Here is a 72,089-nt window from a genome sequence, read left to right on the forward strand (position 1 = left end):
AGACATCACCATGATAGGTCTTCGTGCGCGTAGGAAAATATTTGTTTCCCATGCGACGTTCCCCAAGAGATAATTAGCTACACGGGTGGCATAAATTCCACCAAAGAAATCTCCGTCCTTAGCATTTTTATGTAGCCTCCTAGCAATAATAGTTCCTAAGTTATATCGTCTATCACCGATGATCGCACTCTTAAGAATATACTAAGGTCAGGTACGCAAAGGTGGCAATGCTCATGTTTACCGTTAATACATCTACCTATGAAGAGAGCAAGATAATGTATGGCAGGCCAAGGTAGCGTGTGTAATATTTCTAGTTTCTCCCACGGTGATGCTAGCAAGAAAATCATTATATTTGGCTTTGTGAGGATCACTATGGCTAACCCATTATGGAATTTTGCATGCACGGTTAAAATCTTCTAGGTCCATAGTATAAGATTCATCATAAAGAATAAATAGAACGGATTGCGTATTACAGCTGGATGAAAATTCAAACCTCCGCACGAAGGAATCACTGAGTTGATCATATTGTTTGCATTGGTCTGAAACAAAATCTTCAAGGCCATCATTTCGTACGTACTCGTAAAATTCTTTCTTGAATCCGGCCCGGACCATGAATGATTCCGACGACCATTTACAAGGCCGTACTTGAGCTTCCCTTGGGTGCTCAAAGTCGGGCTCGCGTATTGACGTCAGCTGTGCTTCCCTGGCAGTGGCGCCAGGAAAGTGTTGATCCTGCAATCTCTAGTGTTAGCTAGACGAATGCTTATGACAACGAACCTTCTCCTGCAACGGCACCAGAAGAATGCTGCTATCACTCCCCGGCAATGAAACTGGAAGAATGTTGTTGATGGCCCACCAGCGCGTGGGTTCGCACCAGTTTTCGAGGGTAGAGTATTCGACCCAAATTTGTAGATCGCCTAAAGGAGGTGAGAGAATACTCTCGAGTATTAGCAGCTAAATTTGTCGGATTCAACCACACCTGAAAGATTAGTATTTGCAAGCACAGTAGTAACAGCAAAGTAGTATGATAACAACGGTGTCAGAAACGATCTATTGACGGCAGACTATTCCTAACAATTGTATCAATGGCGCCTTCGTTGCCACGTTGACGGAAGTTGTCAATTCCTGTCAATGGTAGGTGAACCAACAGTGTAGCAGGTAGCAGCAGTGTAACGAGCAATAGCAGTGGCAAGGAACAGTAGTAGTGACAGCAGTAGCAAGTACCAACAGTAGCAAGCGACAGTAGTAGCAGAGCAAGACAAGTAACAGCAGTAGCAACAGTAGTAGCAGGAGCAGCAGAGCAAGACAAGTAACAGTAGTAGCAATAGTAGTAGTAGCAGCAGCAGAGCAAGACAAGTTATAGCAGTAGCAACAGTAGTAGCAGCAGCAGCAGAGCAAGACAAGTAACAGCAGTAGCAACAGTAGGACAAACTCGTAGGCAATGGGTTGGTGATTTGTTTGGATGATATTCATCATGCAACAGCTATAACACAGAGAGATATGTGGCTAGCTCCCGTTCATCAATGTGATGTAGGCATGCATTCCGTGTGTCGTCATACGTGCTTAAGGAAAAGAACTTGCATCACATCTATTGTCCATCCCTCCCGTGGCAGCGGGATCCAAAAGGAAACTATGGGATATTAAGGTTCTCCTTTTAATAAAGAACCGGACCAACGCATTAGCACTTGGTGAACACATGAACTCCTCAAACTATGGTCATCACTGTGAGTGGTTCCAGTTATTGTCACTCCGGGGTTGCCGGATCATAACACATAATAGGTAACTACAACTTGCAAGATCGGATCTAAAACACACATATATTGGTGACAACATAATAATTTCAGATCTGAAATCATGGCACTCGGGCCCTAGTGACAAGCATTAAGCATGGCAAAGTAGTAGCAACATCAAATCTCAGAACATAGTGGATACTAGGGATCAATCCCCATCAAAACTAACTCGATTACATGATAGATCTCATCCTACTCATCACCGCCCAGCGAGCCTACGAATAGATTACTCACGAACGACGAAGAGCTTCATGGAATTGGAGAGGGAAGAAGGTTGATGATGACGATGGCGACGATTTCCCCTCTCCGGAGCCCAAGACGGACTCCAGATCTTCCCTCTAGATGAAGAACAGGTGGTGGCGGCGCCTCCGTATCGGAAACGCGGCGAAAACTTCTCTTTTTATTTTTTCTGGGACGAAAGGCAACTTATCGAGCTGGAATTGGGGGCGGTAGGTGCCTGTGGGCCCCACAAGCCTGCCCACCGCCACCAGGGGGTGGTGGCGGAGCAGGGGCTTGTGGCCCACTGGCCCACCCCCTGAGGTGGAACTTCGCGCAGATATTTTTGATATTTTCCAAAACTGCTCCCCGTAAATTTTCAGGACGTTTGGAGAACTTTGATTTCTGCACAAAAATAACACCAAGGCAATTCTGCTGAAAACAGCGTCAGTCCTTGTTAGTTCCATTCAAATCATGCAAATTATAGTCCAAAACAAGGGCAAAAGAGTTTGGAAAAGTAGATGCGTTGGAGACGTATCATGCATCGCAAGTCTCGGGGTATTCTTGCTCGAGAAACCACCTTCGTATATTTTCCTTAACATTTTTCTTTCTCTAAAAAATAAATCTGAAATTTTTAGTGACGCCACATAAGGGTGAACAAAGCTCAATCAAAACTTGGCAACTACTCCCACAAGTGCCTAGAAGCTATATCATGCATCAAAACTACTTGGGAGCCTGCAAATTTGGCATGCAAGCTCAAGAACAGGGTCACCAATGCAGCAAAATTTTGCAACGTATAAAGCACTAGAACGAAAAATAATTGGACCATTGAAGGAGTTACATACCGATGATCAATCCCCTAAAATAGTTTTGCAAATGGGGCTTTGAGCAAGGATATCGAAATGTTGGAAATATGCCCTAGAGGCAATAATAAATTAGTTATTATTATATTTCTTTGCTCATGATTATCATTTATTATCCATGCTATAACTGTATTGATTGGAAACACAATACTTGTGTGGATACATAGAAAATACACTGTCCCTAGTAAGCCTCTAGTTGACTAGCTCGTTGATCAAAGATGGTCAAGGTTTCCTCACCATAGACAAGTGTTGTTACTTGATAACGGGATCACATCATTAGGAGAATCATGTGATGGACAAGACCCAAACTATGAACGTAGCATATTGATCGTGTTGTTTTATTGCTATAGTTTTCTACGTGTCAAGTATTTGTTCCTATGACCATGAGATCATATAACTCACTGGCACCGGAGGAATACCTTGTGTGTATCAAACATCACAACATAACTGGGTGACTATAAAGATGCTCTACAGGTATCTCCGAAGGTGTCGTTGAGTTTGTATGGATCAAGACTGGGATTTGTCACTCCGTGTAACGGAGAGGTATCTCGGGGCCCACTCGGTAATACAACATCACACACAAGCCTTGCAAGCAATGTGACTTAGTGTATGTCACGGGATCTTGTATTACGGAACGAGTAAAGAGACTTGCCGGTAAATGATATTGAAATAGGTATGCGGATACCGACGATCGAATCTCGGGCAAGTAACATACCGAAGGACAAAGGGAATGACATACAAGATTATATGAATCCTTGACACTGAGGTTCAACTGATAAGATCTTCGTAGAATATGTAGGATCCAATATGGGCATACAGGTCCCGCTATTGGATATTGACCGAGGAGTCTCTCGGGTCATGTCTACATAGTTCTCGAACCCGCAGGGTCTGCACACTTAAGGTTCGACGATGTTTTATGCGTATTTGAGTTATATGGTTGGTTACCGAATGTTGTTCAAAGTCCCGAATGAGATCACGAACGTCACGAGGGTTTCCGGAATGGTCCGCAAACGAAGATTGATATATAGGATGACCTCATTTGATTACCGGAAAGTTTTCGGACATTACCGGGAATGTACCGGGAGTGACGAATGGGTTCCGGATGTTCACCGGGGGGGCCAGCCCACCCGGGGGAAGCCCATAGGCCCTAGGGGTGCCGCACCAGCCCTTAGTGGGCTGGTGGGACAACCCAAGAGGCCCTATGCGCAGGAGAGAAGGAAATCAAAGGAAAAGAGAAAAAAAAGGGAAGTGGGAAGGAAGGGAAGGACTCCACCTTCCAATCCTAGTTGGACTAGGATTAGAGGAGGAGGACTCCCCCCCCCTTGGTTAGGCCGACCCCTTGGGGCTCCCTTGAGCCTCAAGGCAAGGCCCTCCCCCTCCCTCCTATATATACTGAGGTATTAGGGCTGATTTGAGACAACTTTGCCACGGCAGCCTGACCACATACCTCCACGGTTTTTCCTCTAGATCGTATTTCTGCGGAGCTCGGGCGGAGCCTTGCTGAGATAGATCACCACCAACCTCCGGAGCGCCATCACGCTGCCGGAGAACTCATCTACCTCTCTGTCTCTCTTGCTGGATCAAGAAGGCCGAGATCCTCGTCGAGCTGTACGTGTGCTGAACGCGGAGGTGCCGTCAGTTCGGCACTATATCGGAGCGGATTGTGGGACGGATCGCGGGACGGTTCGTGGGATAGTTCATGGGGCGGATCGAGGGACGTGAGGACGTTCCACTACATCAACCGCGTTTCTTAACGCTTCCTGTTGTGCGATCTACAAGGGTACGTAGATGCAAATCTCCTCTCGTAGATGGACATCACCATGATAGGTCTTCGTGCGCGTAGGAATTTTTTTGTTTCCCATGCGACGTTCCCCAACACGAAAATGGTAGCAAGATGAGCTAAAACACGGGTTTGAGCAATGGTGGGATTTTTTCTGGAGGAAGAAGGAGTGGATGGGTACTGGAATAAGTGAAGGGGCCCCACGTGGGACCCACAAGCCAGGGGCGCGCCCAGCAGGCTTGTGGCCCACTGGTGCAGCCCCCTCATGTGTTCTTAGTGCCTAAATTTTTTAAATATTCCAGAAAAATTCATAATAAATTTTCAGGGAGTTCTAGTAACTTTTATTTTTCAGGTCATTTTTTCTATTGCGCAGATAAAACGGAAAACAGAGAAATAATAACATTTTACTAAATTGAAACTTAAGGATCGGAAAATAAAAGTTGGGTACAAAAGGTTGTTCTTTCTAAATTCATCCATCTCATGCCCGTCAAAAAGAATCCATCAATAAGGTTGATCAAGTCTTATTGACAAAAGAATTTTGAATGACAAGGAACCACATAACTTTCAGATAACACTAGGCTACCTCAATGGGGATATGCATGTCCCACAAAATAAGTATATAATATTTCTTTTTGGATGTAGGAAGAGGGAATTCAAAGTCTCTCATAGTGAACGTTGCAATTTTTTCAATGGAGTTGATACTGTGAAATTGAGATTGTTTCTTCGGAAAGTGTACCGTATGCTCATTACCATTGACATGAAAAGTGACATTGCCTTTGTTGCAGTCAATAACAGCCCCTGCAATATTCAAAAACGGTATACCAAGGATGATCGACAAACCGTCGTCCTCGGAATATCAAGAATAACAAAGTCCGTTAGGATAGTAACGTTTGCGACCATAACAGGCACATCCTCACAAATACCGATGGGTAAAGCAGTTGATTTATCAGCCATTTGCAGAGAGATTTCAGTGGGTGTCAACTTATTTAAGTCAAGTCTACGATATAAAGAAAAAACATAACACTAACACCAGCTCCGAGGTCACATAAAGCAGTTTTAACATAATTTCCTTTAATAGAGCATGGTATAGTAGGTACTCCGGGATCTCCTAATTTCTTTGGTATTCCACCCTTGAAAGTGTAATTAGAAAGCATGGTGGAAATCTCAGCTTCCGGTATCTTTCTTTTGATTGTAACAATATCTTTCATGTACTTAGCATAAGGAGACATTTTCAAATTATCAGTTAAGCGCATACGTAAAAAGACAGGTCTCATCATTTCAGCAAAGCGCTCAAAATCCTCAGCATCCTTCTTCTTGGATGATTTAGGAGGAAAGGGCATGGGTTTCTGAACCCATGGTTCTCTTTCCCTACCATGCTTCCTAGCAATAAAATCTCTTTTATCATATATCTTATTCTTAGCTTTTGGGTTATCAAGATCAACAGTGGGTTCAATCTCCACATCATTGTCATTACTAGGTTGAGCGTCGACATGAACATCATCATTAATATTATGACTAGGTTCATGTTCATTACCATATTGTGCCTCAACATCAAAATTAGAGATATCATTTGGGTTTTCATGTGACTCTATAACAGGTTCACTAGCATGCATAATCCTATCATCATTCTTTTTCCTTTTATTAGAAGGACCAGGTGCATCAATATTAACTCTTTGACAATCTTGCACAATTCTCTTAGGATGGCCCTTGGGATACAAAGGTTCCTGGGTCATTCTACCACCTCTAGTCACAACTCTAACACACTGATCATTGTTCTTACTAATCATCTCATTGAGCAAATCATTCTGTGCCTTGAGTACTTGTTCTACTTGAGTAGTCACCATGGAAGCATGTTTACTAATAAGCCTAAGGTCATTAAAAGTTCTACTCATATAATCACCCAAGCGATCAAACATATAAGCATTATGTTTCAATTGTGTACTGACATAAGCATTGAAATTTTCTTGTTTAACAACAAAGTTATCAAATTCATCCAAGCATTGGCTAGAAGACTTATTGTAAGGAATATCACCTTCATCAAATCTATGAAGAGAATTTACCTCCACTACCTGTGTTGGGTTATCAAGACCATATATTTCTTCAATAGGTGGTAGATTCTTAACATCTTCAGCTTTAATACCTTTTTATTTCATAGATTTCTTTGCCTCTTGCATATCTTCTGGACTGAGGAATAGAATACCTATTTTCTTCAGAGTTGGTTTTGGCGGTGGTTCGGAAATAGTCCAATCATTATCATTTCTCAATTATTATTCAATAGTAGTTCAACTTGTTCAACAGTTCGTTCCCTGAAAACACAACCAGCACAACTATCTAGGTGGTCCCTAGAAGCATCGGTTAGTCCATTATAAAAGATATCAAGTATTCCATTTTTCTTGAGAGGGTGATCAGGCAAAGCATTAAGTAACTCGAGAAGCCTCCCCCAAGCTTGTGGGAGACTCTCTTCTTCAATCTGCACAAAGTTAAATATTTTCTACAAGGCGGCTTGTTTCTTATAGGCAGGAAAATATTTTTCAGAGAAGTAGAATATCATATCCTAGGGACTACGCACACAACCAGGAGCAAGAGAATTAAACCATATCTTAGCATCACCCTTCAATGAGAACGGAAACAACTTAAGAATATAGTAATAACAAATTTTTCCTCATGACTAAATAGGGTGACTATATCATTCAATTTAGTGAGGTGTGCCACAACAGTTTTAGATTCATAACCATGGAATGAATTAGATTCTACCAAAGTAATTAACTCAGGATCGACATAGATTTCATAATCCTTATCTGTAATATAGATAGGTGAAGTAGCAAACTTGGGATCATATTGCATTCTAGCATTCAAAGATTTTTTCCTTCCATTTGCATAACAATTTCTTAAGATCATCTCTATCCTTCAAGCAAGAAAGTCCCTAGCTAATTCTCCTTCCATAACATAACCCTTAGGTATATTAGGCAATTCATATCTAGGAGAGCTAGGTCTAGTAGGTGCAAGAGAGTGTTCAGTTTCAATAATTTCATCAGATTCAGAAATATCATCACTTTCAGCATTCACTCTAGCAATTTGTTCATCAAGAAATTCACCAAGTGGCACAATAGTATCAAGCAAAGTATCATCATAAGCATCATGCATAGCAGAAGTGCCATCATCAATTACTTGCGACATATTAGACTCAGTAGCAGGTGGTGGTGTCGCAAATTTACTCATAACGGACGGTAAATCAAGTGCAGAGTTAGATGGTAGTTCCTTACCTGCCCTTGTAGTTGAGGGGTATATCTGTTTTTAGCTTCTTTCAGATTCTTCATTGTGATCAGCAGTTATAAATTCTAAGTGACTCAGAGAATAAAATTATGCTCCCCGGCAACGGCGCCATAAAAAGGTCTTGATAACCCACAAGTATAGGGGATCGCAACAGTTTTCGAGGGTAGAGTATTCAACCCAAATTTATTGATTCGACTCAAGGGGAGCCAAAGTATATTCTCGACTATTAGCAACTGAGTTTTCAATTCAACCACGCCTGAAAAACTTAATATCTGCAGCGAACTATTTAGTAGCAAAATAGTATGGAAGTAAAGGTAACGGTGGCAAACGTGACAGTAGCAGTTTTGTAGTGATTGTAACAATATCAACGGAAAAGTAACTTAGCAAAGATCAATATGTGAAAGCATCATAGGCAATGGATCACTAATGGATAATTATGTCGGATGGCATTCATCATGCAACTGTCATAACATAGGGTGATACAGAACTATCTCCAATTCATCAATGTATAGTAGGCATGTATTCCATATATAGTCATACGTGCTTATGGAAAAGAACTTGCATGCCATATTTTGTCCTACCCTCCTATTGCAGTGGGTTCCTAATGGAAACTAAGGGATATTAAGGCCTAATTTTAATAGAGAACCGGACCAAAGCATTAGCACTTAGTGAATACATGAACTCCTCAAACTACGGTAATCACCGGAAAGAATCCCAGTTATTGTCACCCTCGGGGATGCGGATCATAACTCGTAATACATGTCTACAACTTGCAAGATAGGATCAAACACACACACACACACACACACACACACACACACACACACACACACACACATATATATATATATATATATTCATGAAAACATAATAGGTTTAGATCTGAAATCATGGAACTCGAGCCCTAGTGACAAGCATTAAGCATAGCAAAGTCATAGCAACATCAATCTCAGAACATAATGGATACTAGGGATCAAACCCTAACGAAACTAACTCGATTACATGATAGATCTCATCCAACCCATCACCGTCCAGCAAGCCTATGATGGAATTACTCACGGACGATGGAGAGCATCATGAAATTGGTGATGAAGGATGGTTGGTGATCACGACGGCGTCAATTTCCCCTCTCCGGAGCCCAAATCAGACCCCATATGTGCCCTCCCGAGGAAGAACATGAGGTGGCGGTGGCTCCATATCATAAAACGCGATGAAATCTTCTCTCTGGGTTTTTTCTCCCCGAATAGGAATATATAGGAGTGGAAACGAGGTCGGTGGAGCCACAGGGGCCCCCACAAGGCAGGGGCGCGTGGGTCACTCCCTGCACGGTTGTGGCCAGGTGGTTTCCCCTCTCTGGTTGATTCTTTCACCAATATTTTTTATTAATTCCAAAAATCTTATTCGTAAATTTTTAGGTCAATCCGAGAAATTTTATTTCTGCACAAAAATAACACCAAGGCAATTCTGCTGAAAATAGCGTGAGTCCGGGTTTGTTCCATTCAAATCATGCAAATTAGAGTCCAAAACAAGGGCAAAAGAGTTTGGAAAAGTAGATACGTTGGAGACGTGTCATGTATCCAATTGGAGCAGATTGCTTCCTTCAAGTTTACAATAATCTCTTTTCTTTGTGTACTGAAAGGTTAGCATTGATAATAACATGATATATCTTCATTTTATCAAGGTTATATTGCAAAGTGTGAGGGGGTGTCTTTAGTTCAAACACGGGATCACTCTTAGGTGGTAGAGGATCTCCTAAAGTTTCAATAAGAAAATTATGTTTATGGATAGGTGTTTGTATAAAGAGTATCTCATATATTTCCAGTTATCTGATTCATATGCATATCATTTTCATGGTATATCAAATATTGTTCTAAAGGATCGAAATGAGGTATAGCAATAGAATCAATACCTATAATATCATATTTACTAGGCAATTCTTTATCATGAGGTTTTCTGTTGAAGTTGGAGAAATTATATTTAAGGGATATATGAGTGAGTGTAACATTAACCTTTTCCCTAGCACAATCAATTTCAGCATTAAAAGTGGTTAAGAAAAGTCTTTCAAAACTAATGGGACATAATTATCTTGATGTGATCCAAGTACTAAGAAATCAGTAGGGTATTTAAACTTATTGCATAAAACTTCAACATCTCTCACATTCCCAAGCAGTGAAAAAGTATTCCCTATTTGCAAGGTTAATAGTATCACCCATATCTTCTATCTCAGCATGTGCAATGTCATGCATGACTTCTTGATATAGAGAATAAGGAATAGCACTAATACTGGCACCCTTATCACACAAACCATGGTAACAATGATATCCAATCTTAACAGAAACAATGGGCATGACATCAAGTTTCTTATTCTTATCTAGCAAATCCTTTTCTTTTCTAACATGCTTGGCAATTCTAGCATCATCATCACAGAAGTAAATAAAATGCCCGTCAATATTATAAAGCAAGAGATCTTTAACCATTGTAATAAAATGTTCTACTTTAATTTTCTCAAAGGATTTGGGTGTTTTAGTATTGCTCTTATGAACCATAGTTGTAGCCTTAGCATGCTCCTTAATCCTTACAAGGAAATGAGGTTTCCCGATATAAGTAGCAGGGACAACTGGGTTAAAAATATAAGTAATTGTTTCAGTTTTAGTAATAGTTAGTTCTTCACAAGTAATTTCAATAGGTGGGTGAAATTTAAACCACTTCTCTTAGGAATATCAATATGAGTAGCAAAGTATTAACAAAATATAGCTACTATCTCACACTCAAGCTATGAAAAATATATGTTTCTAGAAAAGATTTAACACAATCATATTTAAGAGTCATACCTGATTTATTACAGATCTCCCAATATTCAGAGTTGCTTTTCTTCTCGAAAGAACCATAAAAAGAAGTGTTGGGAATTATTTTATAATCTTCAGAAAGCTGAGCATAAAAGTTTTCAATAATCATTCTTCTCGAGAGCTCATAATTGGGGCATGTATGTAACATATATTTAAGCCTCCCGAAAGCTTGAGTGATGCTTTCTCCTTCACAAGGACAAAAATTATATATATATATATATGTATGTATACATATATATATATGTATATATATATGTATGTATACATATATATATATATATATGTATATATATATATGTATATATATATATATATATATATATATTTCCAATCACGATGAACCAAGTGCATAGGACAAAGTTGTGATGGAATTCCAATTTCAATCGGTTCTAGTCCGACGCTCCAGATTCATCCAATAGCCTACACCGTGAAACGCTTTACCCCCCACCCCCAACATTAAGGGAAATACTTTGTTCTTAACTCCAGCCTTGATAAACCTGCAAGCTTAAACAATTCACAAACTATATCTATATAGATTACGTGCATATCAGGGTGTATTGTTCCATCTCTGACATAACGATTAGCTAGCAGTTTTTCTGGAATACCAGAGGGGATCTCATAATAAATATTTTCCGTAGGTATAGTAGGTTGAGGAGTGTCTCTTACCACTTCATATCAATGTGAAGATACCCCGAACAAGTGTATCAAAGGATTACTTTCCATAGTAACTAGTAAAATAAATTTCAACACTCAGTGTAAATGTTTCCTTACCAAAGGCGCTTCCTCCCCACGCAACGATGTCAGAAAAGGCCATTGATAACCAACAAGTATAGTGGATCAGTCATAGTCCTATCAATAAGAGTTTCAAACCCACCGAGGAGCAGATGGAAATGATAAGTAGTTTTCAACAAGGTATTCTCTGCAAGTACTAAAAGTGGTGGTAATGTATAGTTTGATAGCAAGATAATTTGTAGCGAGTAACAACTAAAATAGTACTAATGTGAAGCAAGATAGGCCAATCCTTATTATGCAAAGTACATGCCAAAAGTGTTTCTTATAGTGAGCAAATCATTCTCAAGGACACATGGGAATTCCGTCTAGTCATGCCTACTGTGTTTTAGTTGGTTCACATTCAATACTTTGATAACTTGATATGTGGTTGGACCAATGCTAAGGTGTTGTTCTTACTTGTACAAACAACCCACTTATGATTACCCTCTCCCACAAGCATCCACAACTACGAAAGATGAATTAATATAAATCTAACCATAGCATAAAACATATGGATACAAATCAGCCCCTTACGGAATGGTACATAAACTAGGGTTTGAGTTTCTCTCACTCTCGCAACCCATCATCTACTTCCTACTTCACAATGCTTTCTTCTAGGCCCAAGTATGATGACTTGTCATGCAATCAACATTTACATGACACCAGTAGACTAAACACAACATACATCTCATAAAAATATTTAACGAATACCAACTTCACGTGATAGTTTATGACAAGACTTCTCTCATGTCCCCAAGAGCAATCGGAACTACTGACAAATCATACTCATGTTCTGGTTCAAAGATGATAAATAGGTAAGTGACAATCTAAACATATAATCTTCCATCGAGTAAACCAACCAGCATCAACTACAAGATGTAATCAACACTACTAGCAACCGAGAGGTACCAATTTGAGGTTTTGGTACAAAGATTAGATACAAGCGGTGAACTAGGGTTTTAGATGAGATGGTGTTGGTGAATATTTTGATGGAGATGATGCCTCCTACGACGGAGGTGATACGTCTCCAATGTATATATAGTTTTTGGTTGTTCCATGCTATAATATTATCATCCTAGAATAATTTTTGGTTGTTTATATATCAAATTATATCATTTCTGAGCACTAACCTATTAACCGAGTGCCCAGTGCCAGTTGTTATTTTATGCATGTTTTTGGCTTTTCACGTTTACAGTACCAAACGAAGTCCAATTGCCTCGAAACATTTTTATGTTTTTTCTGAATCAAAAGAAGACCTGGAAGCATCAGGGGGATACCGGAGGCCACACAGGGGAGCCACCACACTACAGGGTGGGCCCAAAGGTGGCCATGACCTGATGTGTGGTGGGCATTATGTCCGTGACAAGTAGACTGGCTCCTGCCCGGATCTACTACTACTACTCCACCAATCGATCGCTATCCAGCATGCATCTGTGGTATAAAGTTCATGACAAACAAAGTAATGCTTTAAGCAAGATGACATAATTTAGATATAATAAACCAATCAATATGATTAAAACCTATTATTTTATCCTTAGTAGCAACAATACAATACGTGCCTCGCTTCCCCTTATGACATTGGGTGAGGACACCGCAAGATTGAAACCACTACTGTGCACCACCTCCACTTAAGATTGATAGATCAATTGGCCAAAGAAAACCCATAGATCGAAAAGCATTACAAAGCTATAAAAATCACACATATTAAAGTTGAGAATAGACTCAATTACTTTGAATGAGTAATCTGATCATAAACCCACAATTCATCGGATCCCAAAAAACACACTGCAAAAGAAGATTACATCTAATAGATCTTCGAAGAGAACATGGTATTGAAGATCAAAGAGGTGAAGAAGCTATCTCTCACTATGGACCCGTAGGTGTGTGGTGAACTACTCGCACATCATCGGAGGAGTAGCAAAGTTGATGTACAAGACCTTTGTGATCGACCCCCCTCCGACAGAGTGCCGAAAAAGGCTTCTAGATGGGATTGTAGAAGAACAGAGACTTGTGGCAGTGAAAAAATGTTTCGGTTAACTCTTTGGGGTTTCAGGATATTTGGGAATGTATAGCATCAGAATTTGGTCACACAGAGCCATGAGGGTCCCACAAGACATCACGGCGAGTCCTACCGCCGGGACGCGCCCTATTGCTTTGTCAGCTCCTAGTTGGTCTTCTCGTCCTCTCCCAAAGCTACTAGGACGTCTTTTGGTCTAGAAAAAAATCGTCAAAACGTTTCGTAGCGTTTGGAGTATGTGTGGTATTGTTTTTCTATAAAACAAAAAATAGGAAGAAAACATTAACTCACACTTGACACTGGGTAATAGTTTAGTTCCCAAAAATGATATAAAATTGCATAGAGTGTTTCTAAGATGGATAATATAATAGCATGAACAATCAAAAATTATAGTACACCCACGGGAGGTGGATAGCTATCCAACTCCTATCAGTTGTGGGGCCTAGACCAAGTTCTTTTAGTAAAAACAAAAGGAAATTGGTGCTCTTTAATAACTATTTAGGGCTTCATATGGTCTCCAAATGTGAGGTAATCTAGGTCAATACTAGTTGGACACACAAAATAATAATCAATTTTAGAGTCCTATTTATAGTTTATATGGAATTAAATCCATTTAAGTTACTAACTTGGGTTCAAACGTAAGTGTGAGATATATTTATCCAGAAATTATGGAATAACTATTGTAGCTCCTTGGTAGTATTGCAAAGCTAAATATAGGTTCTCAAGAGAAACGACCACATGAAATCCCTTAATTTAAAATATATAAGAATATATTCATTGTAGTAAATGTTCATTTTAACTTGGGTTTTGATGTTTCAAACCATTCTAATCCTTGTGTTTTTTTGGGTTGTGTCCATATAAAAATATCTACGAATTGCATGCCAAAATATTTAGGGTTGAGAAGGGCATTTTGGACATGTGACAAGATTTTAGGATTTTCTCCCTTCTTAAGAAAAGTGAGGGTTGAAATATTCCTCATTTCAAATTATATTAAATGAAATATGATTCTCATGAAATGAGTATGATGCACAAATCAATGTATAAAGGAAGTGCTAGTTTTGGGTTGTTACATGTGTACCAATTCTTGGGAATGCTCTCCACCGCCCATTGGCGACCTCCTAGGTGAAAAAATATTGTTGCCATGGCAGTATGTTATGTTGTAATGAAAATATTTATGAACCAATATATATACCTGATGTTCGCAACTACTAATTCAACGGTAGTATATAACATGTCTAAACAACTACTCTTATGTTTAACACTTCAACAATAGTACCATACAACATGTTCAACACATAGAACTAAGAACTCTAAACACATGTTCAACACTTTAACCCTAAATCACATTAACATTTAAAGACTTCAAAAGAACAATTGGTCAACACCGAGAACAACAGTATGGAGGAAGAGATCAAATGCACCATTATGTTAAGATCGGGTTGGTAAATATCCAGTAGAGGTCCATCCCATATTCAAATTCATATGCTTCGGCCAATCCTTGCAACGAGTGCAACCAATTTTATTTTTCTTTGTCACAAAAACCATGAAGCTCGAGCTCTCGCGTCTCAAGGTGAGCCCTAATGGTCTCCTCATCCACGGCAATGCTCATCTTCTCTGGGGTTGCAGAATATACAAAGTAGGGGACATGCTGCGAAAAATGAAAGGAAAAATAAAAATATGGACATTTCTTAGGCGCAACTAATAAGAACTCAACCACCACTTGTTTATGAAACAATCCATTCTTAAAACATACCATCTTATACTTGAAGTTCAATAGAACCACTAGGTTGAAGTAATTGTCCTTTAGTAGCCTAGCATGGTGTCGGACCACCTAGGTGCACGTACTTAGCCTCTTGTTGCCACACCGCATATATAATCCACATGTTACATTTGTGTTGACAAATCGCGCTTCATGATTAAAAAATGGTAGACCACATAATTATTCAAAATGTTGACATAAGTCTACATGGTGATGAGGAGGAGGAGATGCATAAAGCCAAGTTTTCCAAAGCCAAAGAAACACGAAGAAAACAAATAGTTCATCATATAATTTAAATACTACTATAACCAGTTGCACATAAAACATAAGAAATTAAATAGTACCACAATCATTGTTTAAACCTTCCTACCATGACATTGCGATAAATTAACTTTAGTAGAATTGTCACACGAGGTAGGTGGAGATGTTTGTGCCTAAGGATATGTTCACCACCACCGCAAGCCGGAGAGTCCTGCTGCATCATCGTTGGTGGCAGAGTGACTCCACGACATATCTTTCTCTTCGTGAGAGAGCTCCGCGTGGAGTTGGTGGAACATCTCCTCATGCTTCGCATCCTTTAGGGTGGTCTAGCCCATCCAGGATTGTCTTGGTTGGGTTTTGAGTACATTCATATATGACATCTTTCCAAGAAGCCCATCAAAATTCTCAAGCTTGATTTTGAGAAAGCTTTTGATATAGTAGAATATAGTAATATCCTTATAATGCTAAAAACAAAAGGCTTTGGTCCTAAATGGATTCGGTGGGTGAATAAAGTTTTATGCTCTGTCTCCACATTAGTTTTGCTCAATGCGGGTACCTATGATAATTATTCATTCCAAGAGAGGGGTATTATTGCTACTAACCTACTTCAGTTTATCATCAAGGAAGCTTGGCATAATGGTCATCTAAATCTTCCTATTGATAATTCATACGTATGTTGACGAGACCCTTACGATCATGGCTCTTGATGGGCATCAACTCGACACTCATTTTAGATAAATTTAGACAATCTACTGGTATCTTTGTTAACTACAATAAATCCTCTATGGTCCCAATAATATTGATGATCACATTGTACATCCGTTTGCGAGTAGCTTTGGATGCAGAGTTGAGAGCTCACCTTTCACTTATTTAGACCTTGTGTTGGGTACCACCAAACTATCTATTCTTGATCTAAGTCCTATAGTTGCAAGAATTGACAAAGGGCTATATAGTGTAGCCAACTTCATGTCATATGCTGGTAGATTATATGACATAGGGACGAAAAGATACCATCTGAATAATTACGGGACTTGCTTTTAATTTTATAAAGACTAGGCACCATTTCTTGGCTCTTGCGGTAGTTGAGAGACGAAAACTATGCTCTCCTTTCTGTATAAAGACTTAGTTTTGTTATATGCTAGATGATGCCCCATGCTTGCTGCGGAAATATTATTAAAGAATGGATAAATAATTATTATAAAAAATCTAAAACTAATGAAAAGAGAGTGAAAATTATAGTTAAAATGTCATTTTTAACAAAATACGTAGGATGAACTCTAATGCAAAAAACTATTTATGACTAATATGGATGAATTGATGATGTGGCACCACTGCATGCGTAAAGTAATAAAAAATATTATTTATGTCTTACATGCATACTTGCTTATGTGTCATGGTTGCATGGTTAGAAAAATTATGTAATGAATTGTAGCTATTTAAAAATAAAGGATTTGACAATTTTTTGTGGAGCGAACACACAAAGATTAAAATACCTTTATATATATATATTCGAAACGAGGATCGATCTCGAGAATATGCAACTGAGACCTATCGAAGCTTGCCATTAATAGGGATTGAAAGTCGAGGAATATTCCTTCTACATGCTGAGCCATCTCATTCAACAAAAGGAAAATGGTCGAAGGACCCTCATCCCGGCCACCAACCATCTCCATAACGAATAGGACAAATACTTGTTCCAAAGTACGTACTACTCCTTGCTACGATATACTGTATGATCGGTAGTTTTCTCATAGACATTAGATAAATAAATGCTCGATACCTCTACTAGCTAGAGCCAGAAAGAGTTCGAAATTGGAGTCAGCTACCGCATGTCCTGTTGACCCCTTTGACAATAGACTCTTTTCCTGTTTCTATTTGCAAGGTTTGACGTCGCCGACGTAGTAACCGTATTTTACTCGATCAACTCCTTTGCTGCTGCTTCGCTGACCTAGTCACTTACTACTTTATTCTCAAACTGCTTACGATCTCCGGTGAGAAATTGATAGTCAGTTACTAGTCACAAGTCATTCTCTTCATTCTGTTGAACACGTACGATCTCCGGTCATTAGTTCCGAAGCGTAGCAATCCAGTAACCAGTATACAAACTATTCACCGGTCAGCTAATCGTGCTGCACGTGCGGCTTGCTACAATACATGCATGCACCACTCTGCCCAAGTGCCGATCTACCTCATGCATACACAGCTGACAGCTATGTTCATGTGCTTCCTGCAACGCGCTTTCCAGCAAATAAAACAACAGCAAAACAAGTACTTGTCCTACATTACATAATTTGACCATGAGACCATCAGCTACTGGGTTACTTCAAGGAGAAGGTCGTGTACGGAGCATGGGAGTTGTCCAAGTCCCTGATGGAGATATCTGGTCAGTAAATAAGCATGCGTGCACGTCCCTGAACTCGGTCGATGAAACGGTCCCCGAGTTCTCTTCGGGAAATCTCATGCATGTTTGCCAAATCGGTTAACTGCTCGTACATATGCATGTGATGTGCCAGCTGCCTGCTTCCATGAGACCGTACGACAACATTATATGGAGATGTTCACTGCGATTTTATCCAATCAGTTACTACTTACTAGCCCTTCAGAGACTGTGCAGGTGGCATTTCGGTACATAGTTAGCCTTACAGTAAGGCATTTGGAGCCCTTCAAAGACGGTACGTAAGATCCAGTCATTTTCCTTGGAGTAATGTCGTTTTCCCGCTCGGCGGTCACCAACTGGAAGCGTGTGTGCGTGACGATACTAACCCTAATTTTTAACCAGCTGCTAAAGCCAATCAACCGGGAGTCGCAGCTACGCCGCGTATATGTTTTTCTCGGTACCATAGCAGACATGATAGCTGCGGGAGGTGAGGTTGATTACTGTCAAAACCCTAGCTAGCATTCGGGTCAAATACCTGCAGAGGAGAAATTCTTGCATCGGTTGGTGCATGTTTTCTCGTATCGTTAACAAAGACAGTAGGCCTACGTTCCCTACTTGGCGGTCCTCCAAACCTGGATCGGTCAAACACGTAGCTTGCACAACAATTTTCTTGCCAAGACCCATCAAATGCGAATTGCTCGCGACTTTGCTCTACATACATACATAAGCCTGGGTATGACCATAATTTGTATCCACGCGTGGAAGTAATTCAGTGATGAATTACGCTGCACTTGCGAGTTGTCTGGGCGATTAGCGTTTTGCTGCCTCTGTGTCGGTGGCGCCGTAGGTCTACCTCATCTTATCTCTAGCCTTAGGTAATGGGGACATGATGAATCTCGGTCCTTGTTGGCGATGGGAGGGCTCTTTCTTCATTCTTAGGTTTTCTGTGTTTATCTAGGATTTGTGTCTTTTCCGGAAAGACATGATGACGGCGGCTCCTAGAAGATGAAACAAGACTCACCTCGTCTACCCCCCCCCCCCCCCCCCGCCCCCACCACCACCCGTTCCGGTGGTGCGATTAGTGCCGTCAGAGAGCTTGTGGTCAGGGGCGGACCCAAGTACAACTGAGTGGCACTCAAAATTTTGAATTACCTTTGTATTTGTGCATATTTTAAAAGAAAAGGCTTCAAAATCAGTCATTTTATATAAGATGTGGCCCCAGTCAAATGATGTGCCCCCAGTCAAAATTTTGTCTAGGTCCGCCCCTGCTTGTGGGGGTGTATATTCGGTGAATCTCGCAAATTCGATTGACGTTTGTCTTTGATGGATCTACTTGGATCTTGTCTTCATTATCCTATGTTCATGTGGCTATATATTAGTACTTCCTTTATAAAGAAATAGAAATGTTTGGATCACTAGTTTAGTGACCTAAACATTCTTTTTTTTTACGGAGGGAGTACTTCCGAGCTGCTGTTTTCTTCATCAACGATGATTATTGTTTGGATGCGCTTTTCCTATGACTTTCTGACTATTTACTACAACAAGGCTTAACCGACTCTTGTAAGGGAGGAGCAATTTTGATGTGGCATTTTTGACTCGTTCTAGTGCTTATCGTCGTTCCTAAATAGCCTATGGACCTGAATGTTGTTTTGATTACTTCTAGTGTTCTCTGTACTGCCATAAATATTGATGAATAAGTAGATGAAAGTTTTTTAAGAAAAATCTGACCAGTGGGAACATACATAAACCTGACCATTTTTTGTATCCATGCGTGCAAGTCTAAGCCGTTTGGTTTGGCGTATATGATGAATTTGGAACCTTCTGAAATACATGATCCGGATGGTCATCGTCCTGTGCAGAGGTTGACCACAAGGGAATTACTAGTACATTGGTGGCGACTCTCAGGTCAATGCGATATACATTTTTATATCGAAAGTCAGGTCAATTCGAAGAAAATGGCACCGTGCACACAAGGTGCTCGATTATTCTCTCACCCTTTCGGAATAAAGAAGCCAATCTCATGCACTTACTACTTGTCAAGGCTTTTTTAAGTGATTATTAGTTAATGGATTAGCCGTCGTGTCATGTCCGCTTTGGAGACCGAACAGTCCGAAGTGTCAAACCGGTACGTGCTCACGGAAGGTTGCCGGCCATTGCCTGGCCACTGTGACAGTCCAGCTCCACGTTCTATCAAGAGAAGGAGATCATCATATCAAGATTCTGCAATCCAAAAAGGGCATTATTGCAGCACATGCGTGGCATCTCTAGTGAGAAACCAACCACGCCCCATTGTTTTCTGGCAAGGAACAAACCTAATCTCGCTTCCGGAGCGTCGTGGATCGATCACTGGCCATCACTCATTGCGCTCGAGCTCTAGAACAAAACTGTTAGACTTGGTGAGGAAGACTGCACTGGCAGTGTTCTCATCATGTCCTCCCGGCCCAATCAACGTTTCATAAGCTCGCTTCGAATCAGCCCGGGCTGCAATTAAGCTGCACATGAACGTGAACATGAGAAATAGTACAGTATTATACCGGTGTTGGCCGCTTCGATTCGCAAAAGGGTCTTTCCCCAATAGCAGAAAACTGCAAGAGGATCAATCAACCAATCAATCAATCAAGTAACGTACGCGGCCGGTCCAGGAATTACACGGCCGCTTTGAATCTCATTGTTTATGACCCGACGGGGGGGCTTTGGCAGTTGGCACGGCACATACATTGAACTGAACCTGAACCCCGAATCCGGAGCCGGAGCCGCTGAGCGAGCAGGCACCACGCACGTGCCAAAGGTCAACCACCGGCGAATCCAGGGGCACACTTGCACTTCTGTATTCGATTCCCTGCTTGCATCTGTGTTCCCGCGCGTGTGTGTATTAGGGTTTTCGTAGGAGTTGATCAGGACCCTGTGCTACAAGGACTGCTACGCCCTATGCATCACCCCGTACGTCAGGTCACGTTACCCAACCCAATCACTGGTGAGACGAGAGTGAGCTCGGGTCGCCCATGTGACGGCGTACATGCGTAGGGCAACGCGTTGCCGTAACCACTACACGTCGCCTTCGATCTCACTCGGACTCCGCCCCCTACGCCTGCCTGAGCGTATCTCTACTTCTTTAGCTTCGATCTTTCTCACAGGTTACAATTTTTTGCGTCTGACGCATGTAGTTTGTTATTGTTATCGCTTATCAGTCGTCTCTTGGCTCCTGAGTTTCTCTTCGATAAGGTGCAAAGGGAAAGGGCAGTCCTCTCCGCCAGCGCGTCGAACGAATCGTTCGGCTGGCCGCGCGCGCCGTTCGATCCGTCAGCTATACCGGGTCATATCGTTAGATCTTCATGCAGCAAAAAAAATTAATGCAACAAATTTCGTTTACGGCGTAGCAATTTTTCGTCCACGGTTGTAACAAAAATATAGTTGTATCAAAAAAATATCAATGTAATCGTAACAAAAAAAGAAACTGATGATGTGTGGTATCAAAACAAAATAAGGGTTATAGCAAAACAATCCGGTGAACTCGGATTACAACTCTGATGAACGTGTATGCAACTTTTTTAGTAAACGGTTGCAGCAAAAAATAATACCGGTTATAGCAAAAATTAACACGGTTGTATCAAAAACCAAACGGTGGTGTAGAAAAAAAATTCAACGAACTCGAGTTGCAATCAAACATGGATACAACTTTTTTAATGAACAAATTATAGCAAAATAAAAAACACTTGTAGCAAATTTAGACGTGGTTGTAGTAAATCTGAGCAAAATAATGTTGCATGCCTGACCAAACAGCCGCGCGGGCCGTGAGCGACCCGACGAACGATTCGACTGGCGCTCCGGCTGCAGGCGTTTCCCAAAGGGAATGAAAGGGTTTGGCAGTTGGGTTCCCAGCCAGAATGGATTTGAAGCCGAATATGACTATTCCTTACTTGTTGCGCGCCCCAGCGTCTATCACAGCATATAAGTTCGGACCCTTTTGCATGTGTATGACCCCTCTTTCTTTCTTTTCCTGCTAATTAACCGGCTGGCACATGCATGTATATATAGTAACACATGCATACCTATGTTATCTTTCCTCTTTCTTCAAACTTCATTACTTTTAGTTGTTTTTTGATAGTTTAGATGATTGATATCTTTAAAATTAAAATTTGTTATTAAAACATTATATACATTTCAACTCCTAGTACTAAGATCTTTAGAACCAGATCAGCCATGGATAATTTTTAAACAAACTTTTGTTAACTGCAATTGAAATATGTAGTTTTAGAAGATTAGCAGTGTTTTCCGTAAGAAACTTTTTGCAGGGAATAGTGAAGAATTTTTGTTTTCACCGCAAAGTGCTAAATAAGCAGGATCAAGAGATGAAAAACTTTTCTCAATAGCGGGTCTGCACTTTATTAAAGATATTAAAGAACTTTTATAGAAAATGTATTTGAAACCGAGGAACTTTATAGACAGCTTGTCTGAAGTTTGGTGAAAAGTGTATGAAACTTTGTTAGAAATATATCGATATTGGACTTTTTTCGTAGAGCTAGCCGTGAAATACATAAACGAATTCAAATTTGCACAATTCATTTAGAAGTTACGACGAGATATAAATTTGTCTCCCAAATATTAGTATGGTGGAGTAGTCCGGCATTCTGTACCTGGTATCCAATATTTAAACATAGGGCATATTGATTTGACATGCATGCATGGAACGAGCCGCATGTCGATTTGACATCTAAGATGGATGGATGGATCATATATACTTTGTGCGGGCAATCGGTTAGGAAAAATATGTTGTCTTTGCAGCATCTCCAACAGCCACGCTAAAACAGCGTCGCGTTGTAAAATTCGTCGTTTTAGCGCGTGCGCAATAGCAAAAGGTGCTCCAGCGGACGCGCGATAAACGCTGCGCGCGGCATATAGAGTACAACACGCTGTCCGAATCGCCATAGCGCGCTGCTTATTTGGTGCGTCCGCTTCCGCGCGCTGCACACTCGAGCGCTCGCGTCGCACTCTCCCCACTGTGTCACCTTCGCCCCGCCGCGCATCGCCGCCGACGAACTGACCCGATGGACGCCCCCGTCGGCACCCCTCCCACCCCTTCCTACACCTGCGACCCCTCTGCGGCCGCCGCCGCCGCCACAAACCCTAGCGCGGGAAGCTTTGGCTTCGCCTCCGCGGGCGCTCCTCCAAGCACCGGCGTCGCACGCGGTGTTTTTATGGCGCCACGGATGACCTCGGCGGCGTGTGGCCTCGCGTCGGCGCCCGCCGTGAGGCCACGTGCCCCTTCTTGAAGCTTCCAAATGCGGCGCGGCCGAAGAAGGGCAAGGTTTTCGTGAAGAAGAACAAGGCGGCGGACGGCTCCGGCTCGTCCAAGCCATCGAGGAAGAAACTTGCAGGGCATGTGACGGCCGCGGCGGCTACCGAAGCGCCGGCGAGCTCACTTGTTGAACCGGCGGCCGACGCATAAAAGGTGCTCGAGGAAATGCACCAAAGGTAAAAAGGCATGAGTTTTGCGTCTCTCATGAGAGGCATGGGAGCACCTTCGGGCGCCATGGGCGGCATGTCTTCCAGTGTGTCAACACCTTCGCATGATGTTGTTGAAGATCTTGCCAACACCACGCGCGACAATGAAGAGGAGGAGGAAGAATCTGCTTCGGATGATGAATCGGAGGAAGAGGAAGATGAAGATGAAGATGAAGATGAGGACGAGGACGAGGCTTGATTCTTGATGTGCCATTCGTTGGTGTGAACTTTTTATGTGGGCATGAACTTGGTTGGATGATCTTGTTGGCGTAAACTTTTTATGTCATCAAAAACTTGTTTGTGTGTTTTAAATTATGTCATGTCTTTATTTTGATGTTTGAAATTCATTTTGTGTTTAAAATGTGTCAAAAATGCAACATATGGCAAGCGTCGACTGCTCATACGCGCTGCATTTTAACGCGTCTGCTGTAGCTACGCGTGGGCGCTGCATTTTAACGTGTCTGCTGGAACCAACGCTGACCGTCGCGCTAAAACAGACAAACAACGAGTAGCGGGCTGTTTTTTTAACGCGCCGCGGGTAGCGCGGCTGTTCGAGATCCTCTTAGAGCATCTTCAACAATCTGTATGTTCAACCGTTGGTATAAATGTCTACCTCAACAACCAAAAACACATCATACAAGCTCTTCAATGGAGTGTATGTTAATCGTATGTAAAATAATTAAGCGGGTCCACTAAACATGGAAGAAATAACCATGCTTACCTCGGAGCTTGTGCGTGAAACGTTGCTTCAAGTTCATACAATTTCATTCTCTCTTTTCTTTTATTATACGCCATGTCATCAAAATCATTTATATGGCAATTTTACCAACGATGATGATACAACATTGGAATGCCCTTATATGTCGCGTAGGGTGCTTGGCGCGGTTTCGGCCGCCTTCCATGCAGCTTCCCCGTTGGTTCCCTTGTCTTAGGTTTCTGGTATAAATTGCCGACGATCCGGCACGACCCGCCGACCCATTCGCACTCACAAGCTCGACACCGAAAAGCAGAAAAGAAGTTGGTCCACGTACTGTCCAATTCTAGTGCCAAGTTCGATCGAGCTAGCAGAGCAGAGACTCTCGCCATAGTGCCAAGTTCGATCGAGCTAGCAGAGCAGAGACTCTCGCCATAGTGCCAAGTTCGATCGAGCTAGCAGAGCAGAGACTCTCGCCATGGCGCTCGGCACCCCGACCGCCGTGGTGCTGGAGCTGATGACGATGGGGCAGCAGTCCGCGGCGCACCTCGGGGAGCTGCTCCGGGCGGCGTCCCCGCCGGTGCAAGCAGAGCACCAAGCGCTCGCCGCGGAGATCATCCGCTGCTGCGACAGGGTGATCGCCGCGGTGACCGCGGTCGCCGCCGATAAAAAGAGGAAGGCTATGGACCCCGGCGCTACATCCCGCCGTCCAGGTCCCGCGGCCGCGATGCCGTCCAAAAGAAGGTGCAGAAGTTCGAACGAGAGAATTCCTCCACCCTTTGCACGATCACGAGTGTTTGTTTGACTGACAGATTTGCCGTCGATTTCTCGCAGGGTGCGTGGCGCGGAGGCGCACAGGGAGGTCCATGCCGGCACGACGGCGGACGGGTTCGCGTGGAGGAAGTACGGGCAAAAGGACATCAACGGAAGCAACCACCCGAGGTAGTACGTGAAATGCCCCTAATCCACAGCTGACCGATCACATCAGAGCAGAGGCTCATGCTAATTTGCATGCAGGCTCTACTACCGCTGCTCGTCCAGTGGCGAGGGCTGTGCCGCGACTCGGCGGGTGCAGCGGTCGCAAGAGGATCCCGCGGCGTTTATTATCGCCTACTACGGCGAGCACACCTGCGGAGCCGGCCTCGGCGACGCGTGCCAGCAGCAACGGGCGGCGCCAGCGCCTCCTACCGTCGTTGACACCGGCTCAATCGCTCGTGGAATCGTCGGTGCCGACGACTGGAACAGGAACTCTCCTCTGCTGCTACCGCTCTCGGCCGAGCACAGCGCCCATGCGGCGCCCGGCGACACGTCGCGGCGATGGTTGTCGCCGTCGTCCTCCTCGTCCTACTCGTCGGAGGTGGAAGTGGAGCTTGGTGCTTCTCCTGTCGAGGAGTTTCTCGATGGCAACTTCGACTGGGAATGGGAGACTGTCGTCAACTCCCTCCGTTTCGGTGATCTGCTTCAGTAGAGCTTAGTAGATGCCCGCCTCAGCGTGCGACACACACAACCTCTGCACTATTTGGTGGACAGATCGGGAGTACATTGGCTGTCGCAGTATTTTTCCTTTTTTAAATTGAAGGCAAAAGATTTGTCCTACATATTAATTAAACAAAAGAAAATTATTAAGTTAATTAACGCAAAATGAGGAGAAAATCGTCACAATGCCAAGAAGCACACACGGAACAATAATGCTAGACCTACAAAAACTTACAAATGTTTACTTAAACTTCCAAACTAATTCTTCTCTCCCTCCCTGATTTTGAGTGAGGGTGGGGCCCCTCATCCCTTAATTATCAATCATAATCCTATACATCAGTTTGTACGTAAAATTTTTAAGTAAGTCTTTGTAGATGTAGGATTACTCCACACACATGTTTTAAAAGAGCCTCGACGAGATAGCAAGCATGTGTCATCACCAACTCCTGCCATCGCTATTTCTGTATCCAAGCAAGCGAATCCAACTTCACCGTATACATTCGTCCAGCAAAACCGCATTGTAGAGGTCATGCATGCATAAATGAAGATACATGTTAGAACTCAACCATCCGTGACGAGGACAGCGCAACTCCAACTCTAGCGAGAAGACCCAAGGAAAACAATGCATGGCTGACACCGCGGGAGGAACGATGCATCGTCAAATAAATCATGTCTCCGACTTCACAGCAACAAACAAACCAAGATAATCCCTCGGACATGTCGGGAAAAAGCCGACTACCTCAACCACTTTCACGCTAAACAAACCGACGTAACCCTACACCCCAGCACGGCCCACCAAGTACCAGATATGCGCCGCTGGAAACCACATGCATCCACGAGATGCCTCCGTGCACCACCTCGCCATGCCTCTCCAAAAAACGGCCACCCTCACCGGTGTGCGCACCCACGTGAGTGCACGGCTCACGTCGAAAGAAACGACCAACGTTGCCCATGCCCGAGTTGAAGGAGTGAATGGCCCCACCGCCGCTGAGTGATATGTCTCTAACATATTTATAATGTTTTTATTGTTTCACGTTATTATATCATCGATTTTGTATGCTTTATATGTTATTTATATCATTTTTAGAAACTAATCTACTAACTCGGTGTCGAGTGCGAGTTCCTAGTTTCTGCTTGTTTTTTATTGTTGGGGAACGTGCATGGAAAACAAAAAATTTCCTACGCGCACGAAGACCTATCATGGTGATGTCCATCTACGAGAGGGGATTTCCGATCTACGTACCCTTGTAGATCGCACAGCAGAAGCGTTAAGAAACGCGGTTGATGTAGTGGAACGTCCTCACGTCCCTCGATCCGCCCCGCGAACCGTCCCACGAACCGTCCCGCGATCCATCCCACGATCCGCCCCGCGAACCGTACCACGAACCGTCCCGTGATCCGTCCCGCGATCCGTCCCACGATCCGCTCGACGATGATCCCGGCCTTCTTGATCCAGCAAGAGAGACGGAGAGGTAGATGAGTTCTTCGGCAGCGTGACGGCGCTCCGGAGGTTGGTGGTGATCTAATCTCAGCAGGGCTCCGCCCGAGCTCCGCAGAAACGCGATCTAGAGGAAAAACCGTGGAGGTATGTGGTCGGGCTGCCGTGGCAAAAGTTGTCTCAAATCAGCCCTAATAGCTCCATATATATAGGAGGAGGGGAGGGGAGGCTTGCCTTGAGGCTCAAGGAGCCCCAAGGGCTGCGTCACCAAGGGGAGGAGGAGTCCTCCTCCAATCCTAGTCCAACTAGGATTGGAAGGTGGAGTCCTTCTCTTCTTTCCCACCTTTCCTTTTTTTTCTTTCTCTTCTTTTGGTTTTTCTTTCTCTCTTGCGCAAGACAGCCTTGGGCTGACCCACCTACTTGGTGCGCCACCCCCAAGGTCCTTGGGCCCTCCCGGGTGGGTGGTCCCCCCTCCCGGTGAAGATCCGGAACCCATTCGTCATTCTCGGTACATTACCGGTAATGCCCGAAAACCTTCCGGTAACCAAATGAAGTCATCCTATATATCAATATTCGTTTGCGGATCCATACTAACTCAACGAACACCTTCGGAGATACCTGTAGAGCATCTTTATAGTCACCCAGTTACGTTGCGACATTTGATACACACAAAGCATTCCTCCGGTGTCAGTGAGTTATATGATCTCATGGTCATAGGAACAAATACTTGACACGCAGAAAACAGTAGCTACAAAATGACACGATCAACATGCTACGTCTATTAGTTTGGGTCTAGTCCATCACATGATTCTCCTAATGATGTGATCCCGTTATCAAGTGACAACACTTGAGTATGGTCAGGAAACCTTGACCATCTTTGATCAACGAGCTAGTCAACTAGAGGCTTACTAGGGACAGTGTTTTGTCTATGTATCCACAGATGCACTGTGTTTCCAATCAATACAATTATAGCATGGATAATAAACGATTATCATGAACAAAGAAATATAATAATAACTAATTTATTATTGCCTCTAGGGAATATTTCCAACATTTATTTCACTTGCACTAGAGTCAATAATCTAGTTCACATCACCATGTGATTCCAACGAATCCAACACCCATATAGTTACGGGGTCTAATCACGTCTTGCTCGTGAGAGAGGTTTTAGTCAACGGTTCTGAAACTTTCAGATCCGTGTGTTCTTTACAAATCTTTATGTCATCTTATAGATGCTGCTACTATGTGCTATTCGGAAATACTCCAAATATCTACTCTACTATACGAATCCGTTTCACTACTCATAGTTATTCGGATTAGTGTCAAAACTTGCATCGACGTAACCCTTTACGACGAACTCTTTAACCACCTCCATAATCGAGAAAAATTCCTTAGTCCATCAGTTACTAAGGATAAATTTTGACCGCTGCTAGTGATTCAATCATGGATCACTCTCTGTACCTCTCAACAGACTTTGAGTCAAGGCACACATCAGGTGCGGTACCCAACATGGCATACTTCAGATTCTACAGCCAAGGCATAGAAGACGACCTTCGTCTATTCTCTTTATTCTGTCGGGGTCGGGTTTTGAGTCTTACTCAAATTCACACCTCACAACGCAACCAAGAACTCCTTCTTTGCTGATCTATTTTGAACTCCTTCAAAAACTTGTCAAGGCATGCATCTTGTTGAAACTTCTATTAAGCGCTTTCGATCTATCTCCATAGATCTTTGATGCTCAACGTTCAAGTAGCGCAATCCAGGTATTCCTTTGAAAAACTAATTTCAAACAACCTTGTATGCTTTATAGAAATTCTACATTACTTGTGATCCACAATATGTCAACCACATATACTTATCAGAAATTCTATAGTGCTCCCACTCACTTCTTTGGAAATACAAGTTTCTCATAAACCTTGTACAAACCCAAAATCTTTGATCATCTCATCAAAGTGTATATTCCAACTCCGAGATGCTTGCACCAGTCCATTGAAGGATCGCTGGAGCTTGCATACTTGCTAGTATCTTTAGCATCGACAAAACCTCCTGGTTGTATCACATACAATGTTTGCTCAAGGAAACCGTCGAGGAAACAATGTTTTGACATCCTATGTGCAATATTTCATAAATAATGCAGCAACTACTAACATAATTCTAACAGACTTTCAGCATCGCTACGAGTGAGAAAGTCTCATCATAGTCAACTATTTGATCTTGTCGGAAACATCTTTGCGACAAGTCGAGCTTTTCTTAATAGTGACTTATCACCATCATCGTCTGTCTTCCTTTTAAAGATCCATCTTTACTCAATAGTCCTATGACCATCAAGTAGTTCTTCCAAAGTCTACACTTTGTTTTCATACATGGATCCTTTCTCGGATTTCATGGCTTCCAGCCATTTGTCGGAATCCGGGCCCACCATTGCTTTCTCCATAACTCGTAGGTTCATTGTTGCTCAACAACATGACCTCCAAGACAGGGTTACCGTACCACTCTGCAGTAGTACGCGACCTTGTCAACCTACGAGGCTTGTAGTAACTTGATCCGATGCTCGATGATCACCATCATCAGCTTTCACTTCAATTGGTGTAGGCGCCACAAGAACAACTTCCTGCGCCCTGCTAAACACTGGTTGAAGTGATGGTTCAATAACCTCATCAAGTTCTACCACCCTCCCACTCAATTCTTTCGAGAGAAACCTTTCCTCGAGAAAGGATCCGTTTCTAGAAACAAACACTTTGCTTTCGGATCTGAGATAGGAGATGTACCCAATTGTTTTGGATATCCTATGAAGATGCATTTATCCGCTTTGGGTTTGAGCTTATTCGACTGAAACTTTTTCACACAAGTGTCGAAGCCCCAAACTTTCAAGAAACGACAGTTTAGATTTCTCTAAACCTCAGTCTATACTGTGTCATCTCAACGGAAATACGCGGTGCCCTATTTAAAGTGAATGCGGTTGTCTCTAATGCATAACCGATAAACGATAGTGGTAATTCGATAAGAGACATCATAGCATGCACCATACCAAATAGTGCGTGGCTATGACGTTCAGACACATTATCACACTATGATGTTCCAGGTGGCATGAACTGCGAAACAATTTCCACATTGTCTTAACTGCGTACCAAAACTCGTAACTCAGATATTCATTTCTATGATCATATCGTAGACAATTTATCCTCTTGTTACGACGAACTTCACTCCGAAACAGAATTGAACTTTTCAATATTTCAAACTTGTGATTCATTAAGTAAATACTCTTGTATCTTCTCAAATCGTCATTGAAGTAAGAACATAATGATATCCACTGTGTGCCTCAGCACCCATTGGACTGCATACATCAAAATGTATCACTTCCAACAAGTTACTATCTTGTTTCATCTCAATGAAAACAAGGGCTTGCTCATGTGGTATGATTTGCATGTCACTAGTGATTCAAAATCAAGTGAGTATAAAGATCCATCAGCATGGAGCCTCTTCATGCAATTTATACCAACATGACTCAAGCGGCAGTGCCACAAGTAAGTGGTACTATCATCATTACCTCGTATCTTTTGGCACCAATATCATGAACATGTGTAACACTACGATCGAGATTCAATAAACCATTGAAGGTGATTACTCAAGCAAATATAGTAACCATTATTCTCTTTAAATGAATAATCGTATTGCAATAAACATGATCCAATCATGTTCATGCTTAACGCAAGCACCAAATAACAATTATTTAGGTTTAACACCAATCCCGGTGGTAGAGGGAGTGTGCGACGTTTGATCATATCAACCTTGGAAACACTTCCAACACGTATCGTCACCTCGCCTTTAGCTAGTCTCCGTTTATGCCGTAGCTTTCATTTCGTGTTACTAATCACTTAGCAACCAAACCGGTATCCAATACCCTCGTGCTACTAGGAGTACTAGTAAAGTATACATCAACATCATGTATATCAAATATACTTCTTTCGACTTTTGCCAGCCTTCTTATCTACCAAGTATCTAGAGTTGCTCCGCCTTAGTGACCGTTCCCCTCATAACAGAAGCACTTAGTCCCGGGCTTGGGTTTAATCTGGGGTCTCTTCATTAGTGCAGCAACTCCTTTGCCGTTTCACGAAGTATCCCTTCTAGCCCTTGCCTTTATCGAAACTTAGTGGTTTTACTAACCATCAACTATTGATGCTCCTTCTTGATTTCTACTTTCGCAGTGTCAAACATCGCGAATCGCTCAAGGATCATTGTATCTATCCTTGATATGTTATAGTTCATCACGAAGCTCTCACAGCTTGGTGGCAGTGACTTTGGAGAACCATCACTATCTTATCTAGAAGATCAACTCCCACTTGATTCAAGCGATTGTCGTACTCAGATAATCTGAGCACATGCTCAACGATTGAGCTTTTCTCCTTTACTTCGTGGACAAAGAATCTTGTCGGAGGTCGCATACCTCTTAACAAGGGCACAAGCATGAAATCACAATTTCATCTCTTTAGAACATCTCTTATGTTCCGTGACGTTTCAAAACGTCTTCGGCGCCTTGCTTCTAAGCCATTAAGTATTTTGCACTGAACTATCGTGTAGTCATCAGAAACGTTTATGTCGGATGTTCACATCATCTACAGACGATGCTCGAGGTGCAGCACACCGAGTGGTGCATTAAGGACATAAGCCTTCTGCGCAGCAACGAGGACAATCCTCGGTTTTACAGACTCAGTCTGCAAAGTTTGCTACTATCAACTTTCAACTAAATTTTCTCTAGGAACATATAAAAACAGTAGAGCTATAGCGCAAGCTACATCGTAATTCGCAAAGACCATTAGACTAGGTTCATGACAATTAGTTCAATTAATCATATTACTTAAGAACTCCCACTCAAAAAGTACATCTCTCTAGTCATTTGAGTGGTTCATGATCCAAATCCACTATCTCAAGTCCGATCATCACGTGAGTCGAGAATAGTTTCAGTGGTAAGCATCTCTATGCTAATCATATCAACTGTACGATTCATGCTCGACCTTTCGGTCTCATGTGTTCCGAGGCCATGTTTGCACATGCTAGGCTCGTCAAGCTTAACCCGAGTGTTCCGCGTGTGCAACTGTTTTGCACCCGTTGTATGTGAACGTTGAGTCTATCACACCCGATCATCACGTGGTGTCTCGAAACGAAGAACTGTCGCAATGGTGCACAGTCGGGGAGAACACAATTTCGTCTTGAAATTTTAGTGAGAGATCACCTCATAATGCTACCGTCGTTCTAAGCAAGATAAGGTGCATAACGGATTAACATCACATGCAATTCATAAGTGACATGATATGGCCATCATCATGCGCTTCTTGATCTCCATCACCAAAGCACCGGCACGATCTTCTTGTCACCGGCGTCACACCATGATCTCCATCAATGTGTTGCCATCGGGGTTGTCGTGCTACTCATGCTATTACTACTAAAGCTACGTCCTAGCAATATAGTAAACACATCTGCAAGCACAAACGTTAGTTTAAGGACAACCCTATGGCTCATGCCGGTTGCCGTACCATCGACGTGCAAGTCGATATTAACTATTACAACATGATCATATCATACATCCAATATATCACGTCACATCGTTGGCCATATCACATCACAAGCATACCCGGCAAAAACAAGTTAGACGTCCTCTAATTGTTGTTGCATGTTTTACGTGGTGACCATGGGTATCTAGTATGATCGCATCTTACTTACGCAAACACCACAACGGAGATATATGAATTGCTATTTAACCTCATCCAAGGACCTCCTCGGTCAAATCCGATTCAATTAAAGTTGGAGAAACCGACACTCGTCGGTCATCTTTGAGCAACGGAGTTACTCGTAGCGATGAAACCAGTCTCTCGTAAGCGTACGAGTAATGTCGGTCCGAGCCGCTTCGATCCAACAATACCGCGGAATCAAGAAAAGACTAAGGAGGGCAGAAAAACGCACATCACCGCCCACAAAAACTTTTGTGTTCTACTCGAGAAGACATCTACGCATGAACCTAGCTCATGATGCCACTGTTGGGGAACGTCGCATGGGAAACAAAAATTTTCCTACGCGCACGAAGACCTATCATGGTGATGTCCATCTATGAGAGGGGATCTCCGATCTACGTACCCTTGTAGATCGCACAGCAGAAGCGTTAAGAAACGCGGTTGATGTAGTGGAACGTCCTCACGTCCCTCGATCCGCCCCGCGAACCGTCCCACGAACCGTCCCGCGATCCGTCCCACGATCCGCTCCGATCTAGTGCCGAACGGACGGCACCTCCGCGTTCAGCACACGTACAGCTCGACGATGATCTCGGCCTTCTTGATCCAGCAAGAGAGACGGAGAGGTAGATGAGTTCTCCGGCAGCGTGACGGCGCTCTGAAGGTTGGTGGTGATCTAATCTCGGCAGGGCTCCGCCCGAGCTCCGCAGAAACGCGATCTAGAGGAAAAACCGTGGAGGTATGTGGTCGGGCTGCCGTGGCAAAAGTTGTCTCAAATCAGCCCTAATAGCTCCATATATATAGGAGGAGGGGAGGGTTGGTTTGCATTGAGGCTCAAGGAGCCCCAAGGGCTGCGCCACCAAGGGGAGGAGGAGTCCTCCTCCAATCCTAGTCCAACTAGGATTGGAAGGTGGAATCCTTCTCTTCTTTCCCACCTTTCCTTTTTTTTCTTTCTCTTCTTTTGGTTTTTCTTTCTCTCTTGCGCAAGACAGCCTTGGGCTGACCCCACCTACTTGGTGCGCCACCCCCAAGGTCCTTGGGCCCTCCCGGGTGGGTGGTCCCCCCTCCCGGTGAAGATCCGCAACCCATTCGTCATTCCCGGTACATTACCGGTAATGCCCGAAAACCTTCCGATAACCAAATGAAGTCATCCTATATATCAATATTCGTTTCCGGACCATTCTGGAAACCCTCGTGACGTCCGTGATCTCATCCGGGACTCCGAACAACATTCAGTAACCAACCATATAACTCAAATATGCATAAAACAACATCGAACCTTAAGTGTCGAGACCCTGCGGGTTCGAGAACTATGTAGACATGACCCGAGTGACTCCTCGGTCAATATCCAATAGCGGGACCTGGATGCCCATACTGGATCCTACATATTCTACGAAGATCTTATCATTTGAACCTCAGTGCCAAGGATTCATATAATCCCGTATGTCATTCCCTTTGTCCTTCGGTATGTTACTTGCCCGAGATTCGATCGTCAGTATCCGCATACCTATTTCAATCTCGTTTTACCAGCAAGTCTCTTTACTCGTTCCGTAATACAAGATCCCGCAACTTACACTAAGTCACATTGCTTGCAAGGCTTGTGTGTGATGTTGTATTACCGAGTGGGCCCCGAGATACCTCTCCGTCACACGGAGTGACAAATCCCAGTCTCGATCCATACTAACTCAACGAACACCTTCGGAGATACCTGTAGAGCATCTTTATAGTCACCCAGTTACGTTGCGACGTTTGATACACACAAAGCATTCCTCCGGTGTCAGTGAGTTATATGATCTCATGGTCATAGGAACAAATTGAAAAGGACGTGGATGTCACCTAGAGGGGGGGTGAATAGGCGCTTTGAAATAGTTAAGGTTTAGGCTTGAACAAATGCGGAATAAAACTAACGTTTAATATGTCAAGCACAAAACCTACAAACAACTAGGCTCACCTATGTGCACCAACAACTTATGCGAAGCAAGATAAACAACTAAGTGATAGCAAGATATATTACAATAAACAATATGTCTATCACAAAGTAAAGTGCATAAGTAAAGGGTTCGGGTAAGAGATAACCGAGGCACGGGGAGACGATGATGTATCCCGAAGTTCACACCCTTGCGGATGCTAATCTCCGTTAGAGCGGTGTGGAGGCACAATGCTCCCCAAGATGCCACTAAGGCCACCGTAATCTCCTCACGCCCTCGCACAATGCAAGATGTCGTGATTCCACTAAGGGACCCTTGAGGGCGGTCACCGAACCCGTACAAATGGCAACCCTTGGGGGCGGTCACGGAACCCGTACACGTGGCAACCCTTGGGGGCGGTTACCGGTACCCGTACAAATTGCTCGGGGCAATCTCCACAACCTAATTGGAGACCCCGACGCTTCCCGGAGCTTCACACCACAATGATTGAGCTCCGAGACACCACCAAGCTTCTAGGACGCCAAAGCATCCACGAAGAACAATATCAAGGGTCCTAAGTACCAAAGGTAGTAAGCTTCTCAACTTCTCACTTCCACGTATCACCGTGGAGAACTCAAACCGATGCAACTAATGCAATGGCAAGAACACACGAAGTGGTCAAGTCCCTCACACTCAAATCCCTCCACAACAACAAAAGCTATGGAGAAATATGAGAGGAAGAATAAGGAGCTCACAAAGAACTCCAAGATCAAGATCCAAGGGGTTCCCCTCACATAGGGGAGAAAGTGATTGGTGGAGATGTGGATCTAGATCTCCTCTCTCTTTTCCCTCAAGAACAAGCAATAATCATTGGAGGGATAGAGAGTAATCAAGCTCTAAGAATGTCAACAATGGAGATAGAACACGAGCTCAACGGATGGATCAGACCAAGGGGGAAGAAGACCCCCTTTATATAGTGGGGGAAGGAATCAGACCGTTACCCCCACTTTCTGCCCGAGCTCCAGCGGTACTACCGCTGGCACTCCAGCGGTACCACCGCTGGCACTCCAGCAGTACTACCGCCAGCTAGCGGTACTACCGCTGGCACTCCAGCGGTACTACCGCTGGGCCCCTGGTAGTGCAACGGCACTACCATCGCTAAGAAAGTCTTCGCAAAAAGGTCCGTCCACGAACAACCGCTAGGCAGGCGGTACTAAGCTCCTGGAGCGGTACTACCGCTGACCAGGGGCGGTACTACTGCGAGCCAGCGGTACTACCGCTAGGGCCAGCGGTACTACCGCCAACTCTAGCGGTACTACCGCTCGCCACTGAAACAGCCATAACTTTCGCATACGAGCTCCGAATCGAGCAAACCCAAGCTTGTTGGATTCAGGACGACAAGGGCTATCCAAACAGCTTGTTGGAAATCTTAAGACCATGCGGTTATGAAAATGTCAAAGATATAGAGATGTGAGTCCTCTATGAATGAAGAACCGGCAAAAACTCCAACATCGAAAACATCATAGTAGATGCATATGGACTCCGTTTTCGATGAACTCGAGCTTGTCACGAAGATGACCATAAGATCTAAAACTCACAAAGAGAAACACCAAACAAGAACCAAGAAGTATGATGCAAGGATGCAAATGGTTTGAGCTCTCAACGAATGATACGATCAAGCTACTCACTTGAGAGCCCCCTTGATAATACAGCAATCTATCCTAAACAGAAAACCTATCAAGGGCAAACCTATACCTTGCACCTCATCCTCTTGAGCTAGATGATGATGATCTTGGCTTCCTCAAGATGGACCACCTTTCTTGATTGTGTTGGCTTGATGAAGACTAGTTGATTTCTCCCCCATACTCACTATGGGTGAGCCACTCTTCAGCATATCTTCACAAGTCCATTGACACCACAATGGACGACAAGCTTCAAGCATGATATCTTCGTGCTGATCCACTTGAACTTGCACATTGCAATCTTGATGATTATCACAACTTGACGTCATACTTCATGGGTTGTATGAGATCTTCCCTTTGGCGCAAGCCCATGGAAACACACCTAACCCCCACATAGAACTCTCACGAAGACCATGGGTTAGTACACAAATACGTAATGGACAATGCTTACCATACCATGGGATCACTTGATCCCTCTCGGTACATCTTGTACGCTTTGTGTATTGATCATCTTGATTTACTCTTTGTCTGAGATCTTGATCAACCATGTGTCTCTATGACCATTCTTTGGATAATACCTTGAATACCATCTTGGTCATCATATAAACTCCTTGAACCCAACAGATGGACTTCAAGAAGTGCCTATGGACAAATCCTATAAATGTAACTTAAGGCAACCATTAGTCCATAGGAATTGTCATCAATTACCAAAACCACATATGGAGATATATGCTCTAACACAAATACTTCACACGTAGAAAACAGTAGCAACAAAATGACACGATCAACATGCTACGTCTCTTAGTTTGGGTTTAGTCCATCACATGATTCTCCTAATGATGTGATCCCGTTATCAAGTGACAACACTTGCCTATGGTCAGGAAACCTTGACCATCTTTGATCAACGAGTTAGTCAACTAGAGGCTTACTAGGGACAGTGTTTTGTCTATGTATCCACACATGCACTGTGTTTCCAATCAATACAATTATAGCATGGATAATAAACGATTATCATGAACAAAGAAATATAATAATAACTAATTTATTATTGCCTCTAGGGCATATTTCCAACATTTATTCCACAGAAAAACCATACCAAACGGTGTCCAAACACGATGAAATTTTACATTGATTTTTTGGACAAACACGGGCCCTAGAAGCTTCAATACGAGGCCAGAAGAGGCACGAGAGGGCCACAAGCTCAGACAACGAGCCCGAGGGGGTAGGGCGCGCCATCCAAGTTTGTTGGCCCTTCGTAGGTCCTCCTGATACAATTTCACTTCTATAAATTCGCAAATATTTCAAAAACCTTACAAGGAGACCCAAAACAATTTTATCGCCGCCGCAAGACTATGTTCCTCCGTGATCCCATCTGGAGGCCTCCGCCGGTACTCTATTGGAGGGAGAATCAATCACGGAGTCCATCTTCATCAACCTTGTTGCCTCCATGATGAGGTGTTAGTAGTTTCCATAGGACCTACAGGTTCATAGCAGTAGCTAGATGTATCTCTCTCCTCACGCGCGTGCGCGTATTTGTGTCGTTTGATTTTCAATACAATGAACTCTTCGAAGACCTATTCAATGTGTTTGTTGGAATTCAATGAATTGTGGGTTTTATGATCAGACTATTCATTGAAAATGTTTTCGTCTTTTATAAGTTTTATCTATGTGTGATTTTATAGCTATGTATGCTTTTTGACCTATAAGCTTTTTTGGCCAAAATTAATGAGTAGGTCTTTAGAGAAAGTGGCGCATACTAGTAGGTTCAATCTCGCGGTGTCCTCACTCTATGACAGAGGTGTATCGATGCATGTATTTTTGTTCTCGCTACTAAGGGTGAAACAACGGGGTTCAAACATATTATTTGGTCTTACTTTGTATAAATTATATCATCATGCTCCAAGCATTACTCTGTTTGTTAGGAACTTAATACCATAAGATGCATGATGGATAGCGCTCGAGTGGTGGAGTAATAGTAGTAGGTGTTGAATCATTTCGGTCTACATGTTTCGGATGTAATGCCAATATATTGGTCATGAATATTGTCATAATTATTTGCATTTCTATCAATTTACCAATAGTATTTCGTTTACCCACCGTTGCTATGTCCTTGAGAGAGATGCCTCCAATGAAAGCTATGGCCCCGGGTCCATTCACTTCATATTATTAAAACCCTAAGTTACTTGTTGCATTTTATTTACTTTTATTTTGTTTTGTAATTTATGTATCTACCACTATCAGAAGTAATACTTACAATTAACGAGTGCAAGGGGATTGACAACCCTCTTGCCCATGTAGGGTGCAAGTATTTGATTGTGTGTGTGCAGGTATTGTCGACACTTTGTTTGTGTGATATCCTATTGGTTCGATAAACCTTGATTCTTAAATGGGGGATATACTTTCTCGTACAATACTACATCACCCTTATTCTTCTGGGAAACCCCAATGCATATGACAAGTAACGGAAGAATTTTGGGCACTGTCGACGGGGAGAATTATCAAACAAACAAGGGTACCTGCACGCACACACACACACACACACACACACACACACCTTATTTTCTTGGTTTATTTTGGTCATCTTTCATGTTGAGTCAATAAAATAAAAGGAAAGACATATGGATCTTCATCCACTTGTTAATATTTTGAAATCCAGTGCTTGCCCTAAACCAATAGATAATAATGAATAAGTGATAAAAGTAAATACCATTGGGATAAACTTATTTAATGAAAAGCGCAATTGCAATGATGTTAATATGAACTGCATGAAAGTTAAGTGTGCTAACGATCATGATTGGGGTAATAATTATGACGCTTCTTGTGATCTTGTAAATTTATTTCATCCTCATAGTGAATATACTATTAATAATAAAAAATATCCAATAGTATTAAAAATGGGTTTGGAAGAATGTTAAGTTTAGGTAAAAAGAATCAAACGTATTCGGAGAGTGTTCAGTCTTATGATTTTTTTATAAAAGTGGGTTTAGGAGGTCTTAACTTTAATTGATGGTAATCCCATTATCTTGGAAGATTTTAAAACTTGCATGCATGTGGATCATGGAGAGAATATTTTATATCATAGCTATATCGTTGAATTTGATTATGATCCTGCATTTAATTATCTTGAAAGAGGAAAATGTGGTTATAGAAATCTTCATGTCACAAAATTACCTCTCTTTGTGTTGGTATTATTAATGTTTCATTCTTATTATATGCATGTTTTAGATATTGCATGTCTTGATAATTTGTTTTCCTATAAGATGCCTATGCCTAGGAAGTATGTTAGACTTAAATGAGTTTGTCACATGATATATGATGCTCTCTTTGTCCTTCAATTCTTGTCTTTTATGTAAGCATTATGAAAATTTAAAATATGTCTTAATGGTTATAAAGAAAGAGCTTGTTAGCAGACAACCCAATAGTTATCTGTATTTTTATTTTCTATTTTGTGTGTCAACGTGATTGTTTATACTATAATGAGTATGTTTATATCATTTCTTTTGAGTTTTGTGCCAAGTAAACCCTTTAAGACGATGTGGATGATAGTTGAATTGATGATGTGTCGAAACAGAAAATTTTATGCCTAGTATTTGAATACACAGTTTTTCCAAGAACGTGGTAAATTTCTGAAAAATTTACACAATATTGGAATACAATTTTTTTCCTAAGTTTTCAGAATTTTCTGAGTTAAGGAAGTATGATTATAGTTCAGATCATTATGTATTATTCTATTTTAGACAGATTTTGTTTTTATTGCATAGTGTGCTTATTCTAATGATGCTATTGATTATACGAGCATGTATAAGTCATGGAGAAGTTAGAATACAGGAAAAATATGAATCTACTTATAATGGTACCTACCGTGAATGATGATTTTATTATACTAACAGATCTCACAAAGTTTGAGTTGAGTTTTGTATGCTGAAGTTTTCAAGTTTTGAGTGAGATCACGATGAACGAAGGAATAAGGAGCAGCAAAACCCTAAGATTTGAAAAATAGCCAAGCGTCTAAGCTCTGGCGCGTCCCCTCTTTCAACTCTAATCTATTAGTAATATTACTCAGAGCTATATTTTTATTCATCACATGATATATATTTTGTTTGGAGGGTCTTGTGCTATAGTTTTCATCAAACAAACATGGGTACCTGCACACACACACACACCTTATTTTCTTGCTTTATTTTGGTTATCTTTCATATTGAGTCAATAAAAAAAAGGAAAGACATGTGGGTCTTCATCCACTTGTTAATATTTTTATATTTCGTGCTTGTCCTAAACCAATAGGTAATAATGAAGAAGTGATAAAAGTAAATGCTATTCTGATACATTTATTGAATGAAAAGTGTGATTGCAATGATGTTAATATGAATTGCATGAAAGTTAATTGTGCTAATGATCATGATTTAGGTGATAATTGTGATGTCATAAGTCTCCAACGTATCTATAATTTTTGATGGTTCCATGCTATTATCTTGTCAAACTTTTGATATTTTGTATGCCTTTTATATGTTTTTTGGGACTAAATTATTAACTCAGTGCCAAGTGCCAGTTCCTATTTTTTCCGTGTTTTTGACCCTTTTCAGAGGAAAATATTAAACGGAGTCCAAACGGAATAAAACCTCCGAAAAGATTTTTTTTCTGGAACATAAGATATGCACGGAGCTTGAGAACCAAGGCAGAGGGCACCAGGGGAGGCCACAAAGCCCCCTAGCCGCGACCTGGGGGGCCCGCGCCTAGCAGGCTTGTGGGCCCCCTATGGATCCTCTGCCCTACTTCTTCCGCCTATAAATCCACGAAAAATCCAAAACCACGGAGGGAGCCACGAAAATACTTTTCCGCCGCCGCAAGCTTCTGTCTCCGCAAAACCTCAGCTGGGACACGTTCTGGTGTCCTGTCGGAGGGGGGATTCGGACACGGAGGGCTTCTTCATCAACACCATTGCCTCTCCGATGATGCGTGAGTAGTTCACCATAGACCTTCGGGTCCATAGCTAGTAGCTAGATGGCTTCTTGTCTCTCTTGGATCTTAAATACAAAGTTCTCCATGATCTTCATGGAGATCTATCCGATGTAATCTTCTTTTGCGGTGTGTTTGTCGAGATCCGATGAATTGTGGATTTATGATCAGACTATCTATGAATCTTATTTGAGTTTCTTCTGATCTCTCTTATGCATGATTTCATATCCTTGTAATTCTCTTCGAGTTGTGGGTTTTGTTTGGCCAACTAGATCTATGATTCTTGCAATGGGATAAGTGCTTGGTTTTGGGTTCATATCATGCGGTGACCTCACCCAGTGACAGAAGGGGTAGCGAGGCATGCGTCATGTTGTTGACATCAAGGGTAAAAAGATGGGGTTTTCATCATTGGTTTGAGATTATACCTCTACATCATGTCATCTTGCTTAAGGCGTTACTCTGTTCGTCACGAACTCAATACACTAGATGCATGCTGGATAGCGGTTGATGTGTGGAGTAATAGTAGTAGATGCAGAAAGTATCGGTCTACTTGTCTCGGACGTGATGCCTATATGTATGATCATTGCCTTAGATATCGTCATGACTTTGCGCGGTTCTATCAATTGCTCGACAGTAATTTGTTTACCCACCGTGATATTTGCTATTTTGAGAGAAGCCCCTAGTGAACACTATGGCCCCCGGGTCTACTCCACACCATATTTTCAGCCTTACACTTTTTACTTCGTTGCACTTTCCGCCTTGAGATCTCACTTTGCAAACAATCTTGAAGGGATTGACAACCCCTTTGAAGCATTGGGTGCAAGCTCGTTTGTGTTTGTGCAGGTACTCTCGACTTGACAAGACCCTCCTACTGGATCGATACCTTGGTTCTCAAACTGAGGGAAATACTTACTGCTCATGTGCTGCATCACCCTTTCCTCTTCAAGGGAAAAACCAACGCAAGCTCAAGGGACGACAAAAGGATCTCTGGCACCACTGCCGTGGAACGACTTTTGTTGACGTAGTAGAAGGATTTATGGCACCGTTGCTGGGGAGGAAGATCAAGTCAAGAACTCATCGAACTAGGTGTCACAAACTCATATCTTGCATTTACTTTTTTTGCTAGTTGCCTCTCGTTCTTTTTCGTTTGCCTTTTCGCTCGCCCTTTTTCTCGCTTGCTCCTTGTTCACTCGTGTGCTTGCTTGCTTGCCGAAGTCACCATGAATGAAAACACCAAACTTTGTGACTTCTCGAATACTAATAATAATGATTTTATTAGTACTCTGAGTGCTCCCGCCACTAGTGCGGAGTCATACGAAATCAATGCCGCTTTGCTGAATCTTGTTATGAAAGAGCTATTCTCCGGTCTTACTAGTGAAGATGTTGCATCCCATCTCAATACCTTCATTGAGCTTTGCGATATGCAAAAGAAGAAAGATGTGGATAATGACGTGATTAAATTGAAGCTTTTTCCTTTCTCGTTGCGAGATCGCGCAAAAACTTGGTTTTCTTCTTTGCCCAAAAATTGTATCGATTCTTGGGATAAGTGCAAAGATGCTTATATATCCAAGTATTTTCCGCCGGCTAAGATCATCTCTCTCTGTAATGATATCATGAATTTCAAGCAACTTGATCATGAACAAGTTGCACAATCTTGGGAGAGAATGAAATTAATGATTAGAAATTGTCCCGCTCATGGGGTGAGTCTTTGGATGATTATTCAAATCTTTTACGTTGGCTTGAATTTCGCTTCTAGAAATATCTTGGACTCCGCCTCAGGTGGAAAGTTCATGAAAATCACGTTAGGGGAAGCCACAAAACTCTTAGACAACATCATGACGAACTACTCTCAGTGGCACACTGAAAGGTCGCCTACTAGTAAGAAGGTACACGCTATAGAAGAAATTAACTCGTTGAGTGCTAAGATGGACGAGTTAATGAATTTGGTTGCTAGTAGAAGTGCTCCTTCTGATCCTAATGATATGCCCTTGTCTTCTTTGATTGAGAGTAGCAACGCTAGCTTGGACGCTAATTTTGTTGGTAGGAATAACTTTGGCAACAACACGGCTTTTAGAGGAAACTATGTTCCTAGGCCTTTTCCTAGTAACTCCTCTAATAATTTTGGCAACTCCTACAACAATACTCATGGAAATTACAATAGATTACCCTCTGATCTAGAGAGTAATATCAAAGAGTTCATCAACTCTCAAAAGCTTTTCAATGCGTCCATAGAGGAAAAGCTACTCAAAATTGACGATTTGGCTAAGAGCGTTGATAGAATGTCTAGTGATGTTGATGCTTTGAAAGTTAGATGTGCTCCTCCCAAAGTCAACATGGATGAAACTTTGAAAGCTATGCGTGTTTCCATGATTGAGAGCCAAGAAAGAACCACCCAAATTCGTGCTAGACATGAATGGCTCAAAAAGGCGTGTTCTCGTGATTAGAATCACGAAAATCTTAAAGTGCTTGGTGTGACTCCCATTGAATCTTTGTTTTCTTGTGTCAAACCTAATGATTATGGGGCTGGATATGAATCCAATTTGGTTGAAAAGTGCCCCAATGATTCGGAGTCCATCTATCTTGATGCTAAAAGCATTGAAAGTGGAGTAGAAGGTGTTAAAACTTTGAGTAGTAATGAAATTACTACCGTGGATTTCAAAGAAGTCAATTATGATAGTTGCTCCTTGATTGAATGCATTTTTTTGATGCAATCCATGTTAAACTCTCCTCACGCTTATAGCCAAAACAAGGCCTTTACCGATCATATCGTCGAAGTTATGATAAAATCTCTTGAAGAGAAACTTGAATTGGAAGTCTCTATCCCTAGAAAGCTTCATGATGAGTGGGAACCTACCATCAAAATCAAAAACAAAAACTATGAATGCAATGCTTTGTGTGATTTGGGTGCTAGTGTTTCTGCGATTTCAAAGTCTTTATGTGATGTTCTGGGTTTTAATGAGATTGAAGAGTGTTCTCTTAATTTGCATCTTGCTGATTCTACTGTCAAGAAACCCATGGCAAGGATCAATGATGTTCTTATTGTTGCAAATAGGAACTATGTACCCGTGGATTTCATTGTGCTTGACATTGATTGCAATCCTACATGCCCTATTATTCTTGGTAGACCTTTCCTAAGGACTATCGGTGCTATCATCGATATGAAGGAAGGGAATATTAGATTTCAATTTCCTTTAAGGAAGGGCATGGAACACTTTCCTAGAGAGAAAATAAGATTGCCTTATGAGTCCATGATGATGGCCACTTATGGTTTGAGCACCAAAGACGACGATACGTGATTATATCGCTTTTATGCCTAGGTAAGGGCGTTAAGCAATAGCGCTTGTTGGGAGGCAACCCAATGAATTTATCTTTTCTTTCTGTTTTGTTGCGTCCACACCATCACAATTCTGTTGTGATTGTGTTTTTTGTGTTTCTTTTTTTGTTTGAGCCAAGCAAAACCTTTATGACTAGTCTTGGTAATGGTTGTTTGATCCTGCTGGAAAAAGACAAAAACTTTTCACTCACGAGATGATTTTTCATTTTTATTCAGAAATAGATTTGGAGTTGATTTGTTTTGCTGCTGCTTGATATGCCTTTTTCCCACGCAGTCATAATTTTTCACATTTTTTGAGGTACAAGAAGTATACAAAGTATACAGATTGCTATAGACTGGTCTGTTTTTGACAGATTGTTTTTTGTTGAGTTGGTTGCTTGTTTTGATGAAACTATGGTTAGTATCGGGGGGTACTAGCCATGGAAAAGTGAGAATACAGTAGCCCAACACCAATATAGATAGAATTCAAGTTTGCCACAGTATCAAAAGAAGTGGTAGTTTGTTTTCTTGTGCTAATGTTATCACAAGTTTCTGTTTGAGTTTTGTGTTGTGAAGTTTTCAAGTTTTGGGTGATGTTCTCAAGGACGATGAGATAAGGAGTGGAAAGAGCTCAAGCTTGGGGATTCCCAAGGCATCCCAAGACAAATTCAAGGACACCAAAAAGCCTAAGCTTGTGGATGCCCCGGGAAGGCATCCCCTCTTTCGTCTTCAATCCATCGGCAACATTACTTGGAGCTATATTTTTATTCACCACATGATATGTGTTTTGCTTGGAGCGTCTTGTATCGTAGGAGTGTTTTCTTTTTGTTGTGTCACAATCATACTTGCTGCACACCTTTTGAGAGAGACATGCACTCATCGTGATTTTGCTAGAATGCTCATCGTGCTTCAGTTATATCTTTTGAGCTAGATAATTTTGCTCTATGTGCTTCACTTAGATCTTTTAGAGCACGGCAGTGCGTGACTTGGTAGTTTGCTTGTGCTATGAAAGTAGTCCCAAATGTGATAGGTACCCAAAGAGGATGCAAAAACCTCCATCTTCATGTGCATTGAGTAGAAAGAGAAATCTTGATTCCTCTCAATGAGTTTTGAGATGTGGGTTCGGTAATATTTAGAGTTATGTTAGTAGGGTGTTGTGAATCTAGAAATACTTGTGTTGAAGTTAGTGATTCCCGTAGCATGCACGTATGGTGATGTGACGCCCTCGGTTTAATCGTATGCTAATCATACACGCAAATGCGTACGATCAAACCCAAGGACTCACGGGAAGATATCACAACACAACTCTAGACACAAATAAAATAACATCAGCTTCATATTACAAGCCAGGGGCCTCGAGGGCTAGAATACGGAAGCTCGACAAACACACGAGTCAGCGGAAGCAACAAATATCTGAGTACATACATAAAACATGGGGTGCCTTAGAGAAGGCTAGCACAAAAGATACAACGATCGAACGAGGCGAGGCCTCCTGCCTGGGAACCTCCTAACTACTCCTGATCATTAGCGGCCTCCACGTAGTAGTAGGCACCGTCAGGGTAGCAGTCGTCGTCGGCGGGGACCTCCATCTCTTGGGCTCCATCATCTGGTCGCAGCAAACGGATCAAGGGGACAAGGGAGGAGCAAAGCAGCGGTGAGTACTCATCCAAAGTACTCGCAAGACTTACATCAAAACTATGCTAAATATGCACCAGTATCAAAGAAGGGGTTTTATATCTGGACTGACTTCAGCAAAGCGAGAATAGAGAGAGAAGGCCTAGTCCTATCGAAGACTAGCATCTTCAGGGTCTTGCAGCAATAGACGAGAGTAGAACAGGGGTAAAACATTAATAGTCATATGGTTGCAGCAATATTAAAGTGAGGTCACGCCTAGAGATCCTCCCTCGACTCCCTGCGAGGAAGCAATCCCGAGGCAACTAATTCCAGTTAAGTAACAATTGTAGTTGTATAAGATCAGGGCACAACTCCAAGTTATCCTGTAACCGTGGACACGGCTATCCGAATAGTTAATTTCATCCCTGCAGGGGTGCACCACATGTCCCGTCACGCTCGATAACACTCTGGCCGAACATACTTTTCTGGGTCCTGCCCGGCCTCGGAATATCGACACGTCGCAGCCCCACCTAAGACTAATCAGAGAGGTCAGCCCGCCGGTCTAAATCCTAAGCACAAAGGGTTCATGGGCCGAGTTCCCCTCCGCGCTCCTGCACGATGTGAGGGCGGCCAACGTCAGTCCTAGCATCCCTTAATCACAAGCGCAATGCATCTCGGGACCACTCGGGCGCGCGCCACTACGATTGCTGACATCTGAAAAGCTTCGGCTGATACCGCGACGCCGAGTACCCATAATTCTTCCCGCGTAGCCGGTTAGTGCGAAAAGGTCTCCGACCAACCCAGATCAAATACCCAAATCCATTAACATTTTAATTAGGCCAACAACACAGTCTCACGGGAATCCACCCGTCTTACAACTAATCACCAAAGATCCCAGTAACATGGTCGAGTAACTGTGTGGCTGTAACATCGGGGGGGGGGGATCCGAGGTATCACCTTCGTTGGATTCCGAATGATGTACCCGTCAAGGTGGGCTTAGAGCAATCACCCTCGGGGGTCCCACACTTGAGGGGTTGCACAACAGAGGCGTCATCGGGAATGGTGAAAGAGGAATCACCCTCGATAACCACGACCGACTAGCTATACTACGGAGATATCATCAGGAGTACTTAGCAAGGTGTCACCCTCGGTACCCGATAGTATCTCTGTAGCGTCGTACAACAAAGGGGGTGTATGTGCTGTGTCGGGTCTGGCTCATCGATCAGAGATCGAGATTTGAAAACAAGCGGGGCAACTGAACTACGGGGTCGGAGGGGATGACTGCTCCACCTATACTAAGCAGATTTAAAGCACAGGACTAAAAGTAGCAGTTCATCAAAAATAGGTTATGCATCAGATATAGGAGCTAACTACAACAGTAGCAAAATACTAATGCAAGCAGTAGGAAGAAAGACATAGGCGATATAGGAATGATCAAGGGGAGTTTGCTTGCCTTGTTGCTCTGCGGCAAAGGACTGATCGGCAGGGTCGTAGATGTACCCGGCAGCAGCGTCAGTCTCGGGGTCTACCGGTAAGAAGAGGGGGAAGAAACAATAAATAATAGCAACGGTGCAACACAAAGCATGACATGGCAAGATGCAAGCTAGACATGAGCTAACGCAGCAGCATCCGTCATAGACGGGTCGGGAGAATATCTGACGATATTTTCCGGGTCTCGGGCTACTACCGGTCATACTGGAAACGATGGAAATGTTCCATGTTTGCTATGCTAGGGACGCGTGACACACGAATGGACCGTGTATCCGGGTTCGTCTCGTTCTGCTGACCAACTTTCATGTTGAAATTTTTTTGATCTGACTTACAGATTATTTTATATTAATTTTTAAAGTTTTATTAATTATTTAACAATTAAAAACAGATTTAATTATTTTAATAAAATCCTATTATGACATCATCGCGATGTCATGCTGACATCAGGAGTTGACTGGTCAACTGACCAGTGGGTCCCAAACGTCATAGACTCAAGTTTTAATTAAGATTAAATATTAATTAATCCATTTAATTAAATGAGGGACCCACATGGCATACTTTAATTAACCATTTAATTAATTAACCATTTAATTAATTAACTAATTAATTCAATAATATATTTATTAATTTAATAAATATATATTTTTATTTTTATAATTTAATTTTTATTTTAATTTTTTAATTATCGCGTGGGGCCTCCCTGTCATAGACAGCGTGTGCGTTGGCCCCACCGATAAGTGACTTTAGGCCATATACTCATATTTTTCACAGATACATAATCATGCAATTATCGTATTCCTCCAAATACCTATATACGCAAATACATACATCGCATCTCATACATACATACATACATACGGCATCTAATACATCTTTTATTTTATTTTATTTTAACTCTCAACACTCCCATCTCTCTCTCTGTTAACAGAGTTACAAAGAAGAACTCTGCTCTAACTCAACATAGAAGAACAACATCTTCAAATCTTCCTACCGGTCACTACCGTCGATGGATCGGTGTCCCGTTTGCCGGAACGAAACCGGGACGGTGAGGGGAACGCGATGGTGGGAGGAGCCCGAGGAGGGGCTCACCAACATTGATGAGACGGCCCGGTGAAGCCGGAGTTCGTGGGAAGGCGGAGGTGACGGAGAGGAGGAAGACGATGCGGTGCCGATGGTGCCGCGGTGGTGGTGATGCCGGTGGTGACGGCGGTAACGGAGCCGGCGAGGTCAGTCGGTGAGGAAGAGGCCCTCCTGGAGGGGGGCCGGCGTTGAAGTAGGGGGGCGGCCGAGGTGAGGCCGGCCGGCGGGTTGGCTCGCCGGAGTTGGTGAGGTGAGGAGGGGTGGCTTCGGGTTGGAGAGGGGGCCTCGGGTGGTGGCCGGTCGGGTGGGGAAGGGGAGGCGAGACCGCCGGTTCTGGGAGGCCAGTGAAGGGGCTCGCGGGGCGAGGTGGGCGACGGGGAGGGCCAGGCCGAGGAACGGCGGGGCTCTCGCCAGGGGGAGCGAGGCGAGAGGTGGGAGGGGTTCGCTGGAGGGGAGGGGTTCACTCGGAGATGGGGGCCTGGCTCGGTCGGTCTCGTGGGGGAGACCGACGAGGGGGAGGGGGTTCCTCGCGAGGAGGAGGGTCTGGTGCGGGGGTTGGGGTGTCGTGGGGGTGGGAGGCTGTCGTGGGGTGGGTGCGGGAGAGAGGAGACCGAGAGGTGAGGGTGGGTTCCTCTCGGTCGGTGGGGAAAGGTGGGGCGGGACGTGGGGATCGAGACGAGCGGGAGGGTGAGCTGGCGGCGGCGGCCAGGGAGCGAGGGGAGGGAGCCAGATCGCTTGGGTTCCCGTGCGGCGCTTGGAGGCCTGGCCGGCTAGGCCACTAGGCCCAGTTGGGCCAGGGGTGGGGGGGTTTGGTCTTTTTTTTTCTCTTGTTTCTTTTTTCTTTATTTGTATTTCATTTTCAGTTTTATTTTACCCTTATGCTTATTTCTTTATATACATATTTTTCTGCACGCTAGTTTAGAAAATATATTAACCATTATTATTTGCTACAGCTCAAACATTTTTATTTCTCTACATCTGAAAATTTAATTCGTTTGTCTTTAAGCTAAATATTAAAACTGCTTTGATTCTTATTAGGTGACAACCTAGCTCAGTAAAACATGATGACCTAGCATCATTATGGTGTGGTTACTGTAGCTTAACTACCGGGGTGTCACAACTCTCCCCTACTAAAAAGAATTCTCGTCCCGAGAATTAAGAGGTAGAAGGAAAGAGCTCGGGGTATTCATCACGAAGATGATCCTCGCGTTCCCAAGTGGCCTCATCTTCAGAATGATTTGATCATTTCACTTTGAGGAACTTGGTGACTTTTGCGACGAGTCTGACGTTCAGCTTGGTCGAGAATGCGGACCGGATGCTCTTTATAAGAGAGGTCTTGTTGTATCTCAAGCATATCATGATCCACTGCTCGAATAGGGTCCTTGAAGCAGCGACGGAGCTCAGAAACATGGAAGACATCGTGAACCTGAGAAAAGTTCGCCGGCAGTTCCAATTTATAAGCCACTCTCCCACGCCTTTCGAGAACAGTGAAAGGACCAATATAGCGAGGAGCTAACTTTCCCTTGGTTACAAAACGGTGTGCGCCTCTCATTGGTGTGACACGAAGATAAGCCTTTTCGCCAGGTTGGTAGACCATATCTTGATGATGCCGGTCGTACTGACTCTTCTGACGAGACTGAGCAGCCTTCAGATTCTCAAGAGTAATGCGGACTTAATGTTCGGCATGTTGGATAATATCCAGACCAAAGAGTGATCATTCAATTAGACGATGGCTCGAGAATTTCATACGAAGCCAAGTGTAAAGGATACTTTGGAGTCAAAGATGTACAGGAGAGTTAGGTTTCAATCCTGTGGGACTTTGGGTTAGGGATCCACCATGTGGGCCGGGAGTAGGTAGAGGGGTGACATATTATACGGCCTTGATAGCAAGACATGTCAGAGGATAACCTGTCAGTTATGTTGGAACAACATCGGTACCAAGGGCGGGGGACGAATAGAACCATCTTCCTGCCCGTTGAAACGAGGCGGGCCAATAGGCAAAGTTCTCGTCCGCCGGCGGCTAAAGGAATGTTATCCACAATAGTAACAGGGTCTTACTGACAAGAGTCGTATACCGAGAATTTTACCTAAGCAGGGAATCAACACTTCTTACATAAGTTATGCCACAAGAAAGGTCAAACAGACCAATGGGAAGGAAAAAATGTGTTCACACACACAAGCATTAGAGTATACCATCCCCGAGGAAATCATAGGGTATGGTATGCATGATAGGTCATCCAGTACCTAACCATCTTGATAAAGAGACAAGAAGAATCATGATGTTTACCCATACCATACGGTTTGGATAATTGATCAGGAACAATTTAGCATTGGGCTTCCAATGTTCCTGTTGAAATCTAAAGTACCACATTCGTGCTTCGGGGTAGCATCGACATGGTCATCAGATAGAGGTTGGACTTATGGGTATACAAAGAGGAACCAGGAGGAACAACTTGCAAAGCTAAATCATACAATTTCCTCATGGCAAAATGGCGAACCTTACATCTGGAAGGATTTATAACAATAGGTCCTGCAGCCCGGTGTGCCAAGCAAGACATCACCGTACCGGTTTTCCTAAAGACCAAAGTTATAATTATTTGGATATGTGTCCGAGATTCAAATATTATTGGTGTCGGGACACCTCAGACTCAAAGTGCCTGAGAAGAAAAATGAAGATACAAGATTCTCATGATACGAGCTACACAAGCAATCCTTGAATCAGGAGTTCGACTTTAAGACATATGAACACAATGTCAAGACATTCGTGCCCACATAGAATTCTTACGTCAAAAAGCAACTGAGTTCTCTTTTGGAAACCATCATCGAGGATAACAAGGCTCCATGTGTAAGTCTGGATTAGCTCTTATGAAGGAACTTCTTTTTCCCTTGATCAAATCAGTTAGTGGCTTCGCGTGCTAAGAGAAATTATATGAAGTGTAGATAACAAATCTTCAAAACATATAACGCTTTGCACATGCGTGAATGATTTGGTATTTCCCAAGAGGAAGCGAAACAAGACTTTCACATATTCACGGCGGAAATAGTGCACGTGAACTTTGGGAAAATACACTTCTACTATCCACATATTCTTCATGAGATAGGCACAAGGGTAATGCTTTCAAGAGCTTCATCGTGGAACATAGAGAAGTTGAGGGTGTGGCTGATGGGTTCAACAACAATCCCTCAAAATTTTGACAGCCAAAATTATAATATCAAAGAGATAGCATTTGTCAAATCAATTGGTATAATGTCGTATGCTCGAGGGAACAACAACAATTAAACATTGGTAAAAGGGTGCACTCGGAATTACACAGTGAGCAGCACGACAAATGCTAAAATGATGAGTCAACACCCAACACACTAAGAATGAAACCATCAGTTGTTAACCTGAAGGTAACAGGGTTGCCAGAAGTATTGGAATCACACATCTGAGTTCACTTGTTGGTATTCCGGTTTGGAACAACATGGGACCAAGAAATGAATGGTGACATCGAGAAGTATCACTATATCAAGAATTCTTAAGAGGTGCAATGATGCTCACCACATTCTTGACAGCAAAGATAGTAATACTCCAAGGTAGAAGATAACGTAAGCTGAATAGCAAGGGACTTAAGGGACAACACAAAACATGAACATGTTTGTGTTGGAGGGAAGGTAAACAATGATGCCGATGATAATACAATCATCGAGGGGCAAGGATGGTATTTGTCAACATGCATTCGATTGATACCCTGCAAGAACTTAGAATGTTGATGATGATCACGACACTTTTGTCGAGAAACTTCACGAAGATGTAATCGTTTAGCGACGACGTCAAGCAAGGAATGATGAAGCAAGAGGTTGTCGGAAACACAGATAAGACTGCTAGCTTAGAATTGAGATTGCCTTTCAAGACAACCAACATGATGTGGAAGGCTCGATGCAAGCTTAACGCTCAGTTGGAATTGTGTTCCAGGGATGAAGGGTATAGATAGCATGGTCGAGCTCCAACATGACGATGATGATGTAGCTTAACAGCTTGGAATGACAGGATCGAGTACAAACTCGTCAGCAAGGAAGATTACTAAAAAAATTTAAATCGTAATGCGTACTCGATTCAGTTACCGATGTACTCGCGTGTCCAACAACTCAAACACGAGGCAACTGGAATTAAGGAAAATATCATAGTTGATGAGGAGCTCACAAGAAGTTCCATAGCTCCGCGATATCCTCGAGCTACAAGGAATAATACTCGGAGGTAGATCAACTTTAAGGTTTGGACCGGCATGTTGATCTGAAGAAGACAAGTACTTCAACTCGTCTAAGAATGAAATCAAGGTAGGACAACATGGTCGGAACCATGATTGCAAAGGACAAGATCACCAATACCAGATTTAAACCACAAATTGAATGCTTATTGATACGAGAAGTTTCTATGACAGGATCAACGTCGTTTCCATGGGCATGAACACAAAGTTCAAGGTCGACTCCCACTTCATCAATGCATCACCTGCCATTTATTCCTCGCCCTTGATCAGGTTGTAGCTTTGAAAGAATATTCGGCATAACACCAGAAGAGTAAGACTCGTGAAAACTCTTCGGGTCATATTGATTTAGGAAGGCATAGGTTCAACCCATCGGGGCATCTTAGGAACATATACCACAAACTTCAAGAGTAAATAACACATGCTTGAAGGGCATGGCTGACAAATTGTATGGTACAACTTATCAAAGGGAGAAGATACAATTTACCAATGGCATCATGTATCAGAGAAAGCAATCACAAGAATTTTCGAAAGCAAAAGATGTCGTTGGATAATAACCCATGATGAGTCTGACAATCCACAAAGGACCTGATGTGGGTATCGGTACTCAATCAGAGGGAGACAGGATGCAATGCATTAGTTTACAGAACATCTGAAAAACACTGATACTTAATCACCAAAGGAATTATGATTTCCAGGTTGGCGTATCATAATCAGATGCTCCGATCAAATACAAGTAGGTTGAATGGACTTAGATGGACAACCAACCAAAAATTGATTTGTCGAGAACCAGCTCGGTCTGGAAGGACGGCTGAGCCGGAAAGGACAATTTACGAGTATCAACAGATGATTGTGTGCATTCACACAAAGGTGGAATCAATAAGATCACAAGAAATTCACAAAGGAATTTAATGAATGCGGCTAGACATATGGATTTATCCATAATGCAAGCATGTGAGAAAGCTCATGAACAATAGGCTAGGGAGGATTTCGGAAGATCGAATAGTAATTCGAAGAACTCTCGAATCCCATGAGAACTGGTGATGGACGAATCCTCGATAAGATAATCCGTTGCATCTCGTAAAACAAGAGCAATTGGAGAAGAAAGTATGAACGACATTTGTATGTAGTCATCTGTAGTGGTTGACGAAGGAAGGGAAAATTGCAGAAGCAATGGGCACAATAGCTCAAGAGAACATCGAAGAGTAACTGCAGTTCTTCTGAGGGATAAAGCCATCGTCTGGAATACGGGGCTCTCCGGGAGGAAGTATTTACGAGAACCTAATGTTAGAGTTAGCAAAATCTTTGTCCCGAAAGAGAAGAGAGAGTAGAATCCCAGAGTATAGGAAAGGAGTAAAAGATACTAATACCACCCAATTGAGATGTGGGCCCGTAAGCCACAACATCAGTGTTAGTAAAGTTTTTCAAACACTAGACCCAACTTCGGCCAAGGAGTTGGAAAGGGGGCTACCTACAGGCAGTCGGCTCTGATACCAACTTGTGACACCCTCGGTTTAATCGTACGCTAATCATACGCGCAAATGCGTACGATCAAACCCAAGGACTCACGGGAAGATATCACAACACAACTCTAGACACAAATAAAATAACATCAGCTTCATATTACAAGCCAGGGGCCTCGAGGGCTAGAATACGGAAGCTCGACAAACACACGAGTCAGCGGAAGCAACAAATATCTGAGTACATACATAAAACATGGGGTGCCTTAGAGAAGGCTAGCACAAAAGATACAACGATCGAACGAGGCGAGGCCTCCTGCCTGGGAACCTCCTAACTACTCCTGATCATCAGCGGCCTCCACGTAGTAGTAGGCACCGTCAGGGTAGCAGTCGTCGTCGGCGGGGACCTCCATCTCTTGGGCTCCATCATCTGGTCGCAGCAAACGGATCAAGGGGACAAGGGGGGAGCAAAGCAGCGGTGAGTACTCATCCAAAGTACTCGCAAGACTTACATCAAAACTATGCTAAATATGCACCAGTATCAAAGAAGGGGTTTTATATCTGGACTGACTTCAGCAAAGCGAGAATAGAGAGAGAAGGCCTAGTCCTATCGAAGACTAGCATCTTCAGGGTCTTGCAGCAATAGACGAGAGTAGAACAGGGGTAAAACATTAATAGTCATATGGTTGCAGCAATATTAAAGTGAGGTCACGCCTAGAGATCCTCCCTCGACTCCCTGCGAGGAAGCAATCCCGAGGCAACTAATTCCAGTTAAGTAACAATTGTAGTTGTATAAGATCAGGGCACAACTCCAAGTCGTCCTGTAACCGTGGACACGGCTATCCAAATAGTTAATTTCATCCCTGCAGGGGTGCACCACATATCCCGTCACGCTCGATAATACTCGTCGGAATATCGACACGTCGCAACCCCACCTAAGACTAATCAGAGAGGTCAGCCCGTCGGTCTAAATCCTAAGCGCAAAGGGTTCATGGGCCCAGTTCCCCTCCGCGCTCCTGCACGATGCGAGGGCGGCCGACGTCAGTCCTAGCATCCCTTAATCACAAGCGCAATGCATCTCGGGACCACTCGGGCACGCGCCACTACGATTGCTGGCATCTAAAAAGCTTCGGCTGATACCGCGACGCCGAGTACCCATAATTCTTCCAGCATAGTCGGTTAGTGCGAAAAGGTCTCCGACCAACCCAGATCAAATACCCAAATCCATTAACATTTTAATTAGGCCAACAAAACAGTCTCACGGGAATCCACCCGTCTTACAACTAATCACCAAAGATCCCAGTAACATGGTCGAGTAACTGTGTGATTGTAACATCGGGGGGAATCCGAGGTATCACCCTCGTTGGATTCCGAACGATGTACCCGTCCAGGTGGGCTTAGAGGAATCACCCTCGGGGGTCCCACACTTGAGGGGTTGCACAACAGAGGCGTCATCGGAAATGGTGAAAGAGGAATCACCCTCGATAACCACGACCGACTAGCTATACTACAGAGATATCATCAGGAGTACTTAGCAAGGTGTCACCCTCGGTACCCGATAGTATCTCTGTAGCGTCGTACAACAAAGGGGGTGTATGTGCTGTGTCGGGTCTGGCTCATCGATCAGAGATCGAGATTTGAAAACAAGCGGGGCAACTGAACTACGGGGTCGGAGGGGATGACTGCTCCACCTATACTAAGCAGATTTAAAGCACGGGACTAAAAGTAGCAGTTCATCAAAAATAGGTTATGCATCAGATATAGGAGCTAACTACAACAGTAGCAAAATACTAATGCAAGCAGTAGGAAGAAAGACATAGGCGATATAGGAATGATCAAGGGGAGTTTGCTTGCCTTGTTGCTCTGCGGCAAAGGACTGATCGGCAGGGTCGTAGATGTACCCGGCAGCAGCGTCAGTCTCGGGGTCTACCGGTAAGAAGAGGGGGAAGAAACAATAAATAATAGCAACGGTGCAACACAAAGCATGACATGGCAAGATGCAGGCTAGACATGAGCTAACGTAGCAGCATCCGTCATAGACGGGTCGGGAGAATATCTGACGATATTTTCCGGGTCTCGGGCTACTACCGGTCATACTGGAAACGATGGAAATGTTCCATGTTTGCTATGCTAGGGACGCGTGACACACGAATGGACCGTGTATCCGGGTTCGTCTCGTTCTGCTGATCAACTTTCATGTTGTTTTGATCTGACTTACGGATTATTTTATATTAATTTTCAAAGTTTTATTAATTATTTAAGAATTAGAAACATATTTAATTTTTTTAATAAAATCCTATTATGACATCATCGCGATGTCATGCTGACATCAGGAGTTGACTGGTCAACTGACCAGTGGGTCCCAAACGTCATAGACTCAAGTTTTAATTAAGATTAAATATTAATTAATCCATTTAATTAAATGAGGGACCCACGTGGCATACTTTAATTAATCTAATTACTTAATTAACCATTTAATTAATTAACTAATTAATTAAATAATATATTTATTCATTTAATAAAGATATATTTTTATTTTTATAATTTAATTTTTATTTTTATTTTTTAATTATCACGTGGGGCCTCCCTGTCATAGACAACGGGTGCGTTGGCCCCACCGGTAAGTGACTTTAGGCCATATACTCATATTTTTCACAGATACATAATCATGCAATTATCGTATTCCTCCAAATACCTATATACGCAAATACATACATACATACATACGACATCTAATACATCTTTTATTTTATTTTATTTTAACTCTCAACACTCCCATCTCTCTCTCTGTTAACAGAGTTACAAAGAAGAACTCTGCTCTAACTCAACATAGAAGAACAACATCTTCAAATCTTCCTACCGGTCACTACCGTCGATGGATCGGAGTCCCGTTTGCCGGAACAAAACCGGGACGATGAGGGGAACGCGATGGTGGGAGGATCCCGAGGAGGGGCTCACCAACGCTGATGAGACGGCCCGGTGAAGCCGGAGTTCGCGGGAAGGCGGAGGTGACGGAGAGGAGGAAGACGATGCGGTGCCGGTGGTGGCGAGGTGGTGGTGATGTCGGTGGTGACGGAGCCGGCGAGGTCGGTCGGTGAGGAAGAGGCCCTCCTGGAGGGGGGCGGCGTTGAAGGAGGTGGCCGCCGAGGTGAGGCCGGCCGGCGGGTTGGCTCGCCGGAGTTGGTGAGGTGAGGAGGGTGGGCTTCGGGTTGGAGAGGGGGCCTCGGGTGGTGGCCGGTCGGGTGGGGAAGGGGAGGTGAGACCGCCGGTTCTCGGAGGCCAGTGGAGGGGTTCGCATGGCGAGGTGGGCGACGGGGAGGGCCAGGCCGAGGAGCGGCGGGGCTCTCACCAGGGGGAGCGAGGCGAGAGGTGGGAGGGGTTCGCTGGAGGGGAGGGGTTCACTCGGAGATGGGGGCCTGGCTCGGTCGGTCTCCGGGGGGAGACCGACGAGGGGGAGGGGGTTCCTCGCGAGGAGGAGGGTCTGGTGCGGGGGTTGGGGTGTCGTGGGGGTGGGAGGCTGTCATGGGGTGGGTGCGGGAGAGAGGAGACCGAGAGGTGAGGGTGGGTTCCTCTCGGTCGGTGGGGAAAGGTGGGGCGAGATGTGGGGATCGAGACGAGCGGGAGGGTGAGCTGGCGGCGGTGGCCAGGGAGCGAGGGGAGGGAGCCAGATCGCTAGGGTTCCCCTGCGGCGCTTGGAGGCCTGGTCGGCTGGGCCACTAGGCCTAGTTGGGCCAGGGGTGGGGGGGTTTGGTCTTTTTTTCTTGTTTCTTGTTTCTTTATTTGTATTTCATTTTCAGTTTTATTTTACCCTTATGCTTATTTCTTTATATACATATTTTTCTGCACGCTAGTTAAAAAATATATTAACCATTATTAGTTGTTACAACTCAAACATTTTTATTTCTCTACATCTGAAAATTTAATTCGTTTGTCTTTAAACTAAATATTAAAACTGCTTTGATTCTTATTAGGTGACAACCTAGCTCAGTAAAACATGATGACCTAGCATCATTATGGTGTGGTTACTGTCGCTTAACTACCGAGGTGTCACAGGTGAACCGCTATGTTAGAAAGTCAGAGCATAATTGATCTATTGATTGTCATCCTTTGTGTTGCGGTCGGGATCGCGTGATGGTGAACACCTACCAACCCTGCCCCTAGGAGGATGTGTTTCACTTTGTTTTGATTACTAATAAAAACTTTCGCAACAAGTATGTGAGTTCTTGATACGTCCATTTTGCATCATGTTTTCATGTTGATATTTATCGCTTCTTTTGCTGTTATTTCACTTCACGGTACTATTCTTATGCCTTTTCTCTCTTATTTTACAAGGTTTACATGAAGAGGGAGAATACCGGCAACTGGAATTCTGGCCTGAAAGTGGAGCAAAGTTGAGATACCTATTCTGTGCAACTCCAAACACCGTGAAAATCAACGGAGATTTTTTTTTCTCAATTTATAAAAAATACTGGGCCGAAGAAGTGCAGGAGGGGCAGCAAGAGGTGCCCACAAGTCTGCACGGCGCGGCCACCCCCCTAGGTCGCGCCATGGGGGCTTGTGGGCAGCCCACTGGCCCCCTCTTTTTCTATATGGAGGTTTTCGTCCAGGAAAAAATCAGAAGGGGGCTTTTTCATGGTTTTGCTGCCGCCATGAGGCGGAACTTTAGCAGAACCAATCTAGAGCTCCGGCAGGATGATCCTACCGGGGAAACTTCCCTCCCGGAGGGGGAAATCGTCGCCATCGTCATCACCAACACTCCTCTCATCGGAGGGGACTCGTCACCATCAACATCTTCATCAGGACCATCTCATCTCCAAACCCTAGTTCATCTCTTGTAACCAATCTCCGTCTTGCGACTCCGATTGGTACTTGTAAGGTTGCTAGTAGTGTTGATTACTCTTTGTAGTTGATGCTAGTTGGATTACTTGGTGGAAGAGTTTATGTTCAGATCCTTGATGCTACCCATTACACCTCTCATCATGATTATTATTATGCTTTGTGAGTAGTGACTTTTGTTCCTGAGGACATGGGATAAGTCATGCTAATAATAGTCATGTGAATTTGGTATTCGTTCAGTATTTTGATATGTTGTATGTTGTTTTTCCTCTAGTGGTGTTATGTGAACGTCGAATACATAACACTTCACCATTATTTGGGCCTAGAGGAAGCCATTGGGAAGTAGTAAGTAGATGATGGGTTGCTAGAGTGACAAAAGCTTAAACCCTAGTTTATGCGTTGCTTCGTAAGGGGCTGATTTGGATCCACTAGTTTAATGCTATGGTTAGACTTTGTCTTAATTCTTCTTTCGTAGTTGCGGATGCTTGTGAGAGGGGTTAATCATAATTGGGATGCTTGTCCAAGTGAGTGCAGTACCCAAGCGCCGGTCCACCCACATATCAAACTATCAAAGTAACGAACGGGAATCATATGAACATGATGAAACTAGCATGACAGAAATTCCCGTGTGTCCTTGGGAGCGTTTTTCCTCTTATAAGACTTTGTCCAGGCTTGTCCCTTGCTACAAAAGGGATTGGGCCACTTTTTTGCACCGTTGCTACTTTTGTTACTTGGTGCTTGCTACGAATCATCTCACCACACAATAACTTGTTACCGACAATTTCAGTGCTTGCAGATTTTTCCTTGCTGAAAACCACTTATCAGATCCTTCTGCTCCTCGTTGGTTTCGACACTCTTACTTATCGAAAGGACTACGATTGATCCCCTATACTTGTGGGTCATCAAGACTCTATTCTGGCGCCGTTGCCGGGGAGTGAAGCGTCTTTGGTAAGTGGAACTTGGTAAGGAAACATTCATATAGTGTGCTGAAATTTGTTGTCACTTGTCACAATGGATACTAATCCATTGAGGGGCTTGTTCGGGGTATCTTCACCTCGAACGGAAGCACAAATAGTTGCTCCTCAAGTTTCTGCACCTACTGAAAATATTTGCTTTGAATTTTCTTCGGGTATGCTTGAGAAACTGCTGGCTAATCCTTTTACAGGAGATGGAACATCACATCCAGACTTGCATCTGATCTATGTAGATGAAGTTTGTGCTTCATTTAAGCTTGCAGGTGTGCCCGAGGATGAGGTCAAGAATAAGGTCTTTCCTTTATCTTTGAAGGATAAGGCGTTGACATGGTATAGGCTATGTGATGATACTGGATCATGGGACTACAATCGGTTGAAATTGGAATTTCATCAAAAGATTTATCATATGCATTTAGTACATCGTGATCGGAATTATATTTATAATTTTTGGCCTCGTGACAGAGAAAGCATCGCTCAAGCTTGGGGAGGCTTAAATCAATGCTATATTCATGCCCCAATCATGAGCTCTCGAGAGAAATCATCATTCAGAACTTCTATGCTCGGCTTTCTCATGATGATCGCACCATGCTTGACACTTCTTGTACCGGTTCTTTTATGAAGAGAGATATTGACTTCAAATAGAATTTATTGGAGAGAATTAAACGCAACTCTGAAGATTGGGAGCTTGAAGAAGGTAAGGAGTCAGGTATGAATTTCACTTTTGATTGCGTTGAATCCTTTGTTAAGACAAATACTTTTTGTGACTTTAGCGCTAAGTATGGACTTGACTCTCAGATAGTAGCTTCATTGTGTGAATCCTTTGCTGCCCATATTGACTCCCCAAAGAGAAGTGGTTTAAATTTCATCCTCCTTTAGAAGTCAATGTAGTTAAACCCACTCCAGTTGAAGAGAAAGTCATTGCCTATAATGAACCCGTGGTTCCCAGTGCTTACATTGAGAAACCACCTTTCCCTGTTAGGATAAAGGATCATTCTAAAGCTTCAACTGTGATACGTAGAGGCTATATTAGAACACCTACACCCCCTGAGCAAATTAGAGTTGACCCTAGCATTGCTATTATCAAAGATCTTCTGTCTGAAGAAGTTGAGGGACATAATATTCACTTTTGTGAAGATGTTGCTAGAATTGCTGAACCTCGCGTTAGAGACAAACATAGGCTTGTTGTTGGCATGCTTGTGGTTTCTGTTAAGATAGGAGATCACTGTTATCATGGTTTATGTGACTTGGGTGCTAGTGTTAGTGCAATACCTCAAGCCTTATATGATGAAGTCAAAGATGAGATTGCACCTGTTGAGATAGAGCCTATAGATGTCACTATTCAGCTTGCCAACAGAGATACTATCTGTCCAGTGGGACTTGTTAGGGATGTTGAAGTCTTGTGTGGTAAAACGAAGTATCCTGCTGATTTCCTTGTTCTTGCTACCGCTCAAGATAGCTTTTGTCCCATCATATTTGGCAGACCTTTTCTCAATACCGTCAATGCTCATATTGACTATGAGAAGCAAACTATCACTGTTGGCTTTGAAGGTGTGTCACATGAGTTCAACTTCTCTCAGTTTGGTAGTCAACCTCATGAAAAGGAGTTGCCTAGTAGGGATGAAACTATTGCCTTAGCCTCTATTGTTGTGCCTCCTACTGATCCCTTAGAGCAATACTTGCTTCAGCATGAAAATGATATGCATATGGATGAAAGGGATGAAATAGATAGAGTTGACTTAGAACAATATCCTATCCTTAAGAATAACTTGCCTGTTGAACTGCTTGGGGATCCACCCCCACCAAAGGGTGATCCTGTGTTCGAGCTTAAACAGTTGCCTGATACTCGTAAGTATGCCAATCTTGATGAAAAAGAGATATATCATGTTATTATTAGTGCTAGCCTCTCGGAGCATGAAGAAAAGAAGTTACTAAAAACTCTAAGGAAGCACCGTGCTGCTATAGGATATACTCTTGATGATCTTAAGGGCATTAGTCCCACTCTATGCCAGCACAAGATCAAAACTGATCCTGATTTCAAACCAGTTGTTGATCATCAAAGGAGATTGAATCCTAAGATGAAAGAAGTAGTGAGAAAAGAAATACTAAAGCTCCTGGAAGCGGGTATTATCTATCCTGTTGCTCATAGCGATTGGGTGAGTCCGGTGCATTGCGTTCCTAAGAAGGGAGGCATTACCGTTGTCCCTAACGATAAGGATGAGTTGATCCCACAGAGGATTATTACTGGCTATAGGATGGTGATTGATTTTATGAAGTTGAATAAAGCCACTAGGAAAGATCATTACCATGTGCCTTTTATCGACCAAATGCTAGAAAGGTTGTCCCAACACACACACTTCTCCTTTCTAGACGGTTATTCTGGTTTCTCCCAAATACTAGTTGCACAATCTGATCAAGAGAAACCACTTTCACCTGCCCTTTCGGTACCTTTGCTTATAGATGTATGCCTTTTGGCTTATGTAATGCACCTGCCACCTTTCAAAGATGTATGATGGCTATATTCTCTGACTTTTGTGAAAAGATTGTTGAGGTTTTCATGGATGACTTCTTCGTTTACGGGTCTTCTTTTGATGATTACCTCAGCAACCTTGATCGAGTCTGACAGAGATGTAAAGACACCAACCTTGTATTGAATTGGGAGAAGTGCCACTTTATGGTTAATGAAGGCATCATCTTAGGACATAAAATTTCTGAAAGAGGTATTGAAGTCGATAAGGCTAAGGTTGATGCAATCGAGAAAATGCCATACCCCACAGATATCAAAGGTATAAGAAGTTTCCTTGGTCATGCTGGTTTCTATAGAAGGTTCACTAAAGACTTCTCTAAGATTTCTAGGCCTCTTACCAATCTCTTGCAAAAGGATATTCCTTTTGTATTTGATGATGATTGTGAGGAAGCCTTCGAAATACTTAAGAGGGCTTTGATAACTGCACCTGTTGTTCAACCACCTGATTGGAACCTACCTTTTGAGATCGTGTGTGATGCTAGCGATTATGCTGTTGGTGTTGTTCTAGGGCAAAGAGTTGATAAGGAGTTGAATGTTATTCACTGCGCTAGTAAAACTCTAGACAGTGCCCAGAGAAACTATGCTACTACGGAGAAGGAATTTTTAGCAGTCGTGTTTGCATGTGAAAAGTTCAGGTCTTACATAGTTGATTCCAAAGTCACTATTCACACTGATCATGCTGCTATTAAGTACCTCATGGAGAAGAAGGGCGCTAAACCTACACTTATCAGATGGGTTCTCTTGCTACAAGAATTTGATTTGCACGTTGTCGATGGAAAGGGTGCTGATAACCCAGTAGTAGATAACTTGTCTAGGTTGGAGAACGTTCTTGATGACCCACAACCTATTGATGATAGCTTTCTCGATGAGCAATTGAATGTCATCAATGCTTCACGTAGTGCACCGTGGTATGCTGATTATGCAAACTATATCGTTGCCAAATACATACCACCTAGTTTCACGTACCAGCAAAAGAAGAAGTTCTTCTTTGACTTGAGACACTACTTTTGGGATGATCCTCACCTTTATAAGGAAGGAGTAGATGGTGTTATTAGACGTTGTGTACCTGAACATGAACAGGGACAGATCCTACAGAAGTGTCACTCCGAGGCCTACGGAGGGCACCATGCGGGAGATAGAACTGCACACAAGGTATTGCAATCAGGTTTCTATTGGCCCACTCTCTTCAAGGATGCCTGTAAATTTGTCTTGTCTTGTGAAGAATGTCAAAGAATAGGTAATATTAGCAAACGTCAGGAAATGCCTATGAACTATTCACTTTTCATTGAACCATTTGATGTCTGGGGCTTTGATTATATGGACCTTTTCCGAAATCCAACGGGTATACTCACATCTTAGTTGTGGTTGATTACGTCACTAAGTGGGTAGAAGCTATCCCACTAGTAGTGCTGATCACAACACTTCTATCAAGATGCTCAAAGAAGTTATCTTCCCTAGATTTGGAGTCCCTAGATATCTAATGACTGATGATGGTTCACACTTCATTCATGGTGCTTTCCGTAAAACGCTTGCTAAGTATGATGTCAACCATTGAATTGCGTCTCCCTACCACCCTCACTCCAGTGCTCAAGTAGAGCTAAGTAATAGAGAGATTAAACTGATTCTGCAAAAGACTGTCAACAGGTCTAGAAAGAATTGGTCTAAGAAGCTCGATGATGCACTGTGGGCTTATAGAACTGCCTATAAGAATCCCATGGGCATGTCTCCGTACAAAATGGTGTACGGTAAAGCATGTCACTTACCTCTTGAGCTAGAGCATAAAGCTTATTGGGCAATCAAAGAGCTCAACTTTGATTTCAAACTTGCCGGTGAGAAGAGGTTATTTGACATTAGCTCGCTTGATCAGTGGAGAACTCAGGCATATGAGAATGCCAAGCTCTTCAAAGAGAAGGTTAACAGGGGGCATGATAAGAGGATACAAAAGCGTGAGTTCAATGTAGGTGATTATGTCTTGCTATATAACTCTCGTTTAAGATTCTTTGCAGGCAAGCTTCTCTCTAAATGGGAAGGTCCCTATGTTGTTGAGGAAGTATATCGTTCCGGTGCTATCAAGATCAACAACACGGAAGGTAATTGTCCGAGAGTTGTAAATGGGCAGAGAATCAAGCATTATATCTCAGGTACTCCCATAAATGTTGAAAGCAATATCATCAATAGCATAACTCCGGAGGAATACCTAAGGGACATTTATCATCCTGTTTCAGACTCCGAAAACAAAGTAGTATGTGATTCGGTAAGAAAATAGAGTCCAAAACTTTTCCAATAGGAAATTTTCTCCGTTTTGGAATATTTGAAAAAATACAAAAATTGGAAGTAGTCCGAAAAGTGCGCGAGGAGGTGACAAGCCTGCACGGCGCGGGCCCACCCCCTAGCCGCGCCGTGAGGGCTTGTGGCCACCTCGTGCGCCTCCCGGACTCCGTTTTCGTGCAGGGGACTCCTTCTGGTCTGGAAAAAATCATTATATATACTTCCGTTTGGTCTGACCCCTGCATCATGCAGATTTCTTCTATTTTTCGTTTCAAGCCTGTTTCTGTTGCACATCTAGATCGCTATGACTTCCCCAAAAGCTCCGAAGGACAAGATCTTTGAGAAGGTCATCAATCCCTACCTCACGGGAGTGCTGCAACACCATCAATCTATCGAGATGCGTGAGGGGATGTTGCACATCCGTGATGTTGAGGGGCCTAAGAAGACCGGAAGCGGGGAGACGAGGCTCGAAGCAATGGAGCAATAAGTCTTCAAGTGCCAAGCGATGGTGGAGTGTGGACTCAACGCCAACCACATGATGATCATGGAGTTCACCAGCAAGCACAAGATTGATGCCAATGACACTGGGAAGCACCTCTCCAGGCTCTATTACAGGATTGATCAACTCCAGGGCCAGATCTATGACCTGCAGAACCAAAACTATCAGTATGAGTATAGATTTAAATCAATACGGTTGGCTGCAGATTTGAGGATTCCGGAGACTCGTTCATCTTTCCATGATGGAGCACCTATGCCTTGGAAGACGGAGGATCAAACCCATATTGCAACAACTCCACCATCACCACCAAAGGAAGATAACTGAGCATTGGTATGGGCAATCCCCTTGGCTTGTGCCAAGCTTGGGGGAGTTGCCCCGGTATCGTATCACCATCACATCTTTTGCACTTACCTTTGTCTTAGTTTTCCTTTTCAGTTTTCTCTTTTTTCCAGTAGAGTAAAAGTCTTAGTGTTTTAGTCTTGAGTTTTGCCTTGTGTCACCCCTGATGTATTCTTGCTCGTGAGCCATATAATAAAGAGTGTCTTAGTTGAAGGGCTTTGCCTCTTGCCATGATCAAAAGAGTGAGAATAGAACAAAATCATGAAAGATCATGTAATGATCTTATGGGAAGTGATGGCTTCACATATAAAAAGAATGAGGATTGAAACTTCTTGAGGGTAGGCAAACGTAGACCTTGGTCATTGTTGCAATTAATAGGAAGTGATTAAGAAGGAGAGGTTCACATATAATTGTACCATCTCTCACACCATCTATGATTGTGAACACTCACCAAACTATTGCATGCCTAGAAGTAGATGTTGGACAAGGAAGACAACGTAATGGATTGTGATTGCTTGGCTCTGAACAATGTTATATGATTAGAGATCCCTTAGCATGTGACGATTGCTTCCACCTCATATTAGCCAAAACTCCCGCACCAAGTAGAGATACTACTTGTGCATCCATAAACCTTCAAACCAGTTTTGCCATGAGTGTCCACCATACCTACCTGTGGATTGAATAAGATCCCTCAAGTAAGTTGTCATCAGTGCAAGCAATAAAAATTTCTCTCTAATATGTATGATCTATTAGTGTGTGGAAAATAAGCTTTATACGAACCTGTGATGAAGAAGACATAAAAGCGACAAACTGCATAATAAAGTTCTTTATCACAGGGGGCAATATAAAGTGACGTTCCTCCGCACTAAGAAGACACGCATCCAAACCTCAAAAGCGCATAACAACCTCTGCTTCCCTCTGCAAAGGGCCTATCTTGTACCTTTACTTTTTGCCCTTGAAAGAGTCATGGTGGTCTTCACCAATTCCCTATTTTGCCTTTGTCTTGGCTACCGTCACATGCTTGGGAAAGATCTATATTCATATGTCAACTTGGAGGTAAGTATTCATGAATTATTATTGTTGACATTACCCTTGAGGTAAGCAGTTGTGAGGCAAATATAAGCCCCTATCTTTCTCTGTGTTCAGCTAAAACTTTGATATCATGAGTACCACGTGAGTTGTAGCAATTGTAGAGAACGAAAGAATGATTGAGTATGTGGATTTGCTTTACAAGCTCTTACTTGACTCTTTCTGATGTTGTGATAAATTGCAATTTCTTCAATGACTAAAGGCTATCGGTTGTTACTTCTCGGTAAGGTTCTTGATCCATGCTTTACTTTATGAAGGAATTATCACTTTAGCATGAGAGATTATATGTTGGTATTGTTGTTCTAATCGTGATCATGATACATGCATGTTTGTATCTTGTTTTGTCGACACCTCTCTCCCTAAACATGTGGACATATTTATTGAGCTAGGTTTTCGCTTGAGGACAAGTGAGGTCTAAGCTTGGGGGAGTTGATACGTCCATTTTGCATCATGTTTTCATGTTGATATTTATCGCTTCTTTTGTTGTTATTTCACTTCACGGTACTATTCTTATGCCTTTTCTCTCTTATTTTGCAAGGTTTACATGAAGAGGGAGAATACCGACAACAGGAATTTTGGCCTAAAAGTGGAGCAAAGTTGAGATACCTATTCTACGCAACTCCAAACGCCGTGAAAATCAACGGAGATTTTTCCCCAATTTATAAAAAAATACTGGGCCGAAGAAGTGCCGGAGGGGCACCAGGGGGTGCCCACAAGCCTGCACGACGCGACCCCCCCCCCCCCCAGGCCGCGCCATGGGGGCTTGTGAGCAGCCCACTGGCCCACTAGGCCCCCTCTTTTGCTATATGGAGGGTTTCGTCCAGGAAAAATCAGAAGGGAGCTTTTTCGTGGTTTCGCCGCCGCCACGAGGCGGAACTTGAGCAGAACCAATCTAGAGCTGCGGCAGGACGATCCTGCCGGGGAAACTTCCCTCCCGGAGGGGGAAATCGTCGCCATCGTCATCACCAAGACTCCTCTCATCGGAGGGGACTCGTCACCATCAACATCTTCATCAGCACCATCTCATCTCCAAACCTTAGTTCATCTCTTGTAACCAATCTCCGTCTCGCGACTCCGATTGGTACTTGTAAGGTTGCTAGTAGTGTTGATTACTATTTGTAGTTGATGCTAGTTGGATTACTTGGTGGAAGAGTTTATGTTCAGATCCTTGATGCTACTCATTACACCTCTTATCATGATTATGATTATGCTTTGTGAGTAGTTACTTTTGTTCCTGAGGACATGGGATAAGTCATGCTAATAATAGTCATGTGAATTTGGTATTCGTTCGGTATTTTGATATGTTGTATGTTGTTTTTCCTCTAGTGGTGTTATGTGAACGTCGACTACATAACACTTCACCATTATTTGGGCCTAGAGGAAGGCATTGGGAAGTAGTAAGTAGATGATGGGTTGCTAGAGTGACAGAAGCTTAAACCCTAGATTATGCGTTGCTTCGTAAGGGGCTGATTTGGATCCACTAGTTTAATGCTATGGTTAGACTTTGTCTTAATTCTTCTTTCGTAGTTGCGGATGCTTGCGAGAGCGGTTAATCATAAGTGAGATGCTTGTCCAAGTAAGGGTAGTACCCAAGCGTCGGTCCACCCACATATCAAACTATCAAAGTAACGAACGCGAATCATATGAACATGATGAAACTAGCATGACAGAAATTCCCGTGTGTCCTTGGGAGCGTTTTTCCTCTTATAAGACTTTGTCCAGGCTTGTCCCTTGCTACAAAAGGGATTGGGCCACTTTGCCGCACCCTTGCTACTTTTGTTACTTGTTGCTTGCTACGAATCATCTCACCACACAATCACTTGTTACCGACAATTTCAGTGCTTGCAGATTTTTCTTGCTGAAAACCAATTGTCAGATCCTTCTGCTCCTCGTTGGGTTCGACACTCTTACTTATCGAAAGGACTACGATTGATCCCCTATGCTTGTGGGTCATCAGTTCTTCATGACTAATGTGAGTCCATGGTATAGATGCGCTTTCACCTTCCACCTTTGCTAGCCTCTTTAGTGCCGCGCAATTCTCGCCGGTGCACAAACCCACCATATGCCTTCCTCAAAACAGCCACCATACCTACCTACTATGGCATTTTCATAGCCATTCCGAGATATATTGCCATGCAACTCCCACCGTTCTGTCTCATGACTTGTGCCGTCACTCTCATATTGCCATTGCATGATTGTAAGATAGCTAGCGAGATGTTTCAACGTCATACGCCAAGCTAGATCGTTGCACATCCCGGTACACTGCCGGTGGCATTTCCTATAGAGTCATCATCATTTTGAGCTTTGAAGCTATGAGTAAATAAAAGTGTGATGATCATCATTATTAGAGAATTTTCCCATGTGAGGAAATAAAAAAAGAGGCCAAAGAGCCCAAAAAAAGAGGCCTAAGAGCCCAAATAAAAAAAAGAGAAAAAGAGAGAAGGGACAATGCTAGTATCTTTTTTCCACACTTGTGCGTCATAATAGCACCATGTTCTTCATGATTGAGAGCTTCTTGCTTTGTCACTACCTTATGCTAGTGGGAATCTTCAATATATAACTTGGCTTGTATATTCCAATGATGGGCTTCCTCAAAATTGCCCTAGGTCTTCGTGAGCAAGCAAGTTGGATGCACACCCACTAGTTCTCCTTCTGAGCTTTCACATACTTATAGCTCTAGTGCATCTCTTGTATGCAAATCCCTACTCATTCACATTGATATCTATTAATGGGTATCTCCATAGCCTTTTGATACGCCGAGTCAATGTGACAATCTCCTCCTTTTTCTCTCACAACCACCACCACACTCTATTCCACCTATAGTGCTATATCCATGGCTCACGCTCATGTATTGCGTGATAGTTATAAAAGGTTTGAGAAATTAAGAGTGTGAAAACAATTACTTGGCCAATACCGGGGTTGTGCATGATTTACATTAGTTGTGTGAGTATGATGGAGCATAGCCAGACTATATGATTTTGTAGGGATAACTTTCCTTGGCCTTGTTATTTTGAAAGTTCATGGTTACCTTGCTAGTTTGCTCGAAGTATTATTGTTTTCATGTCAATAGCAAACTATTGTTTCGAATCTTACGAATCTGAACATTCATGTCACGTGAAAGAAGTTGCAAAGGACAACTATGCTAGGTAGCATTCCACATCAAAAATTCATTCTTTATCACTTCCCTACTCGAGGACGAGCAGGAGTTAAGCTTGGGGATGTTTGATACGTCTCCAACGTATCTATATTTTTTGATGGTTTCATGCTATTTTCTTGTCAAACTTTGGATGTTTTGCATGCCTTTTATATATTTTTTGGGACTAACCTATTAACTCAGTGCCAAGTGCCAGTTCCTGTTTTTTCCATGTTTTTGACCCCTTTCAGAGGAGATTTTGAAACGGAGTCCAAACGGAATAAAATCCCCGAAAAAAAAATCCGTAACTGAAGAAGATCAAGAGACTTGAGAGCCAAGGCAGGGGCCCCCAGGGGGCCCACAAGCCCCACCCCGCGGCCAGGGGGGCCACGGCCCTCAGGCTTGTGGGCCCCCTAGACCTCCTTTGCCCTAGGTTTTGCGCCTATATATCCCCAAAAAATCAGGAGATCATCGAAAGTACTTTTCCGCCGCCGCAAGCTTCTGTCTCCGCAAGATCCCATCTGGGGCACGTTCTGGTGCCCTGCCGGAGGGGGGATTCGGATACGGAAGGCTTCTTCATCAACACCATGACCTCTCCGATGATGCGTGAGTAGTTCACCGTAGACCTACGGGTCCATAGCTAGTAACTAGATGGCTTCTTCTCTCTCTTGGATCTTCAATACAAAGTTCTCCATGATCTTCATGGAGATCTATCCGATGTAATCTTCTTTTGCGGTGTGTTTGTCGAGATACGATGAATTGTGGATTTATGATCAGATTATCTATGAATCTTATTTGAGTTTCTTCTGATCTCTCTTATGCATGATTTCATATCCTTGTAATTCTCTTTGAGTTGTGGGTTTTGTTTGGCCAACTAGATCTATGATTCTTGCAATGGGAGAAGTGCTTGGTTTTGGGTTCATACCGTGCGGTGACCTCACCCAGTGACAGAAGGGGTAGCGAGGCACGCGTTGTGTTGTTGCCATCAAGGGTAAAAAGATGGGGTTTTCATCATTGGTTTGAGATTATCCCTCTACATCATGTCATCTTGCTTAAGGCGTTACTCTGTTCGTCATGAACTCAATACACTAGATAGCGGTCGATGTGTGGAGTAATAGTAGTAGATGCAGAAATTATCGGTCTACTTGTCTCGAACGTGATGCCTGTATGTATGATCATTGCCTTAGATATCGTCATGACTTTGCGCGGTTCTATCAATTGCTCGACACTAATTTGTTTACCCACCGTGATATTTGCTATTTTGAGAGAAGCCTCTAGTGAACACTATGGCCCCCGGGTCTACTCTACACCATATTTTCAGCCTTACACTTTTTACTTTGTTGCACTTTCCGCCTTCAGATCTCACTTTGCAAACAATCTTGAAGGGATTAACAACCCCTTTGAAGCGTTGGGTGCAAGCTCGTTTGTGTTTGCGCATGTACTCTGGACTTGACGAGACCCTCCTACTGGATCGATACCTTGGTTCTCAAACTGAGGGAAATACTTACTGCTCTTGTGCTGCATCACCCTTTCCTATTCAAGGGAAAAACCAACGCAAGCTCAAGAGACGACAGAAGGATCTCTGGCACCACTGTCGGGGAACGACTTTTGTTGACGTAGCAAGGCGTTACTGCGTTTGTCATGAACTCAATACTCTAGATGCATGCTGGATAGCGGTCGATGTGTGGAGTAATAGTAGTAGATGCAGAAAGTATCGGTCTACTTGTCTCGGACGTGATGCCTATATGTATGATCATTGCCTTAGATATCGTCATGACTTTGCGCGGTTATATCAATTGCTCGACAGTAATTCGTTCACCCACCGTAATATTTGCTATCATGAGAGAAGCTTCTAGTGAACACTATGGCCCCCGGGTCTACTTCACATCATATT

General features: G+C 43.0%; 1 protein-coding gene across 1 annotated transcript; it reads left to right on the forward strand.

Moving 5' to 3' along the window:
* Positions 1-24,447: 24,447 nt before the first annotated feature.
* Positions 24,448-25,689, forward strand: LOC123440426 (transcription factor WRKY19-like). Its single transcript, XM_045116992.1, has 3 exons — positions 24,448-24,893; positions 24,984-25,091; positions 25,167-25,689. The coding sequence occupies exons 1-3, from the start codon at positions 24,628-24,630 to the stop codon at positions 25,615-25,617; spliced, it is 825 nt and encodes a 274-aa protein (XP_044972927.1). The 5' UTR covers positions 24,448-24,627; the 3' UTR covers positions 25,618-25,689.
* Positions 25,690-72,089: the final 46,400 nt, after the last annotated feature.

The sequence above is a fragment of the Hordeum vulgare genome, chromosome 3H (assembly GCF_904849725.1).
Source record: "Hordeum vulgare subsp. vulgare chromosome 3H, MorexV3_pseudomolecules_assembly, whole genome shotgun sequence".
Classification (NCBI taxonomy): Eukaryota; Viridiplantae; Streptophyta; class Magnoliopsida; order Poales; family Poaceae; genus Hordeum; species Hordeum vulgare.

What these genes read in the sequence shown, in the direction of transcription:
- LOC123440426 (XM_045116992.1), top strand. Translation starts at nt 24,628, where the DNA reads ATGGCGCTCGGCACCCCGACCGCCGTGGTGCTGGAGCTGATGACGATG. An exon ending in GCGATGCCGTCCAAAAGAAG is followed by an intron (nt 24,894 to 24,983) that starts GTGCAGAAGTTC and finishes GATTTCTCGCAG; the next exon opens with GGTGCGTGGCGCGGAGGCGC. An exon ending in AACGGAAGCAACCACCCGAG is followed by an intron (nt 25,092 to 25,166) that starts GTAGTACGTGAA and finishes ATTTGCATGCAG; the next exon opens with GCTCTACTACCGCTGCTCGT.